The 72089-nt window shown below is 37.8% G+C and overlaps 3 protein-coding genes across 3 annotated transcripts; 2 read left to right on the forward strand and 1 right to left on the reverse strand.

Moving 5' to 3' along the window:
- Positions 1-3597: 3597 nt before the first annotated feature.
- On the reverse strand, positions 3598-34221 carry LOC110866935 (glutamate receptor 1.4). Its single transcript, XM_022116079.2, has 8 exons — positions 34141-34221; positions 32962-33169; positions 12674-13389; positions 4950-5519; positions 4754-4867; positions 4558-4642; positions 4030-4415; positions 3598-3924 (listed from the first exon to the last, which is right to left on the reverse strand). Exons 1-8 carry the CDS (start codon positions 34219-34221, stop codon positions 3598-3600), a joined length of 2487 nt encoding a protein of 828 aa, XP_021971771.2.
- A 14004-nt stretch (positions 34222-48225) lies between these two features.
- On the forward strand, positions 48226-49569 carry LOC110866937. The gene is made up of 2 exons (XM_022116080.1): positions 48226-48268; positions 48977-49569. Exons 1-2 carry the CDS (start codon positions 48226-48228, stop codon positions 49567-49569), a joined length of 636 nt encoding a protein of 211 aa, XP_021971772.1.
- A 5728-nt stretch (positions 49570-55297) lies between these two features.
- Positions 55298-56342, forward strand: LOC110866938 (putative rRNA methyltransferase YqxC). Its single transcript, XM_022116081.2, has 6 exons — positions 55298-55364; positions 55441-55451; positions 55521-55649; positions 55738-55824; positions 55970-56014; positions 56181-56342. Exons 1-6 carry the CDS (start codon positions 55298-55300, stop codon positions 56325-56327), a joined length of 486 nt encoding a protein of 161 aa, XP_021971773.1. The 3' UTR covers positions 56328-56342.
- The last annotated feature ends 15747 nt before the right edge of the window (positions 56343-72089 follow it).

The following is a 72089-nucleotide window of genomic DNA, read 5'->3' on the forward strand; positions in this document are numbered from 1 at the left end:
CAAGCACGCCATTGCGGCATCGATGGCGCGGCACCTACCGTGACGGTGAGCCTAAATCACGGCGTCCCCTTAGTACTAGTGAGGTACATGAGGCCACTAGGAGGTGTATGGACTGGTCCTAAGAAATATGTATATGATTTATGGTGTAAGGTTGTTGTGTATGCCCACACTCCATTACACATTCGGCACATAGGTTCTGCAGTTTTATGTGCATGTCTGTTATAAGTTAAGATATTCAGCTCATGGGTACATCCATATGCTACGGTATACTTTGTTGACTTGTGTTACTTTGCATCGTATCGTTTCAGGTTATGTTATTTCTTCATCATATTATTTTGCTTATGCCTTTTATCCGTACTGGGCATTCGGCTCATTCCATAATTCTTTTTACTCAGCATGTTCTCAGGGTACTCAGGGCAGGGTGTGAAGAGAGAAGAATTGAGCTCTAGGACTTTTAATCAGAGGAAATTAGTCATTTTTTATCATATGCTAGCTTATCTATTTTGACCACCCTCTAATATGTAATAAACATTACCCTAGGGCTCTTGTATGTTCTTTTGGTAATGTACTCCTAACGTTTAACTTATGGAATTATGTCTTATGTTTTGAATACTGTAATAATGACACGTCTCCACATTCCGGGGTGGGATGTTACATAGCCCATGACCCCAAGAGTATGAGAATAACAAGAGCATTAATTTGTTGTCGAATTGTGACTTTCTTCATGTTTTGCGTGTTGATGGTTGTTTTGTCATGTTCATTGTGTTTTGCGTGTTGATGGTTGTTTTGGTATGTTGATAATTGTTGAGATTATCGAATGACACCGATGGTTTTTGTAGTGGTGGTGATGGTTATATAGGGTGGCGAATAGGTTCAAGTTTGAGTGGTGGTCGGTCGTTGATGTGTAAGTCAAACCATCATGACGTTTCATAAATTATACGGAACTGTCGGTTGGATTTTATCCATGTCAAGTTCCAAACATTGTGTTGTTTTGCACAAATGCACATGGACATACATATAACTCAAGTTGCATCTTGTATCTTGGTCTAGGCCCCACTCCACACACACAACACACACTTAAACTCACTTAGGTGTTGAACTCTCAAATATGGAGGAAAAAGTTACTTTACGTACAAAAGTGTATATATATATATACATCTATATATATATATATATATATACATCTATATATATATATATATATATACATCTATATATATATATATATATATATATATATATATATGAAGAAAGTTTGTTGTCAGGGGCGGATCTATAGCCAAGAAAGGGGTTCCTGGGAACCCGTTCAATTCGTAATTTATAGTGTTAACTTAAAAATAAAAGAATAAAGGAACCATTTAGTATTTTTTTTAGAGGAACCCATAACCAAAACTGATTAGTGCTGAACTGGTAAAGTGACTGGTGTTTGTTATTAATGTTCCGAGTTTGAGTCAAGTTAGGCGTTTTACCTTTTTTGTGTTTTTGCGTTTTTTTCTCTTTTTTACTCGAAAAAAATCAGGGTTTTAACTTCCAACTTTTAATGTTTATTGTTTATGCCTTTACCCCCAATTCCAAACGTAAACACACACATCATCCTCGTCCGTCCAGCAGCCGCCAGTCGCCAGAGCCCGGAGCTGCTCCAGCCCCTTCTCTTACAGTTTCCCTCAATTACTCTCTTAGGTTTGTTGATTTTAACTTGCAGTTTGTCGATTTTTAGATTCAATCTAAGATTAGTGATGTTATATCTTAGAATTTATTGATGTTAAATCTTAAACTTTTTTTTTATAGAAACTTCGAATTTAGGAAATAGGGATGCTAATGTTTTAACTTGTGTTTTAATCCTTTTGAAATTATGATTGGTGATGTTAATTTGTAGTCTTTTGAATGTTATTATACATCTTAAAAGACAAAGTCGGGGGAAACCCCACCGGCTTTGTCTTCCTCCCCCTCAACTTTTATGGATATTGCAATTTTAGCCCCTTGACTTTATATTTTTAAAGTTTCATAAAATAGCAAATTTAGTCCCTAAATTACTACTCCATTTTAAAAGTACTTTGCTTTTGCCGCCCCAAATATGTGGTAGTTTCCTTTTAGCTCCAACTTAGGTTTAGAAAATGCAATTTTTAACCACTTAACTTTTTATGAACTTTGTAAATGACAATTTCACCCTCTCGAGAGTTTTTGTCTTACGACACCGGCTTTGCCTTCCTCCCACATACTTTCACGGATGTTTCAATTTTAGCCCCTTGATTTTGTTATCTTCAAAGTTTCATATGATTGCAAATTTAGTCCCTAAACTACTACTCTATTTTACAAATAGTTTGCTTTTGACACCCCAACTTTGTGGTAGTTTCCTTTTCAGCCCGAACTTTGTTATAGTCTCCTTAATACAAAACTTTATCAAATTTTATCTTTACCCTTTCTTAGCCCTTAAGTTTATAAAATGCAATTTTTAACCATTTAACTTTTTATTAACTTTGTAAATGTCACTTTCCCCATCGAGAGTTTTTGTCTTGACGATATAAATTCGAGTTAGTTGGGTCGCGTATAATACGTTATGATTGTACCATATAAATTTGATTTACATTACGTTTTGTTCCAATCGCAATGCAACTATAGGATACATTGAGTTCAATCGGATACGTCAAAACGTGCGTTTCCATATGGTTAACACATCACATAACGCTTGGACTAATCCGTTCGATATTTACGAGGTACCCGCGCCGCAAAACGCGCGGGTCTTATTACTAGTTACATTAAAACAGCAAACAGATTCATTTAAGATCAAGAAAATTAGGGGAAGTCTTGAAGGTGAATAAACTTCATACAATTCAATTATGAAAATCTTATTAAAAAAATTCAAAACCATATAATAGATGATTAATACCAACAAGTCTTATTGCAAGTTTTATCAGCTGGAGAGCATTTGTGAAGATACATTTGTTTCAGAAGAGAAATATAACAATTTCATCCCAACGCTTGGTTCCGGATAGTGGTCTTGGACATCGACCGTATATGGAGGACACTCACATGTGCATTCCAGATCTCGCTAGAACCTTCAACAATAAATTTCTTGGCGAAGAAACCGTCCAATTTTACAGGGTAAGTAAGTTACTTTCTTGTTTTAATAATTTAAAAAGTGGAATGTTTACTCCCATGTTCCTTAATACATTAATTAGATATTAACCCACTTCTAATTTCACTTGACCAATTAACTAATTAAACCGTGACGCGATAACGAGCTAACCGTGTGACCCTTGAACCGTAACCAACCAATTAATCCAACATTGTATGTATGACAACAGGTTTTTCTAGTTGCAACCGGTGTCTTTTTTCAAAGATTCGGTGCATTTTGAACGAAGAGATGCGATGGTGTTGTGAGGCAAGCTAAGTTACTATTTGTTATTATATATAATACATTATTTAGATATTATTATTGATAAGAGGAGGATATTATTATTGAGAAGTTGCAGTAACCTTCAAGACATATTATCATAAGAGGATATGAACAACCAACAATAATATGGATAATAGTGCAACGAATAGATATATAAAACAAGGTGAATGGAATATATCTACTTTTTATTTGGTTCATCTTCATTCAACTCCAATGGTACTTTGAGGCAAAAGAAATCTCAAGATGGATGCTAGCCTTCCTCCAGTCAGCTTTGCATAGGTATAATGCACTTTCTCATGAATGTAATAAAGCGTGAATAGGAAAATAGCAGCTGCCATTGAGACCCCACTGATAAGAAATAGACCACGCAACCCTTTAAAGTTTAAAATCTTCGGTGCAGGTGTTGACTGTGGATTTGGTTTTTGGCCAAACCATTTACTTTGTAAATTTTGTAAAGTCCCATCTTCTCGCAATCTGGCAATCTGTGTCGAGATTTCAAGGGTCAAAGGTGAACCTTTTGGAAATACCTGAAAATCATGGCTTACCTTAAACTAGGAAAATATATGTTAAGAATTCATCTATAAAGTCAAAGATCAGATTTAACTTAAGAATAATGGAGTGACAACACTCACGAAGCCAAAACCGTTAGTGACATCTTCAGACACAACCACGGAGTAGCCAAATGGATATTGTGCAAGGAATTCCTTGATGTAAGGAATTTCCTCAATAACTGCATCAACACCACCTTTCTTACTCCCTTTTGACAAAGCATCAGCAAGTTCCTCTATTGTATGATATGACTTTAACCTTGTGTCTAAAAAATTCACATTCCTAACAATAACTCCGTGCAAAGGATAATCATGTTGGTACCCAACTGAGCCTCCCTTCGAAGCTAATTGAATCTGTTCAACGGTTAGTAGGGAACTTAGTGCTGCAGTGTAGCTAGAAACGAGCACGAGCACTACGAACAACCACACAGTGACAACAAATCTTGACAGATTACTTTTCAGCTTCTGTCCTGCAATTTCAATATTCAAACACCATCTCAAGTTAACTAAGTATATTTATTTATTAAATGGAGTAAACTGGATACGATTATGCCACAAATTGAAACTGAAACTTGGTTGTATGAACTGTGAAAAGAAAATGTGATAGCTTACTATGAGCATAGACAAGGGTTGAAAAGGCAAACCACATGGTTGCTCCTATTTGTTGTACCATTGGACCTTGAAATTCATCATTCATCTGATGTTCAAGAATCCAAATGACAAATCCCAGTAATATAAAGAAGCAAGCAGATACAATCCAAAGATCTGAACTAAGTGGTTTCATAAATATCCACAGGCTTGAAGTTGCATCTGCATTTCGAGATAGTGTTGCAAGGCCAAGATCCGTGTATGGCAATGTAAAGTCGACATATAGAGATCTGTTAGCTGTGATTGTTATATCTCCGATGGCAGCATCAAATTCCTGAGACAAACAATAATGCGACACAACATATTACTGTGATTTCTTGCTTAAGTAGAATATTGGGTTAGAAAATTATGCATACCGCTGCATGGACTAGATCTATAAGATCATTGTATTTTACTGTACCAACTCCAGCTTTAGGTTTGAATGGAATGAACTGAAAGACTACACTGGGGTCTAATCCAGCAAAGGCAGCTAGGAACACTTCTGAACAAAACCCTGAAACAACGGTTGAACTAGTTTGAGCATCATACTCAACTTGAAAAAGGGCCCCTGATCTGTATTGCAGTGGAATCCCAATTCTTAGGCGCCTATTACTAACTTGTGGCATCCTGCGCACTGGATTATCCAAGATACCTCCTGGCCAAATGATAGATTCAAGGCCATCATTGGGAAAAGAGTTCAGCTTACCAATATTTTTGGAGAAAGCAGCATCTATTGTCCAAAACCCAACCTTCACTTCCTCTTTCCCTATCACATTTATTATTTCTAGGACTTGTGTCGCATTTAAGAATTCAAAATGACCACTTAAACCATCAAATGAGATTCTTAACATCTGATTCAGAAGTGTTGTGCCCCATTGAGCTAAGCTAGTCGTTTCAAAATCTTTTCTGTTCAGCTTAAGAACAGACTGTGTCTTCTCTAATAGTATCTTGTATATTTTAGGCAATTGATTTACTCATTATTGTAAAGATTATAGGAGATCTTGTTTGTAACTATTTTGTATTATATATTATCAATGAGATCAATGGGAAGAATCAATTCTGAAAGTAAACAGCCTGTTTACTTTCAGCAGTCCGACATGGGGCGTGGTCGGAACCGCGGTGGACGTAGCCGCGGCCGCGGTCGATCCTTCTCGGGTCGCGGTGGCAACCGGTATTCCAACCAAACTCAAAACCCAACCCACCCGTACATCGTTTTTCCCAGTAACTGGACCGCCTCCCAGTGGGCCAGCCTTCTAAACTCCAACAACTCGGCCCAACCCCCATGTCCGTATCCGTCAAGGCCCAATACTTCATCTTATCAAGGCATCTTGGGCCCCAGGCCGGATCAAGCCCATCAAACTAGCTACTCTCCCACTGACATCGAACAGGCCCTCTACTCCCTGGCACTTAACCAGTCGGACCATGGGGTAATGGATACAGGAGCTACTTCTCACTCGGCCAACGAGCAAGGTATATACTCCCCGTCTAATTTTAATAGGTGCACTAATAAAAATATAATCGTTGGTAATGGCATGACTATCCCTGTTTTGGCTCAAGGCAACCAGGTCCTCCCCTCCCCCCTATCCACCACTTAAACTTAACAATGTCTTATTTGCACCAAACTTAATCAAAAACCTTATTTCTGTTCGTCGTCTTACCACTGAAAATTTAGTTACTGTTGAATTTGACCCGTTTGGTTTTCTTGTGAAGGACCTCAAAACTCGGGCACCTATCCTACGATGCAATAGCACAGGCGATCTTTATCCTTTGACTGCACCGCTACCTCTTCAACCCACCTCACCTTCTATTTTTGCTGCTGTGTCTCAAGATCGCTGGCATCAACGCTTGGGCCATCCTGGCAAACACTTGCTTCAGTCCTTGAAACTATCTTCTTTTGTTGACTTTGGAAAATTTAATAAAACTCTTTGTCAATCTTGCATTTTTGGTAAAAGTGTTAAATTGCCATTTTATGATTCTGTTAATTGTACTCATTCAGCTTTTGACATTGTTCACAGTGACCTTTGGACATCACCCGTACTTAGCACGGGTGGTCACAAATATTACATCCTTTTCTTGGATGACTTTACCAACTTCTTGTGGACTTTTCCTATTGCAACCAAGTCCCAAGTGTTCCACACATTCACCACCCTCCACAACCTAATTAACACCCAATTTGAGCGTAAAATCAAACAATTCCAATGTGACAATGGCAAAGAATATGCAAACCACAACTTTTACAATTTTTGTAATCATAATGGCATGCAGTTCCGTTTTTCTTGTCCTTACACGTCTTCCCAAAATGGTAAAGCGGAGCGCAAAATCCGCACCATTAATAACATGGTTCGTTCTCTTCTAGCCCAAGCGTCTTGTAACACCCCGAAAACGGGTTTGATAATCAAACTCCGTTAATACTGAAAGACGAAAGTACCGTTAGTGGCAAAATTTACCCGGTAAATATTAGGATTTAAATAATTAATCCTAATATTAAATAAAAAGTGAACAAAAGCTTTTAAGGAAATAAAATGGATAAAAGGCCCGGGTTAACGGGACCTAAAATAAACTTAGTCATAATTTCCCCCGAACCCACTAAGTTAACTAGGAATGTCTAACCTAGTTAATAAATGGGAATATTGATATTAGAAATAAGTAGGTTGTGATCTACTTAATAGCGAATCAAACACGAGGGGTTAATGTATAACTTGAAAGGTTATTTATTAATAACTAAACAAAACACACACACAAGTGTGTGCTCTGGATCGATCTCAGGGGAGCTCCCATGGAGCCAAACCCTAACTTTCAACAAATCCATCAAATTGAAGGATCAAATGAAGCCCAAATTCACAACCGAGCATGAATTAATGATCACCCGAACAAGAGGATCGTAAGGTATGTAAAATCTTGATGATTCGTGAAGTTGTAAAAATTGGATAAACATCCTAATCGTGAATTAGGCATGGATTAGAGAAGCTATGGCTAGATTAGTGATGTATACTTGCTTAGGAGCGAAACCCTAAGTGAAAAATCATACATAACATGCTATAAATTGAAGGATTTGATGAATTAACACACTTAGACAAGTGGGTTTTAATGTTATGATGATTTTGATGATATAACCATGCTTAGAATCAACATGCATGAAAACAAATAGAAGGTGTTCGATTTAACCATGAATTTGGGTACTTGTTCATATATGGTTGAAGTGGGTTTTGTTAGATATGATGAAATTATGAGGAACTTGAAGTAATATCACTTGTATGTGATTAACAAGTAAACTAGGAAGTAGGTTTTGATATAATAGTAAGGATGATGATAAGTCTATGTTTAAAATCATCATATTGGATAATAGAAACAATGCACTCAAACAAATTTAGTGATTTGGGAACTTGTTCATACATGATTGAAATGGATTTTGAATGTTGTGATGAAATTTGGTAGCCATGTTCATGTAACTAAGTGTATAAGATCATGTTAGCTACTAATTGATAGATAGAGCTTGAATGTGCATTTATATGCTAAGGGGCGTTTGACTTTTAGTAGTCAAACCAACCATTAGTAAGATCGAATGATAAATTTGATAAAAAAATACGTAAGATGGAATAGTTATGATTAACAATGACTAAATTAACCATCTTATGAAATATGATGATAGTTTGACGCCTAACAAGCTAGGTGGAAGCTTGTGGATGAAGCGGGTCAAACGGAGCACGTACGGAAAGAAAAGCGTGGCATGGATGCAAGGTAAGTATAGCTTACACTAGTCATATAGTTTAGAATGTCCTTTTGTTGTTTTGATTTCGAACAAGACAAATGGGAAATTGAGATATGGTGTTTCCGGCGTGTAGTCGTACGGAACAAGATAACCAATAAGGGTAAAAATTGAAATTTGGACACTTGTTGACAATAATTATCGGTTTTTGAAAGATACATATTTCGTAAGCCTTAATAGGCCAAAAAGCGTTAAGAGGTTAATTATAGTTAAAACGACCGTGCGGTGTAAATTGGAACGAGTCGTGTAGACGAGATGGCAATAAGCTTTATCTCGCCAATATCATCGGTCATTTAGACCAACGGGTCAAAAGGTGAAAATATCACTTTTTGACAATATCGACTAATGGTTTGATGAGTTGTTTGATTTCAGAAATAAATATCGAGTGGATATTTACATCGCTATTACTTAGTAGATATCGAGGCAAGGTACTTAAATGGGTCAATGTAATGATCCGAGCCAGGTACGCATAATAAGATAACTCTCATTTAAATGTAAGACTAATGAGAGTTAAACGAAGTCTAGAATAAGTTTTTGATTACCCTAATAGGTAAGCCAAATGTTACGGACGATGGTCATTATATTCGAAAGGCCTAGTGCCCTTTCAAATAAAATCATAGTTAAAAGATCGGAGTTTGGGTTAAACAAGTAACTAAAAGTCATTCGTCGTAAATGAAGGACTAATGTTGACCAAAACGCCCTTGTAGGCTAAATTGAACAAACAACCCTTAAAGGTTGTTTGGAAACGAGTTTTACAATTAGATAATTACTTAGGATGAGTATAGAAGTTGAAGGATGTAAAACGTTAGTCAAATGGCTCTATTTGAGTCTTTGCCGTAAAATAACGATTTAAAGGGTAAATTTTGATATATATATAAGTCACCACATTGAATCCACCACAAATATAGTTGTGGTGGAAGATCCTTTTATAAGAAATGTGGACATATGTATTTGGAAATGAATGAAAGCAATTGGTGCTTAAAATATGCTTAAATACCTCAAACGGGTCAAAATAAGCATATGGGTGAAAATGGGTTAAAGAAGATATATAATTCTATAATTGGAACCTAATATGTTAGAAATCATTGAATTTAATTGATTTATGAGAATTAAGGGTCAAACAAACTTGCATGTTTGATAAAATCACGAACGGGTCAAATTTTGGTAAAAGAGTAATAAGCCGAAGACTTAAAAGTCTTAAATTTTATCAAGCCGGATGTCGGATTTTAACTCCATATGATGGAGAATTAAATTGCAATCATGTAGGAAGAAACGGTAGGTCAAACGGATAAGCGGTTTGAAAGATACGAAACATTTCGTGCCAATTACGGCAAAAAGGATACTGGGCTGCACAGAGGCCACCGTAACTTACGGTGCCACCGTAAGTTACGGTGGAGATGAAAAAGCTACGGTAGATTCCCCCTGTTTTACGGTGGGGGGAATTAACATTCAGAGGCCACCGTAACTTACGGTGCCACCGTAAGTTACGGTGGAGGCTAGGTTGAAATTTTTGTTTTTGTTATCAATTGTTTCTCGGACTCGTTTAGACACGTTTTAAGCCCTGTATGACTAAAGCATTTCATGTTTATGAAATGTAGGTACACCTTGGATGCAGTTACATGCTTCCGCACTTTGCCACGTTGTAAATTTTAAACAACGAATTTCGATCACGTTATGTAGAATAAATTATAATTTGTAAAAGTTTTAATAAACCCGTATTTATATAATATGTGTTGTCTTAACTACCCATCTAATTGTTGGTAATTACATACAAATTCGTTAATTAATAACTAGTGTGTTACACGTCTCTTCCCCTTAACATGTGGCATCATGCTCTCGAGACTGCCACCTATCTTTTAAACATTCTACCAAGCAAAACTCACCATTTTAAATCGCCTTCAACCTTGCTTTATAATTGCATACCGGAATACGATCATTTTCGTGTTTTCGGCTGCCTGTGTTACCCTCTTACCCCTTCCACATCCATCCACAAGCTTGACTACCGGTCCAACCCTTGTGTTTTCCTTGGTTATCCTTCTAACCATCGTGGTTATAAGTGTCTCGACCTCACCTCTCACCAACTCATTATTTCTCGCCACGTTCACTTCGAGGAATCTATTTTTCCTTACACCATTCAATCCCCCTCTAAACCGCCCTCTGACGACTTTCTAAACCCGACCATTAACCCCTTAATGTGGGAATACTTACAAAATACCCACAAATCCACCAAACCTTCCCCAACCCCTAATGTCACACCTCCCTTACCCACTGCCCCACCATCGCCTACAGAAATCAGCCCATCACACCTAACCGGCCCATCACACACTTCTCAACCTTCCGCTCCGGCCCACTCAATCGGCCCACATCACTCACCTACTCAAGCCCAATCTACGGTTATCCCTACTGAACCCACTGTTGCAACTCCACCCAACAACCCAACCCACCCCGTCTCCACACCTACAACCTCAACCCACCCCGTCTCCACACCTACAACCACAACCCAACCCACCCCGTCTCCACACCTACACCAAACATCAGCCGACCAGCCCACCTCCCCCCCTCCCGTCACTCGAACAATTCACACTCGCTCTATGAGCGGTATCACCAAACCCAAACAGATTTTTACCCTTCACACCTCCACCATTGTCCCCGTCCCTAAGAGTCCTTAGGTTGCCTTGTCCACTCCAGAGTGGTATAATGCCATGTCCAACGAATTTAGTGCACTTCTTAAAAATAAGACCTGGGAGCTGGTACCCAAAACACCTGACATGAATATTATACGCAGCTTGTGGTTATTTAAACATAAATTTCGGTCCGATGGTACTTTGGAACGGTACAAAGCTCGTTTGGTGTGTGATGGTCGTAAGAAGCAGATAGGGGTTGACTGTGGCGATACGTTTAGCCCCGTTGTTAAACCTTCTACTATCCGGTTGGTCCTATCACTGGCGTTGTCGAAGTCATGGAAAATTCATCAGTTGGATCTCACTAATGCCTTTTTGCATGGAAATTTAGAAGAAACGGTTTATATGCATCAACCCATGGGGTTTCGGCATCGTGATTTTCCAGATCATGTGTGCCTGCTACGGAAGTCCTTATATGGACTCAAACAGGCTCCACGGGCGTGGTATCAACGGTTCACCGATTTTGTCACTTTACAGGGGTTTCGACAAAGCAAATCAGACAACTCTCTCTTCATTTATCATCATGGGCATGACATCGCTTATCTTCTCATCTATGTAGATGACGTTATTCTTACCACGTCCTCCGAGGATCTTCGTATCCGCTTGCTTCGCCAGTTGTCCGGTGAATTTGCTATGAAAGACTTGGGGCCACTTTCTTATTTCTTGGGCATACAGGTGACTCGGGATGGTGATACTATGTTTTTATCCCAGCAGGCTTATGTTCGTGACATTCTCCATCGGGCATCTATGGACTCTTGCAAACCGGCCGCTACTCCTGTTGACACTCAGTCAAAGTTATCTGCTGACCACGGCCCTCTTCATGATGATCCTTCCACATTTGGCAGTCTTGCTGGTGCGTTACAGTACTTGACGTTTACTCGTCTGGACATATCTTATGCTGTTCAGCAGATTTGCATGCATATACACGCCCCTAGGGTTGATCACTGGAACGCCTTGAAGCGCATTCTTAGATATCTTCAGGGTACTGTTGATTTTGGTCTTCATCTTGGAGCTACTTCCAGTGTACGGTTGATTGCTTACACTGACGCGGACTGGGCTGGATGCCCTGACACTCGCCGGTCTACATCCGGATATTGTGTTTATTTCGGTGATAATCTTATTTCCTGGTCTTCCAAGCGCCAGTCCACTATTTCTCGCTCGAGTGCGGAAGCAGAATATAGGGGCGTTGCCAATGTGGTTGGGGATATTTGTTGGTTGCGTAATCTTCTTCTCGAGCTTCATCATCCTCTTTCTCAAGCTACATTGGTGTACTGTGATAATGTCAGTGCAGTCTATCTCTCCGGTAACCCAGTACAACATCAGCGCACCAAGCACATTGAGCTCGACATTCATTTTGTTCGTGAACAGGTTCAGCGTGGTCACATTCGTGTCTTACATGTTCCTTCCCGTCTTCAGATTGCCGATATCTTTACCAAGGGGCTCCCGCATGTTTTATTCGATGATTTTCGTTCCAGCCTCAACATCGGTCCTCCCGATGTTTCGACTGCGGGGGTGTAATAGTATCTTGTATATTTTAGGCAATTGATTTACTCATTATTGTAAAGATTATAGGAGATCTTGTTTGTAACTATTTTGTATTATATATTATCAATGAGATAAATGGGAAGAATCAATTCTGAGAAAACATTCTTACATTCTCAACAGCCATTGCCAGTGCTGAAATTCCATCATACGCCGAAATAGCATAAGCGTTTATATCCTTGGGCTCCATCACATGATATTCCTTCCTCCATTTCAATGTGAGTTTCTGAAGGTCCCTTGATGGAGGGATATATGATTTAAAACCCACCACCCCTTGCATAGACTTGATAACTTCACCATCCATGATATTCAAAAGGTTCATAGTCTTGCTGGTGACAATCCACTTGTAACCTGCATCCATCATTCCTAGATACTTTGCATTTTGGAAAAGGTGGGATGCAAGGGAATGAGAAGCATGTACGATGAATAGCTTTGTTTGCATATTCGAAAACTTGTGAAGCTCTTTCTGTAAAATTTCATTGCTAGTAGAGGTGGAAATAGAGCTCATATATGTTATAGTTATGCTCTTTTCTTGGAGGGAATTGGTCATAAATGTAGCCATGTCTCTCCCATTTTCAGTGTTCTCAAAGATTAGAATAGCATTCTTCCATCCAAAGGATAATGCCATTGATACAATGGCTTTAACTTGAGTTGTTTCATCTTCTGTAATTTGAAGGAAGTAAGGATGTCTTCTAGAAGATGGAATTGATGAAAGTGAAAGAATAGGTAATGTTTCTTGGTCCCCCAATACAGCCAGGAACATCGCTTCGGCTGAAGATTGTGAACCTAAAATTGCTTGCACTTTTGTTTTCTCAAGAAGATCAAGAGCTGGTATGCAAACAAAACATATTATAAAATTCACAACACACACACACACACCACCCACACCTACCCACCCACGAACACACACCTACACCCACACGCCCACCTGCTCGCACGCGCACACACTCACACATCAGGATCGGCTGCCCTGGTGAGATGGAGACAGCGATGAGAAGACGAAAGAAAGGAGAAATTTATCATTGTCTCCTAGTTTGTTTGTTTGTTTAGTAATTACGTAATCTTTTTTTATGATGATCAAGTTTCTTAGTGTTTCTACTCGTTTAGTAGTATAAGTTAGGATATTTGAGTTGTTTAAGTTTACTTGTTTTAAAAAATTGTAAAATTATGTTTCCATTTGTTTTTTAACATCTAAAATTCATAGTGTCATAAATATATCTCACGTCCATTAATTTAGAATATTTAACATGTAAGTAAGCATTAAGCATATACATCTCACACATGTAAAATTACGTTAAACTGAATTCTTTTATACCTAAAACAATTATCTAAGTGAAAAAAAAAAAAACTGAAAAAAATATACTAATCAAAGGAGTATACTATGATCCAAGTTTAGACGAAAACTTTTTAAGTCTAAATCATCTCAATAAACAAGGCTTGAATGTAACATTTGATGGTGATAAATGCCATATAAAATGGGATGACAAAGGGAAAATAGAAGACTGAAGTTCAAATGGGTCGGATAAATTTGAAAGAAAAAGGAACGAGTATTTGTAAATTAATTATGATGCACTAGATGTCAAGCTAACCGAGATGTGAAAATAGAAGAACCCGCTATGTATCGATGTGTATCTTCCATGGATGATTGCATGGACTTCCTCAAAACCTTGCAAGTTCGTACCATGATCAACAAGTATACCGAAGAATTTAAGAACATGTTCAATGAACTTGTTGATTGGTATCATAATGAATATCTCGTGTCCCTTTTTGAAAGGCAGATCCCACCATACTTATGTAATGCCAATGCAATAGATCATTATGATCTCTATAAGGTGGCACAGCTACATGTAGGATATGTTGAAGCAACGATAACTTATGCTTGGGATGTGATAGGTGTGGATATTGGATCTGACTTTGATATGAAGTACGACATAATATTTATCTACTCTACTTGGGATTGAGTGCTATTACAACATGAAGGCTAGGAACGTCAAAGTTGAGGTTGAAGAACCGGGAACCTCAAGCGACCCACTAGAATGAATAAAAGGAAGTTATCTAAATGATTGAATGAAGGCATGTTCAAGACCTAACTTTTATAATTAAGGGAGACAATGAAGCCTTAATCATAATACTTAGGATATTATGTTAGTATTAATATTAACTTTTGGATCTGTTAGGTAATATTTGTAAATAGTATTTGTCAATATGTAAAGTTGTAACATTATGGTTACGGTTATTACTAGACGACATGTATATGTAAACGGCATGTCAAGAGACACATCAGTTCGCTAGCACGTTTTTCAATGTTCATAAACAATGTCGATTGATATCAAGTGATATGCATTGCTGTTATCGTGTAAATCAATCTGTGTTGCCCAAGATCATCTAAGAACACATAATTGAACGGAAAACGAATAAACACAAACTTAAACTTTACTTTCTGAATGAGCAATCATATGTTTATAGTCTTTGATATCAAGGGTATTATATAATCCCAATTTGGAATGACGTATTGGCAAGCATCGTGACCTTCCCTTCATATGGTTTCTATTTATCAGGTTATACTGTATACAAAACCTTTGACTTATAACTATTACATATTTAACACTAAACATACTATGACTACATTGCATAAGTGACCTGTTAACTTTGACCCACATGGATTAGGAAGTTATATTTCAATAGTCTGGTGTGTTTTCAATCTCAATCCCACAAAAAGGTTTGTTAAGCCTGTGTTTTGTTACTGCTACATCGATTTACATTCCATCTAAGTCTTCCCACGACAGTGTTTTATTTGGCTTCTTGATATCCAGCAGCTATGTAGCACGGATACGGGTATGAGATTTGGGTACAGGGACGATACGGGTACGTAGAACGGAAAAACTCAAAAATACAAGATACGGGTACGGCAAAAAAATTATATTAAAAAATAAAAATATATTAAACAAAGTCCCATAAATAAAAGATATTAAACAAAGTCCAAAAATATATTAAACTCCAAAAACACTACACCAACCATAGGTAATTAATTATCAATAATCAAAACGTTTTCAAATTCCGGTTCATCTAGCGAAAGACCGGCAACCTCCAAAAACCTAACATCTTCGATGAATGATGAATACTTGAATAGAGATGATGATCAGACTTGTTGTACATGAATGTTTAGAATAGCATATATATTTATAACAGGCCGACGTAGCATATATAACTAAAAAAAAGGCCGACTTACGTATTTGGAAGTTAAAAGGGTTAAAACCCTAAATATTTTAGGAAACGTCCCCGATACTCAGTTTTGGAAGTACCCAATATCCCTGGTACGTTTAGGAAACGTCCCTGAGCAGTCCCCTACGCGTTTCCGTCCCCGGACAGGTACTCGATGCAATATGTCGTCCCTGTGCTTCATAGTCCAACAGTCCAGTCTATCAGGCTTGAACAAGAGCAAAGATTTTATGCCTTGTTATCAGATTCAAGGAATATATATATATATATATAGGAAGGTTAACGTACATTACAGCTTAACGTACATCACGTACGACAGGTAATTACGCATGTTTATTTTAAAATCACGCACGTGATAACTCAAAAATCCAAAATCACGCATGTTGAAACACAATATTCACGCATATTGAAAACATTAATCACGCATGTTATATAACAAATCACGCACGTTGTGGTACGTGAAGTACGTTAAGCCGTAATTATTTACGATATACTTTCTATATATATATATATATATATATATATATATGTGTGTGTGTGTGTGTGTGTGTGTATATGTATATATATATGTGTGTGTGTGTTGGGTATAAAGTCTATTTTTTCTACAAAGTGTAAAAAGTCATAAAACACCATAATATCAACCATAAAACACACTCAAAACCCACAAATAACAAAGTGAAGATTACTAAAACGTCATATTTGTGGATTTTGTATTGTGTTTTGTATGATAAGGCTTTGATTATCGAATGACTAACATTAGTGTGTTTTATGTTTATTATCATGTTGTGTTTTAAATTCATAGTTCTACAATCGTGAGTTTGAAGTATTTATGGACTGTTAGGGTTTGGATATTGTGTTGAGTGATCTTCACTCTGTTATTTGTGGGTTTTGAATATGTTTTATGGCTGAAATCGTGGTGTTTTATGACTTTGTACACTTTGTAAGAAAAATGGACTTCGTATCCGAACCTCACCCATCTATATGTGTGTGTGTGTATTATTCATTATGCCATGACCTAAGTTTAAAGGATACAATCAATGTTTTAAAAACCGGTTTAAACCGACCGGTTGAACTAGTTAAACCAGATGCCGGATGCTTGGCCGACACGAATCATACCGGTAAACTAAGAAAACGGCAAAAACTTTATACCGCCAGTATATTAATTGGGTTTTACCGGTTTAAACCGGTATACCGGTAGTTTCCTAAAAAAGGTTACTATTTACCTTCATAGTTAAAGTGTAAAACTTAGCGCCCACAATTGACAATCCACATCGATCAAACGTCTTCCTCACTTAAAAATAGAAAATCATTGGTTTTTCAAATTAAGTTCTTCAACCAATCATCTAGGTTTACCTTCTTTTAACTTTTGTTCGATCATTAATGTTGTTAATTGGTATAGTGTTTGCTAATTGCTAGCGTATTTAATCATAAACTTTTGGATAATTTTTTGAATGTGGATTAACTTTTGGAATATTTTTTATTATGGAATGATGTAGTTTTAGATTATTTTTTGAGTTGAAATTATATTTTATGGATTTATAGAGTTAATTAGTCAACACGGTTGAACCGCCCAGTACAACCCGATTCAATCGGTTGAACCATTTCTGAGTCTAACCCAATACCATTAAAATACCGGTTTTTAAAACATTGGATATGTTAAACTTAATCATAAGTGAAATCAAAACCTAAAGTTTGCACTCGACACACAAATTTGTTCCGAACAAGAACGACTCTTTTCTTTTTACATTCGACTCACGAATAAACACAAGACACACTTGTGTGAATAATAAAACTGACTCCTACGAATGGGTTTATATAATACCCTTCAAAAGACTTAACTTATTCTAATTAGACTAGGACACTTATTTGAATTCAACTAGAATACATAATCAATAATAATAAAACCTATTGAGATAATTATAACCTTCAACTAACATTATCTGCTAATTATTATTATTCCTATATCTCCTCGAACCACCCCTACGAGATCAAGACCAATCCTCCCTTATCTGAAAGTGTTGCTTATCGTTCAATACTCCCTCTCAACACTTACACTAGCCATTCCAAAGCCTTCACAGAACTTAGTCATCTTCTTTCTTGACAACCCTTTTGTTAGCATATCGGCTAGTTGTTCTTCAGTATTCATGTACTTCATATCAACTTCTCCATTTAGCACTTTCTCTCGAATGTAATGGTAATGCACTTCAGTATGTTTAGAACGAGCATGAAACGTCGGATTTTCAGCCAAACGAATGGACGAAATATTATCTCCATATACTACGACTTTATTCTCTATCTCTTGATTCGGCTCCTTTAACAATCTCACCAACCATGTATATTCCTGGGTTGCTAACGCGGCTGCACGATACTCCGCTTCAGTTGTTGACAAAGAAACAGAAGGCTGTCTTTTACTACACCAGGAGACCACTCCATTACCAATCATAAACATATAACCACTTGTTGAACGTCGGGTATCTAAATCACAAGCATAATCAGCATCACAATACCCGGTTAACTCGATCTTGGGCTCCCTCTCAAATAAAACACCATAGCTTGGATTCCCTTTCACATATCGAAGCACACGTCTTACTGCATCGAGATGTGGCTTCCTAGGATTTTGCATGAACCTGTTGAGAACTCCCACAACGTATGAAATATCGGGTCTCGTCAAAGTAAGATAAATTAAGCTACCCACAATCTTCCGATACATCGTTGCATCTTCAAGTTCCTTCCATCTTTAGCTCATAGCTGTAAATTCTCATCCATCGGTGTTGCTATTGGCTTACAGTCAGCCATACCAAATTTACTTAACATATCCACAACATACTTGTTTTGATGTAACAAAATTCCCTTCAATTCATATTTCAGGTCCAAACCAAGAAAGTGTTTTAAGTGTCCAAGATCTTTCATATGAAATCTTACACATAGATTCTCTTTTAACTATTTAATTTGTTGGTGCACGGAATGTCTGTTGACTACGTTTGCACTGAGTCTTAGGTCAAGATAAGTCAAATTTAGGTGTAATGTTAGAGGTTTCGTTCATTAGGTTATTTAGTGAGGTTTCGCTTATTAGTCAATACGGGTTTCGTTTATTTGGTTACTTGGGGGTTTCGCTTTTGTGTCATGTCTTATGAGCGAAACCACAGGCACTATATATAGTCTGTATAAGCAAAACCAGATGAATCAGTCGTGTACATTGGAGCGAAACCTAGTCATTGCTTTTGTAACGAAACTCTGTCAAAATCATTCCAGAAAGTATATAAAGAGAAGGAATTGAAAGGAACAGTTGTGTTACTTCATCTACATTGATTCCGCCTTTGTATTTGTAGATGAACTAACTTATACTGACTATTTAGGGTCGGAAACCGGTCCAACAAGTGGTATCAGAGTTCAGGACGAGGAGTTCATACTACTACAGCTTGATTCTACCGAATTCTCTTACTTCTACTCATTTTCTCTCATACTTTATCGATTTGAACTGGTTCCTACGGTTGAAATGGCTTGAATTTTGAGTATAACGTGTGAAACATACAATTAACAAACCCTAGAAAGATTCAGGTTAAAACACGGCTTAAAAATGGTAAAAAACAGTTAAAAACCATATTTCGCTTATACGAACATCGAAGGTTTCGCTTGAAATACCTAGTTTCGCTCGAAGGTTTCGCTCGAAATAACCTGCTAGTTTCGCTCTTATGAACATTGAGTAGTTTCGCTCATACGGACACATATAGTTTCGCTCATTCGGACACTGCTAATTTCGCTTATCTGTCAAATAGTAGTTTCGCTTTTAAGGACATTCGTTGGTTTCGCTTATTTGCCATACTAGTGATTTCGCTTTTGTGGACATACAAGCTGATTTCACTCTTTTGTCACAATTGTTCAAAATTTTGAAAATTTTTCTAAGTGTTTGCTGATTTTGCAGGGTACACTCAAGATGGATGACATATTCTTGAACCCATTTAGCGACATGTACGTATTCTCTGGAAATTCTGGAAATGACGATTCATCTACAAGCAAAAACAATGAGAATCCGTCGAATGTGAAGAAAAAGGAAGCTTGGGCATCGGAAAGTGCCTTTGGAACCTTCAACAAACCACCAAAGCTAATATGGCTATTGAGGAATACAGTCGGTGGTCAAGAAATTTTGAAGATTGGTTGATGGAATTTGCATTTCCCAGCTGGAGGAGTCTAAAAACTGGTTATCAAGATGGAAACAAAAATGGTGAAACTTTAACATCAGTTGAGGAGATTGAATCATTTGTGGCTGAGCAAAAATGTGTGGCATTGTTATTTCAGTCCATCAAAGAGGACATAATCTCATTGATCGATTATTCAAATGCAAAAGATCTCTAGAAAAAGTTAGAAACAAAATGTCTAGGAAGTGCTGAAATTGTGAAAAGTAAAAAGAAACTTCTTAGGAAAGAATTTGACTTAATCGGATGTCTAAAGAATGAATCAGTGTCAAAGATGATAGAGAGGTTTGGGCATTTGAAACTGGAGCTAGCTAGACATGAAATTACATATTCTAACGATGAGCTAGTAGACAAGTTGTTCGATTCATTACCAGACGAGATGGATTCGAGATATTATGCGTTGATGCTGAAAAACACTATCGAGCCTGCAAAATTGACTGTGGATTTGTTGATTGAGAGACTTGAATGTCATGAGTTGGAACTAAAGAAGACATACAAAGTCAATCACTCATCTTACCAGCAGAATTTGGATTTGTATTATCCAAAAAGCATGATGCCAAAAGCAACTTATCCCAAGACGGCGTTTTCTGCTGAGAATGTGTCCACAACTAGCAAAGAAAGTCAAAGTGGTCAAAGTAGTGGAAATCACAGTGGTTATCACAGTGGATCTTCATCATCTACAAGTCATTCTAATGCAAAGAATAGTTTTCAATGTAACATTGCAATAGACCTAAAGAATGCTCAGAATTTTGATGAGGAGTCGGCTAAACAGCAGATGATCTTTCTAGCATCTGTGTTGGAATCATATGAAGGGTTAGTAGCAGGGAAGATAGGCAACACCAACCTAACGAAAGAGGACTATGATTAAATAGATCCTGAAGAAAAGGAATTAATCGACATTCGTTGGTGCATGGCCAGTGCTGTTCGTCGAGCACAGCGTTTCATGGAAATAACAGGCAGGAAGACAATTGGTGGTCCATCTACCAAGCTGGGTTTTGATAAGTCCAAGGTGACGTGCTTCAAGTGTAAGCAGAAAGGTCACTTCAAGCGAGAATGCAGAAACGCATATGCTGATGAGTCGGAGAACCCTTTCAGAGAAGATTATTACAAGAAGGCGATATATCATCAGAATAAATCCGAGCCGCCTAGATTGAAGCAGGTTGAAGACAACAAAGAGAAATCTAGAGCTCTTGCGGTGATTTACAACGATGAAGGGTATGATTGGAGTAAAGAGGTTCTACCGGAGGAAGATGTGGTAGGCTATGCATTCATGGCAAGAACCGAACCTATTCCGTGGAAAGACAACAGAACTGAAGAGCAGAAGTATAAACATTTAAAAATGTTGGCTGAAAACACAATAATTCGAATATCTGGTATCTATCTGGAAGCAAAGAAAGCAAGAAGATGGGATCCGGACAGGGAGTGTTATCTTGATCCATTTGGAAATATTGCGGTCGATGACAAAACTCTTGATCTGGAGGCAATAATCAAGGAGTTCAAAGCTGAGGATGATTATTGGAAGAATAAATGGTGGGGAACTGGAGACGAGAAAGAGAAAGAGAAGAAGGAGAAAGAAGAGATAGAGAAGACAAAGAAAATTGATACTGGGGTTATTGACACAATGCAAGAGTTGAATGCTGAAAATCTCGGAAAAATGGCTGACAAAGTGCCGGCTGCTAAGGCACTTGAGGTAGACTCTAACTCCGTGTCTGAGTCAAAAAGCCAGGTCAGTTCAAACTTGTCAACAAATGCGTCAGGTAAGAAAACTGATGGAAATGTTGAATGCAAAAATTGCATCAAAGAGTGCAAATTTTGTAATACAGTCACGTATCTCAACGGAAAGAAAGTTGAAGATCTAACAGCAAAAGTCAGAAGCGTTGAGAATCAAATTCTTGATCGTGACAAAAGAGTTAAAGCTTCAACTGAACGGATAAAAGAATTAACTAACCAAATTGAAAATGATAAAATTGATCATGAAAGAGTTAAAAAAGAAAATGAAAAGTTGATTCTTGAAAACCGTCAGCAGTGCTGAGATAATGAAAGATAATGATGATCGGAATGGTAAAACTTATAAAGAAACTTATAATGAAAGATAATGATGATCGGAATGGTAAAACTTATAAAGAAAACGTTCACCTAAAAGCAGTGCTGAGAGTAAAAGAAGAATCAATCAACCAACAACTGGATGAAATCGCTAAACTGAAGCTTAAATTTCAAGAGGCTGAAATTGAAAACGAGCGAATCCAGTTGAAGCTTAAATGTTACAGCTCCGCAAGCTTTGTTTTGCAACACATTGTTCCTAAACCCATCGGGAAAAACAAAGTTGGCGAAGATGTTTATTCTGATGGAACCGGGGTGGGTTTTCATAGACTTCCACCGCCGATTTTGGATAATTACACGAAAAAGCAATCAGGGTTGGTTGAAATTGAGGAAGAAAGTGAAATGAATCTTCCGGATTCAATTAATGTCACTTCACATCTTCCAATGACGATAGTGTCCAAAATGATATTGTAAAAGGTGTTGTTGAAAATGTGCTAAAAACGGATAGTGACACTACTGAGGAAGATGGGTGTTTCTTGGACAAATACATTCCGAAACAAAAGTCCAAGAACCTCTTAAATGAAGAATCAAATCTTGTCATGTACAAGATGTTAGGTTCAGATAAGTTGTTTTCGGATTCAGAGTTTCCGATTGAGAATGTTAACATGAACAAATTGACAAATGTTTTCAAGTTGATTGAAGTCGAGTTGTTAGAAGTTAACAATCTGAGTCAAACAAAGAGAAAAATGAGTTTTGAGAAAGAAAAAGTTTACAACAAGAAATCTGTTAAACCATCGCGTTTTTTATAATAACAACAAGAATCGAAACAATTGGTCGGGTGGTTATCAGGGGGGTAAGCCGTATCAGAAAAGAAATGTTCCAAACAAAAGGTTTGTTGAGAAGAAGGTGTTTGTGAACAGTTCGAGTTCACTTGCTGATGAAGAAAAAGAAATTTTTTCAAGATCAAATAAAGAGTTCTTTGAGAAAAGAGCTTCACAGGCTCAGTTTGAAGGCACAAGTCGGGTAGTTGATACTCGAACATGCTTCAGATGTAATCAAGTTGGTCACATTGCACGAAAGTGTACCAACGTAAAGCCTAAGACTGAAACTGTGAAGACTCAACAGAAGAAAGTTGATGTGAAGGGTAAAGAACCAATCGTTGTTGAGACAAAGAGTGTGAAAAATGACAACATCAAAGTGAAAAGTGAACCCGTAAAGAAGTTGGTAACTAAAAATGACAAATTTTACAAACGGGTTGCATTATCTCAACAAGTTTGGAAACCGAAAACAGAGAAAAAGATTTCACCTTCTGAGGATTCAATTCAAGTTGATTATGATGCGAATTTTCCACCTCTGAAGGCTGAAAACTTTAAATTCAAGTTGCGAGAGTTAAAACTGTCAAGGTTACACCCAAGGCTGATGAGGCCTGGGTGGACACCATGTTTGACTAAGCAGTTTGAATTGCCGGAGCTTCCTGGATCGCGAAGCATGAATCGACATCTTTATTGAAGTTGGTTAAGTCAAAGTTTATTATGTGCAGGATCTTCCAAAACTTGTATCCAGATGGATTATGGATAGTGGAGCTTCAAAACATATGACAGGGAAGACTGTGTTGCTGTATGATGTAAGAAACATAAATGGAGCATACGTAGGTTTTGCGGGTAATCAAGGAGGAAGGATTATTGGTGAAGGAACATTATCCAACGGGATTGTGACGTTTGAAAGAGTTAACTACATTGCTGAGCTGGAGAATAATCTGCTGAGTATCTCCCAGATCTGTGACAAGATGTATACTACTCATTTCACTGACAAAGAATGTTTGATCTTGAAACCAGGATTTGTAATACCTGAGGAATGGATTATCATGAGGGCACCAAGAGTTAATGATCTGTACGTGTTGGACATGAGAATAGCTACTACAACCACGGGTCAAGCTCATTGTTTTGTGTCCAGAGCAACTGAGAAAGAATCGAGATTATGGCACCGAAAGATGGGGCATATTCACCTAAGGAAGATGAATCACTTGGTGCACAATGATTTGGTTACAGGAGTTCATGTCAAAGGTTTTCATCTGGAAGGGGAGTGCATTAGCTGTGTCAAAGGCAAGCAGAAGAAAAAGTCACATCCTACAAAGCAAGTCAATTCAGTTTTGAGACCTCTGGAAAGACTTCACATGGATTTATTCGGTCCTGTGAATGTCAAAAGTATTACAGGAGATTATTACTGTTTGGTCGTTACTGATGACTATTCCAGATTTTCGTGGGTATCTTTCTTGAAGACGAAAGACGAAACGTTTGACAGTTTGATGGCGTTGTTCAAGAGAATTGAGAATCTGTACCAAAGGCGCATCAAAAGAATTCGAAGTGATAGTGGTACTGAATTCAAGAACAGCAAGATGGAAGAATTTTGTGATGAAAGAGGTATATTGCATGATTTTAGTGCTCCGTACACTCAGCAGCAGAATGGAGTCGCAGAACGCAAAAACCGGACGCTAATCGAGACGGCTAGAACTATGCTCGCATATTTAAATTTACCGATTAATTTTTGGGCTGAAGCTGTTTCCGCCGCATGCTATACGCTCAACAGGGTTCTCACTGTCAAGAAGTTCAACAAAACGTGCTTTGAGCTAATCAATAACCGCAAACCGAATTTGAAGTATCTAGAACTGTTCGGGTCACCCTGTACTGTTATAGAGCCTCATGAAAAGTTTGGTCCAAAGTGCATTGAGGGAATATTTGTTGGTTATGCAAATCCAATGCGACGTGCCTTTGTTCCAAGTGAGAAGCGGATTATTGAAGCTGGAAATGTTGAATGTCAAGGTTATACTATGCCGCCGCAGAATCCTGGTGATTCATGGCGTTATCATTATGAAAAACAATGGGATTCGTTTGACATGAGGGTAGAATCAGAGGAAGATGAAGATTTCTTTGATGAGCTGGATATTTTGCATGAATATGAGTCGCAGCAAAGCAGCTGAGTATTCTAGAAGACCTCGGGAAACGTCAAATGATGATGAAGCAGGTCCTAGCAATGCTGGTGCACATGATGATGAAGTTGCTCCTGGTAATCAGTCGGCAGTGAATGATGATCAAGAAGCTGATAACATGCCAGTATTTGATCATGGTGATTCAGATTCTGAGGGGGAGCAGATCCAGATCTCAAGTCAAACAAACCAAGTTGGTGAACAAGATGCAGATCAGAATGTTACTAATCTGGAGGGCAATGTAGATGTTCCAAGCGAAGTAATGTCGCGAACTCTTTCATATCATCTAGAGGAGTTGATCATAGGAGAATCGCAAGCAGGCGTTCGCACGAGACGTAAAATTGACCAGGGCCTTACATGTTTTTATTCTACAGTAGCACCTTTACAAACTGAATTTTCATTAAGTTGTTTTATCTCACAGATCGAACCGCGAACTTACAAAGAGGCTCTTACTGAAGACTCTTGGGTCATTGCGATGCAAGAAGAGTTAAGTCAGTTTGAGAAGTTGGGAGTGTGGAAGTTAGTAGATATGCCGGATGGTCATAGAAAAATAAATACAAAATGGGTATTTAAATGTAAGAGAGACGACAGAGGAGTTGTTGTAAGAAACAAGGCTCGATTCGTTGTTCAGGGCTTTAGTCAACAGGAGGGGATTGATTTTACTGAAGTCTATGCTCCTGTGGCACGATTAGAGGCAATCAGAATTTTCCTTGCATTTGCGTCTTGGGAGAACTTCAAAGTATATCAGTTAGATGTAAAATCGGCGTTTCTTTATGGGAAGGTCAAAGAGGAGGTTTATGTCAGTCAGCCGCCGGGCTTCACCGATCTGATCCACAAAAACAAGGTCTACTTATTGGACAAAGCGTTGTATGGTTTACACCAGGCCCCGAGAGCTTGGTACGAGACTTTGTCTCAACACCTACTACCCAACAAGTTCATTCGTGGAAAAGTGGATGCCACTCTATTCACTAAAGAAGTCGATGGTCATCTTCTGATAGTTCAGATTTATGTGGATGATATAATCTTTGGGTCGACAAATGAGAAATTGTGCAAAGATTTCGAACAGGTGATGAAGCAAAAATTCGAAATGTCATCAATGGGGGAGATGAAATTCTTTCTGGGTCTACAAGTTGAACAGCTACCTAAGGGAATTTTCATTCACCAGACGAAGTACGTTCGTGATATTCTAGAGAAATTTGGGATGTCAAGTTCTACTCCAGCTGCTACCCCACTTGCAACAAATCATGGGATTCACCCAGATCTCACTGGAGACAGGGCTGATGAAACGTTCTACCGTTCCATGATAGGTTCTTTGATGTATCTAACTGCTTCACGTCCTGATATCATGTACCCAACGTGCCTCGCAGCAAGATATCAATCTAACCCGAGAGCTTCGCACATGATTATTGTGAAGAGGATATTACGCTACCTGAAAGGAACTCCTAGTTTGGGGTTGTGGTATCCTAGGAAAGGCGACTTTACGCTCGAAGGGTATTCCGATTCGGATTTCGGATGCTGGAAAGTCAATGCTAAATCAACGACTGCAGGATGCCAGTTCTTTGGACCTAGATTAGTTACCTGCCAGTGTAAGAAACAAACGTCTGTGGCGTTATCTACATGTGAAGCGGAGTACGTGTCTGCTAGCAGTTGCTGCTCTCAGATCTTGTGGATACAGCAACAGATGCGTGACTACGGTTTGCAGTTTCTTAACACACCTCTTTTTGTTGATAATGAGGCCGCTATAAATATAACAAAGAATCTAGTACATCACGCTAAAACTAAACACATTGAAATTCGTCATCACTTTATTCACGATTGTTTCGAGAAAAAGTTGATACGAATTGAGAAAATCCACACTGACGAACAGAAAGCTGATTTACATACTAAAGCTTTTGATAAAAATCGGTTTAAATATTTGTTAAAACTGAACGGTATGAAGCTTCTTTCGGTGTCGGATGGCATTATTGGCGTTGATGAGAGTACTGTTGCAGATGAAGACGAGAAACAATCTGCAATGGTTTGTCGATTTTTTACTTGTTTTGGTATTTAGGGGGAGTAGATAGATGTATATAGTATATTTTCAGAAAATACAAAAACAGTAAAAAATACAACAATATAAAATCTGAAAAAGAGCTTGTGTATAAAGGGAAAATGATAGTACATCAGCTAGACAATTACAGTATGCTAAAGATTTGTAAAGACTAAATGAGTTAAACAGTCTCACTAATGATGTGTCGATAGGTTTTCGCACATTTAGTAGATTTATTCGGGATATAAACCTAAAATTTCAAACTTGTGAAATTCGCGGGGAACACTACTTAGATATATAGGTAACCCCTGAAATCTCGTTTGAAAGGTCTCGTATTCTGATATACTAGGTTTTTATGCTCAATGATGTCTGGGGTATTATTCCGGGACTTCTGCTGAATGGAAGTTCTGACCTAGTCCTTGGATAATACTTTTTGCAAATGCTTGAAACACAGCATAAACCTTCAGCATGCAGATGAAACAATAAAATTGATAGTCGCTGCTTTTGTAGCTAAAAGAACCTCTAAAGGGGACATATTGAAAAGTCGAAGCTGATATCTCTCTGCGCATACGCAAGTATCGACCTGAGATCCCTCGGCCCTCGCATACCTAATTTATGTACAGATATCATTGTAGTATACTCACCTGTAAGACTGAATATTGGTATTCTGGATAGGGAGTATATTCAAGAGGTGGGATACATGAATAAGCTAAGTTCATAAAACATCTAAATCGTATCCTGAATAAGTTGACATCTGTGTGAGAATTAAAGATGGATCAGTATATCGACAATCGAGGTGAATTGTTTAAGTCTGAGCATGAAATGAAGCTTAACGGTACTTGTAATCTGTCTGAAAAGCTGATATGATTCCCTGACACGCTCGCCAAAAATAAGTTTGTATATAGTTTACTTTGTTTACTTTCTGCAATTTAAATTTTTTTTATATTTCATTTCTTATTTTAGAACACTTTATTAAAATCCAAAAAGATTTTATTTCTGCTTTATTTTTGACAAACCAAAGTGGAGAGTTAATCGTTGGATTCTCGAAGATTGAAGCAGATGCAGGAAATTCTGGACTAAAGAATGAGGAGAGCTTACTTTGTTGGAGTTTGAGATGTTTTCAAAGTTAAAACAAGTTCATTAGTTTGATACTTGTTACATTTTTTTAAAAAAATGTGTGAAAATTATTGTTTTCAAAATCAGTTTGATTCGTCAAATGATCAACCAAGGTCATTAAGTTGAACTTGGTAGATTAATCGAGTAATCAGGGTCATTAACTTGAATCTGAATACTTGAGTGGATTTCTAAAGCTGATTGAGTTTGTGATTTATTGTTGAATAGATAGAATTGTAATGTTTGATGTTTGAGACACAGGTTTTGGACTTCATTATTCCCACGGAAGCTAATTGTCAAAGCTTGAACCAGATCAATACCTCAGATTCTAGCATATTGAGAAGAGGAGTCTGTGAAAGGGGGAGTCTGGATCAACAATCAAAGGGAAGTCTGAAGATGAAGCCAGGACAAGATTGTGAATCTGTGAAGATAGAATGCTTATGATGTGAAGACAGAGTGTTGGAAGAAAAGACCAAGACTGAAGACTCGGATCTGAGAACTTTGTCAACATCCAAGGGGAAGTCTGTTGATGCACGGAATGTCTGTTGACTACGTTTGCACTGAGTCGTAGGCCAAGATAAGTCAAATTTAGGTGTAATGTTAGAGGTTTCGTTCATTAGGTTATTTAGTGAGGTGTCGCTTATTAGTCAATAGGGGTTTCGTTTATTTGGTTACTTGGGGGTTTTCACTTTTGTGTCATGCCTTATGAGCGAAACCACAGGCACTATATATAGTCTGTATAAGCGAAACCAGATGAATCAGTCGTGTACATTGGAGCGAAACCTAGTCATTGCTTTTGTAACGAAACTCTGTCAAAATCATTCCAGAAAGCATATAAAGAGAAGGAATTGAAAGGAACAGCTGTGTTACTTCATCTACATTGATTCCGCCTTTGTATTTGGAGATGAACTACCTTATACTGACTATTTAGGGTCCGTTCCAACATAATTTCATCAATCGAGTCCCCAGTAATAATCAAGTCATCCACATAAACAAGAACAATGGCCACCTTATTCCCGTTAGTTCGTATAAACAATCTAGTATCCGCAATAGTAGATATGAACCCGTGATGCTCTAGAAATTCTCCAATCTTACCAAACCATGCTCTTGGAGATTGTTTTAAACCGTACAACGCTTTATTTAACTTACAAAAATGGTTTGGATATTCTGAGCTCACAAAACCTTTCGGCTGCTCCATGTAGATTACGTGATCTATGTCGCCATATAAGAAAGCATTGCTTAGATCCATTTGCCATAAATCCCATCTTTTGCTGGATGCTATGGCAAGTAATACTCAAACTTTAGTAAGCTTGACTACCGGACTGAAGGTATCTTCATAATCGAGCCCATATTGTTGCGAAAACCCTCGAGCTACCAAACGTGCTTTGTACTTGTCTATCGATCCATCTGCTTTTCTTTTAATCTTGTAGACCCATTTGCAAGAAACTGGCTTGACATCTTTAAACTGAGGGACGAGTTCCCAAGTTTGATTTTTGATCAACGCACCTATCTCGTTCGACATAGCTTCATTCCGATTCTCCTTCTTACAAGCTTGTTCAAACGTTTCTAGTTCAACTTCACACTTTTCTGCTACTACTGCGGCAACATTAGCGTACCTCGGATTCGGTTTCATAGACCGACTTGATTGTCTGACAACTAGCTCATCTCCTCCCGTTTGGACTTGTGATTCTGGACTCACTCCAATTTACCATGGAGCAGCCCTAGACCCGAACCCCGATGATTCACCGCTAGATTCGAGATTTTCAACATATACTTCTTCAGCTTCAGTTTCATCCCATCCGAGATTCACCACGTTGTCTAATTCTTCTTTTAGATTTTGAGTATCTGGTAGAGCTTCATGACTTGAAGACCACCATGATGACACTTCATCAAAAATCACGATCCTTGACACATAACATTTACCATTTATCGGATCACAACATCGCCACCCTTATCTTTGATTATCGTAACCAACGAAAACACATCTAATAGCCTTTTTTTCTCGAGTTTGAGCCTTTGATTCTCTAGAATAAATACATAACACACACACCCAAAAACTCGAAAATGACTTACATTTGGTTTTACTCGAAATAGCTTTTCATATGGTGAGATATAATTCATATTTTGCTGTGGAATCCGATTACTCACATAAGCTGTCGTCTGCATCGCTTCTTCCCATAAACGTCTAGGCATATTCTTACTGTGTACATGCTACCCGTCAATTCGGTTAAGTACCTATTCTTTCTCTCCGAAACTCCGTTTTCTTGAGGAGTGTTCGGACACGTTAATTGTCTTTAGATCTTGCATTGTTTCAGGTATTCATCAAACTCCTTTGACGTATACTCTACGCCGTTGTCTGACCTTAAACACCCTACCAGACACTTTGTTTCTCGTTCAACTTCACTTTTGAATTCTTTGAACTTGCTGAGAGCTTTCGATTTTTCTTTCATAAAGTATACCCAGAGATACCTTGAAAAATCATCAATAAAGGTAATCGTGTATCCTTTACCGGCTATAGATGCTTGTTTTACTGGACCGAACACATTGGTATGCACGAGCTCAAACGGCTTCTTTACTCGATGCTCAGAATGTTCAAAGGGTAGTTGATGTGACTTACCATATTGACACCCAACACATACTATATCTTTGCGAACTTCAAGACTCGGTAATCCTGCTACTTGACTTCGTTTCATCATAACTTCTAGTTTGTCGTACCCTACATGGCTTAGACGTTGATGCCAAGTATCGATGTTCTGGTTTCACTTAGTCTTGCTCACATAAGCAGTTCCCGCTGATAAAACGTACACTGACTCGTTTTTCTTTCCATGTAACACTGCTACAGACTTCGTTTCAAACTGATCAAACACCTTCACATCGTTAGGACCGAACAAAACATATCGCCCGGATGCGGTAATCTGCGGTATAGACAACAGATTCTTTTTCATGCCTGGCACATGATAAACATTGTCTAACACAACTTCTTGTTGCTTCTTCGGATGGAACTGAACTTCCCCAACATGTGCAATATCATGCTTCGAATTATCGGCTATAACAACTACCCTATTTCCTTCATACTTTGTAGGGTTTCTTAGTCGTTCCTTTTCCCCTGTCATGTGATTAGAACACCCTGAATCAAATATCCAATCGTTAACTTTATTACCTTTGGTTTCTGTTGTCGCCGAAAGTGCAAGCAGATATTCATCTTTTTCAAAACATGCTTCTACATCCCAAGGTTCTTCTTCCGTTGTTACTATATTGCCTTCTTTGGATTTCTTTGAGGGAGAGTGTTTAGCCATATGACCTCGCTGGTTACAGTTATAACACTTGTACGGAAACTTCTTGCCTGACTTCTGGTCTGATTCACTGGTTTCACCTTCAGACCTATTCTTTTGCTTTTTGTACCGATCTTGATTCCCTTTCTCATTATGCCCTTTGTTTGATCGAAATTTGCCTTTGCTACGGTTCACATACATTGCCGACTCCTTCTTTACAGGTTCGGTTATCGTCACATCGCTCACCTGCTTGGCGAGTGATTCTTTGGTTGCCAAAAGGTTTTCAAATTCTGTCAAGGTTGGTTGAGTAGGCCAACCTTGGATTGCAGCGACAAACGTTCTAAATTCTGGTTTTAGACCATAAATCAAGATCCGTTTCATTCTTGCATCACCAATTCTTGTATGTGGATCAAGGGTACCTATCTCGCAGCATAGTGTTTTCACATTGTGGAAGTACTGCTGGATAGTCAGTTCTTTCTTTGACATCGATAGTAATTCTTTTTCCAACAGTTGAAGCTTTGCGTCATTTTTCTTAGAGAACAAGTTGCGAGAACATCCCAGGCTTCCTTCGGGGTCGCCAAATCCCGAATATGATCTATTAATTCCTCTTCGATCGTAGTCTTCAGAACGAACATGGCTTTCCCGGTTTTTATCTTCCACTTGTTGACTGCACCATTAACATTGTTCCTCGGTTGAACGGTGTCTATACCTTGTACAACTTCCCATAAATCCTGGCCCTCCAGATACGAACTCATACAGGTAGACCAGGTGTTGTTGTTTGTGTTATTTAGTTTCTTCACGCCACCAACAAAATGAAAATCCTCCATGACTGTTCGTTTACTGTTCTTGATCGCTTCTTGCTTGCAGAATCAAACCACCAGATGCTGTGATACCACTTGTTAAACTTAATCACAAGTGAAATCAAAACCTCAAGTTTGCACTCGACACACGAATTTGTTCCGAACAACAAGAGCGACTCTTTTCTTTATTAAATTCGACTCACGAATAAACACAAGACACACTTGTATGAATAATAAAACTGACTCCTACGAATGGGTTTATATAATACCCTTACAAAAGACTTAACTTATTCTAATTAGACTAGGACACTTATTTGATTTCAACTAGAATACTTAATCAATAATAATAATAATAAAACCTACTGAAATAATTATAACCTTCAACTAACATTATCTGCTAATTATTATTATTCCTAGATCTCCTCCAACCACCCCTACGAGATCAAGACCAATCCTCCCTTATCCGAAAGTGTTGCTTATCGTTCAATAGGATACTATACTAGAAATAAAAAACTAGAGAACTAACTAAACTAGAAAAGTAATGGACACAACTAACAAATACCGTTTAGTATGGACACAACTAACAAATACCGTTATAGTAAACTTGTTGGCCCACTGAGCAAGTATAAAATAAATATAATCTAGACGATTCAATATTGGAAGTAAGTTTTAAAAAATGAGACTACAGAAATACTCATTATATAACAAGTAAATGTTGTTTTAAATTATCCATGAGGTCAGTCAGACTTACCCGCAGATAGAGCCTGCCGTGGTTCTCCATGAGTATCCCTACTGTGAAGAAGTATCCTTGTTTTGTAGTGACTGTTGACCCTGTAAAACTCAGATACCGCCATAGTGATCCAGCTATGAACAGTCTTTCCAACCCATGATCCCATGTCTAAAATCACTCCCACTGAGATCTCAATATAGGGTGGATCTTCTTGTGCTTTCGAATGTATCTGAAAGCAAAGCAAAATCAATATTAAGAAACTAAGGTATGTGCTCTTCCTGTTCCGGCTGATGTCCATTAGTCAATGAGCTCCTGTTGCTACAAAGACAAATTATACGTTATGCTCTTTTTCTATATTATTTATTATATATTTCCCTTTTCTTCAACTAATTAATCTATTAGACTAAGATATAAGCTAGATATGTTTTACATATTATAGGATATAGTTTTTATTAATTATGTTACAATTATAGTGTATTATTTTTGTTTCCTAAGTACTGGCGGTTATCAATATATGTCCGCCAAGTATATATGTATCATTATGTAACAATATCATTTCACCAATTCGAATACAAAGAACGATTATCTTTTCCTCTGCAAAACCCTAATTTACAAACTACAAAGTGGTATCAGAGCCAAACGCACTGATCCGTTCACAAGTACACATCATTCATTCTTATTCGCTGTAAATTATCATCATCATCATGACAACATCAAACAGTGGTATCCAAACTCAGATTCCAAAATTATTTGGGCAAAATTACAACCACTGGCACATTCAAATGAAACTTCTGTTAGAATCTCAAGATCTGTGGACAATCATAGAAGAAGGGTATGAGGGAATCGCTGCCAATGCATCAGAAGCCGATCAAAATACGTATAGGGAAAAGTCAGGAAAGATAGGAAAGCCCTACATATAATTTTCCAGTCTGTAAGTGAAATTGTATTCGAACGAATAGCAAATGTTAAAACGGGAAAAGAAGCATGGAATGTTCTTCACCAGGCATACAGAGGAGAGCGAAGGGTTAAAACGGTAAAACTTCAAACTTTACATTGTGAATTTGATGCTTTACGAATGAAAGATAGCGAATCTATAGAGGAATATGTGAATAGAACCACTATAATTGTAAACCAACTAAGATTAAATGAAGAAGATGTACCAGAACAGCGAATAGTGGAAAAAATTCTTTGAAGCCTTACCAGGAAATACGAGTCGGTAGTTGTAGCCATTGAAGAGTCAAAAGACTTGAATCTGATTACGACAGAAGAGTTACTCGGCATATAGCAATCGCATGAATTGCGATTAAGACAATATGATGATTCTCCGATGGAACAAGCATTTCAGGTTCAGAGTCAAAACCGATCTAGACTATATCGATCCGAATATCCAGGAAGAGGAAGAGGTAGAGGAAGGAATAGGTTTAATGGGCAGATTCGCTGTTATAATTGCCATAAATTAGGACACACTGCAAGATTCTGTCAACAAAGAGAAGAACATGAAAGAAACAACAGCGTTCTCATGCACGAAGATGATAACGAAGGAGATGAAGACACTATGTTTATGATATTCAACATAGAAGAGTTAACTAAGGAAGATTGCTGGTATTTAGATAGCGGATGCAGCCATCATATGACCGGAAATCGGAGTTTATTTATTACATTAGATGAGTCGGAAAGAAGAGAAGTAAGAACAGGGGATAATAAAAAACTCGAAGTATTAGGTTGCGGAGATGTATCTATTAAGGTTAAAGGAATGGAAAAGAAGGTGCCAAACGTGTTTTAGGTAGAGGGTTTAAAACATAATCTTTTGAGTGTAGGTCAATTAGTACAAAAAGGTTATGAAGTGAAGTTCAGTAATCAAGAATGTATTATCAGGGATTCAAAAGGAGGATACATAGGGACAGTTCGGATGACAGGAAACAAAATGTTTCCTTTGAATCTGAAAAACGATATAACACCAAGAGTATGTAGTATGATAATACAAGATAATTCAGTTTTATGGCATCAAAGGTATGGTCATGTAAACTTCGAAACACTGTACAATATGGGAAGAAATAATAGTGTTAAAGGTTTACCAAAGATCTCGAAAACATCTCATAGCATATATGAAGGATGTTTATTTGGAAAGCATACAAGGAAGCCATTCCCTAAGAAATCAAAATGGCGGGCATCACAACCTTTACAACTGATACATTCTGACATATGTGGACCCATGAGAACTAACTCCATAGGTGGTTGCAGATATTTTATAACTTTTATAGATGATTTTTCGAGAAAGACTTGGGTTTATTTTCTAAAACTGAAATCAGAAGCACTTGTGAAGTTCAAAGAATTAAAGAAACTGGTAGAGAATCAAGTAGACTACAAGATGAAATGCATACGTACGGATAGAGGGGGAGAATATTGCAGCCATGACTTTCAAAGTTTTCTTAAAGAAAATGGTGTTCATCATCAATTAACGACAAGTTATACACCCCAACAAAATGGAGTGGCGGAGCGAAAGAACCGAACCTTAATGGAGCTCAGTAGAAGCATGTTAAAGATGAAGAAACTTCCAAACTCTTATTGGGCTGAAGCGGTAGCATGTGCAACTTACTTACTAAATCGAACTACAACAAAGAGTATTCAAGATATAACTCCATATGAGGCATGGTGTGGCAGAAAACCAAATGTAGAACATCTTAGAATTTTCGGTAGTATAGCCTACTCTCACATTCCTAAACAACATCGTAGTAAACTGGATGATAAAGTGGAGAAAACAATCTTCATAGGATATAGTGAACATAGTAAAGGATACAAGCTCTTTAATCCAACTACAAACAAGACGATTATAAGCAGGGATGTAACCTTTGATGAAGGACGAGACTGGGAAGCTGTTAAGACTGATGGGTGTTATACGGAATCGTCGCTGAAATGTGACAATGAAAACGATGAGGAACTGGAATCCACACATCAAAGAACAGAGACCGGAGACCAAGATCAAGGTGTCAACCCTCAAATAAGCGATCAGGGTGAGGATCAAACTGATAACAATAATCCAGATCCACAGCATGAAACAGATGAGGATGAGGTATCTTCAATTACATCAGAGAATGAAGAAATTAGGACACGTAATATATCAGAAATATATCGAAGTTCTCAACCTTTGACAAAGGCACAAGTAGATCAGTTATATGCAAACAGTTCACTTGGTTCCACTGATGTAACAAATTTTGTGTTATATGCCGACGCCGATCCAACTAGTTATAGTGAAGCGGTAAAAGAAGAAAAATGGAGGGAAGCCATGGATAGAGAAATAGAATCAATTAAAAGAAATGAAACCTGGGATCTTGTGGAACCTCCACCAAATCAGAATCCAATAGGTGTTAAGTGGATATTTAAAACGAAATACGATGAATATGGGAATGTGGATAAGCATAAAGCACGGCTGGTGGTAAAGGGATATAATCAAAAATATGGGATCGATTATCATGATGTATTTGCTCCTGTGATTAGATTCGACACAATAAGATTAGTTTTAGCACAAGCGGCACGATATGGATGGTACTTACACCAAATGGACATCAAGACAGTCTTTCTTAATGGAAGATTAAATGAACAAGTCTACATTACACAACCTGAGGGTTATGTCAAGTAGGGAGAATAAAAGAAAGTGTGTCATCTGAAGAAAGCGTTGTACGGATTGAAGCAGGCTCCACGAGCTTGGTACAGTAATATAGATGAATATTTTCAATCACATGGATTTAAAAAATGTGTGCATGAGCATACTTTATTTATCAAAATAACGAAGGAAGCTCGTATGGTGATATGCTTGTATGTAGATGATCTTATCATTGCAAGTGATTCACTTAAAATGATAAACCAGTTCAAATGCTCGATGAAACAGGAATTTGAAATGACTGATCTGGGTAATCTTCACTATTTCCTGGGGATGGAGGTTAAACAAGTAAATGGAGACATTATGTTGTCTCAAAAGAAATATGCAGAAAATTTACTTAAAAAATTCAATATGCAGCATTGCAAATCTATTTCAACCCCAATGGAATATGGAGAGAAGTTATCGAAGGAGGATCTAGAAGAAGATGTGAATGAAAATCTATATAGAAATTTAGTAGGGAGCCTGATGTATCTGACAAATACTCGTCCGAATATTATGTTTGCAATTAGTAAGATCAGCCGTTTCATGGAGAGGCCAAAAAGGAGCCATTGGGATGCTGGTAAACGCATACTACGATATATACAAGGAACCTTAAATGAAGGACTCATATATTCAAAAGGAAGCACAAGAAAGTTGATAGGTTTCAGTGATAGTGATTATGCGGGAAATATAGATGATAGTAAAAGTACCTCAGGTTATACATTCAACTTAGGTTCAGGGGCAATTGCCTGGCAATCGAAGAAGCAGAAGGTTGTTGCACTTTCATCCACTGAAGCCGAATATATAGCTTTGTCGATGGCAGGGTGTCAAGCGTTATGGCTGAAAGGTATACTGAATGATTTGCAGATTAGTATGGACTGTCCGCCTACCATTCTATGTGATAATAAGTCCACAATTAGTCTGGCCAAAGATCCTGTCTACCATGGGAAAAGCAAGCACATTCGCGTAAAATATCATTTCATCCGAGAGCTCATTCGAAATGATGAAGTAGAAATCTGTTACTGTTCAACCAAAGATCAAGTTGCAGACATCTTTACAAAGGCACTGCAGCAAAAGGATTTTCTACATTTCAAGAAACATCTTCATGTTGCACCAATCTAGCTTACGGGGGATTATTAGACTAAGATATAAGCTAGATATGTTTTACATATTATAGGATATAGTTTTTATTAATTATGTTACAATTATAGTGTATTATTTTTGTTTCCTAAGTACTGGCGGTTATCAATATATGTCCGCCAAGTATATATGTATCATTATGTAACAATATCATTTCACCAATTCGAATACAAAGAATGATTGTCTTTTCCTCTGCAAAACCCTAATTTACAAACTACATAATCAATGCCATGCATAGACTTTCAGTCAGTCATTATGAATAGACGACTTAATTTCGGTTAGTCATCATGAAGAACGTCGTATGGTTCTTGATGAATGTTTCAAACAACTGGCCGGCTGGAAATTAAACATCACGATATAAAATGAAAATGGCTGAGAAAGCAACCAGCATCTGCGTGGACTTGGTCAAAGTAATGACTAAGGACTTGGTCAAGACTAAATGGCTTAGAAAATTCACATATAATTATTCGAATATTATGTTGTAATTTGTGATTTGTATTAGTATTATGTTAAGGGGTGGGGTTCGGCTACAAAGTCTTTTTTTCCTACAAAGTGTACAAAGTCATAAAACACCACAATTTCAGGCATAAAACACACTAAAAACCCACAAATAACATAGTGAAGATCACTAAAACACAATATCCAAACCCTAAAAGCCCATAACTTCAAACACACCATTGTAGAACTATGAATATAAAACACAACATGATAATCGACATAAAATACACTAATATTAGTGGTTCGATAATCAAAGACTTATCTTCCAAAACACAACACAAAACCCACTAATATAACGTTTTAGTAATCTTCGTTTTGTTATTTGTGAGTTTTGAGTATGTTTTATGGTTGACATTATTGTGTTTTGTACTTTTTACACTTTGTAGGAAAAATTACTTTGAATCCAACTCCTACCCTTATGTTGGACATATAATTAGGTATTTGTTATGGGTCGGGTAACCATTCACATATAGACATGATTCTGGATAATAGTTAAAAAAAGCAATCAAAGCACTTTCTTATCATCAAACCATATCAATTACCCAATTTATAAGTGTCAAGTTAAACCCCTTAGTCACCCAACTCGTTTCTATGTTTTGTCATCAACCGAACGTAATTGTAAAGAGAGAACTTAAAACACATACAAATTGTTTAACTTAACTAATACATCAATCAGATTTAAATGTTTGTCATCACAAATAAAATAAGATCCAATACATAAACCAAACAATGTGCGAAACCTATATGAACCATTCACCCAGAGAAGATCACAAAGTGTTTAGCCTTGCATATTTATTTGTTTTTCTTCAATCGACATCCACTTTTTCATCTTGGTTCCGTGCGCAGCCAAACCCACAAAACAGCCGTCAAAACCCCTAAGGGTGCGATCCTCCCATTGCTGCGTTCTTTTCCTTTTTACTGTATCTCTACTTTTGGGCTCTAATCCTTACTTTTTGAACTCGGCCCACCAAGAATTAGATCACTAGTGATGGATTTTACTAGGATCACTAGTGATGGATTTTACTAGGGGTGTCCATCACTAGTGATGGTTTTTTTATCTTTTTAAATAATAAATTAACAATTATTATTATCACTAAACAAATGTAGGGAGTCCATTTCATATTATTTTTATTTTTCATTTCTTAAAATTATCCATAAAAATACATTCCCAACACCCCCTTTCTCCCCATTTCACCTTTCTCTCTCTCTCTCTTCTTTTCCCTCAACACCTCCTGCAAATCTTTAATTCAGGAACAATTCAAAAATTGACCGCTTTTCACATGGGTTTTGATCAGATTGGTTGTTAAACGCCCAGCTTCCACGAAAACATTGATCACAATGATAACAATTCGACGTGTGCTCACTACAACGCGTTTTGAATTCAACGCGTGGTGGAATAAGGTGGCGGTAGTATTCCATGTTAATCCATGCGTGATCATGTTTTCATAACGCAACGCCCCGGGTGTCCTTATCACAATATATCAACATGGGTCATAATACCCTTCCAACGTGGTCTTGAGATTATGCCTAAAAGTATACATAGCATGAAAAGCAACAACAACAACAACCATACCCAGTAAATCACACAAATAGCAAAGCTACTTATAGTGTCTAGGGAGAGTGGGATGTAGACAGGCCTTGCCTCCATCCCTAGGGATATAGAGGCTGTTTCCAGAGAGACCCCCGGCTCCAAAACAAACAACATACCAACACACCAAGTCAAATAATATAGAAATAAGAAGTCACGAATACTAAGAAAGTGATGAGAGAGTGACACAATATAATGTAAAATATGTATAATAACATACAACTTCATATAGGTATAAACACAAGAAGGCAATCACCTATAAAGTCACTTAAAGGATAAGAAAAATCTACGTCCCTAAATATACCTAAGACCCTACTAAAATATCCTCTAGAATTCTTTAACCCTAATTCTATGCCTCCACGAAGTCCTATCTTGGACCATGTCCTCAGAAAGGCACAACTCTAGTAAATCATGCCTAATTTGCTCATCACAAGTCAGTTTGGGTCTACTTCTTCCTCTCCTCCCCTCCATAGTGAGAGTTTCCACTACTCTAATCGGTGTCGTTGTTTCCCTCCACTTCACATGCCCAAACGATCTCAATCTCCCCTCCTAATCTTATCCGGTATACTAGCCACTCCTAATCTTTCACTAAATACCACATTTCTTATTCGATCTAACCTCATGTTTCCACATATCCACCTCAACATCCTCATCTCTGCTACCTCCATTGCGCTTATGTCTTCTTGATAGCCCAGCAGTCTGTTCCATATAACATGGTGGACCTAACTGCTAACCTATAAAATTCCCCCTTTAGTTTAGTTGGGAACCTCCTATCGCACAATACCCCTCTGGCTACCCTCCATCTACACCAGCCAGCCCGTATGCGATTGATTACATCACTATCTATGTCAACATCTCTTTGTACAAACGACCCCAAATACTTAACTTTAGTTGCCTGCGGGACCAAATGATCCTCAATGGTATTCTGGGTGTCATCGTCATCGGCTAGACCACTGAAATCATAGTATAGATACTCAGTCTTAGATTGACTAATCCTTAGACCCTTGCCCTCTAAAGCTACTCACCACTCCTCTACGTTCTCGTTCAAACACTTTTCATGACATAGCATGAAAAGCCTAAGCATATAAACGATAAAAGACCATGACATCTTCAACAATATTACACAAGTATACGAGCTGAGCTAATATTTTTATTCCTCCAATAAATAGTTAAAATCAGCCTATATGATATGTTATCAATTAAATGAAAACATCCGAACATCATTGACGTTGCAGGATGGCAGACGAAACTACACTCAACAACCGGGTATGAAACATATAGTTATTGATTTTAGAATTCGATCTCGTATTAGTTTGAGTTTGAATTGAGAGCGATACAATTTGCTAATTCTGTTTGTAACAGATTTAACTAGAAGGTATTAAATTAAACATTTGGGTTGGGCTTGTAGTAAACAGGGCAAATAAAAGGATTTCTGTCAAAAATGATTATTATGTTTTCATGATAATCATCTGCTGGATGGGTTCTAACTACTTCCACATTGCAATTCAGTGAATGCACACAAACATTGTCCGACACGAAGCTTCGCCACTCTAAAATCAGGAAAAGTTATACCAGTAAACAAGTGAGCAACTCTTTCTGTCTCTCTTATTACCCTTTGGGCAATTCATGTACATGTTTTTCGCACGCACGCACGCGGGACTCAAACTCTTTTATCCATCACTTACCCCCAGTTTAGATATAAATATAGTTGCTTGAATATTGTGAAATTTTATGAAATAACAAGTAATCAAAAAATAACAACAGATCAACACAAGAAATAGCGACAAAACAGGTGACAAAACTCTTATTAAACCAACCCAAAATATTTGCCCCCCAAATACCCAATGATCTTACAACTGTAAGATCTAATCAACAACAAGTACAGAAGTACATAGATGATCATCCACTGATGATCATCAGAACAAGAATACAACAAATCCAGAAGAACAATCTCAACTGAGATTGTTCGTACAAACCCTAAACGATCACAAGAACAAGAGAGAGAAGTAAAACTGATCAACTGAATGATTGAAGAGAGAGACAAAGTATATATACTCCAATCTTTCACTCAAGCCCAGAACTATCCACAGCGTACACGAACAGTCCTCCAATTTACAACCAGCCCCTTAGATATTTCTGTAACAACAAAAGGCTCAAAACAACCCATAAGCCCAATAACAAACTAGTAACAACCAAACCAACGAATGATAATAAAAGCCCAAACTGAATATATAACAATATGTAATATACGTAACAACTTAGACACTTATTTTAACATCCCCCCTTCATTCGATTGGTTTAAACATGTCAATCAAACCAAGTTGATTACAAAACAATTCATGCTGATCACTGGTAAGACCTTTGGTAAGAATGTCAGCAAGTTGATTTTCTGTATCAACCTTGACAGTTCTTATAACACCATCAGCCAACTTTTCTCTCAAGAAATGAAGATCCAACTCAAAATGTTTCGTTCGTTCATGAAATACAGGATTCGCTGCTATTGAAATAGCAGCTTGACTATCACAATTTAAAGACATAGGCAGATCACAACTAACATTTAACTCAGATAACAAATTCCTTAACCACATAAGCTCACAAGTTGCAGAACACATAGCTCTATATTCTGCTTCTGCAGTTGAACGAGCAACTGTAGATTGTTTCTTACTTTTCCAAGAAACAAGACAAGAACCTAAGAATATACAAAATCCAGTAACAGACTTACGAGTTTGCAAACACTTTGCCCAATCAGAATCAGCAAAACCATACAATTCAAGTTTAGAACTTTTTTTAAAAGATAAACCTTTTCCTGGACTTTGTTTTAAATATCTTAGCAGTCTAAGTGCCAAACTTAGATGAACTTCTTTGGGACTATGCATGAACTGGCTTAAAAACTGAACTGTATAGCTAATATCTGGCCTTGTCAAGGACAAATATATTAACTTTCCAATCAGTTTTTGAAATCCAGTAACATTATTAAGCAATTGTTGATTTTTCTCAATTTTAGATGTAACAAGAGAACTCAGTTCAATAGGAGTAGAAACAGGTTTACAACCTAAAAAACCATATTCATTTAGAAGTTCAAGACAATACTTTCTTTGATTTAGGCAAATAATATCCTTATCATATAAAACCTCAATACCTAAAAAATATTTTAAAATGCCTAAATCTTTTATCTTGAAAGTTTCATGCAAAATGGTTTTAATCTTTTTAATTTCATATTCTGAGTTTCCTGTAACAACTACATCATCAACATAAACCAACAAGAAGACAGTAACACTTTCTTTCAACATGACAAATAAGGAGTGATCACACTTACTTTGAACATAACCAGAACTTAACAAAACATCAGTAAGTCTTTCATTCCATTTTCTAGGAGCCTGCTTAAGGCCATATAAAGACTTAACAAGTTTACAAACTTTTAATTCATTTTTAGAATAATAACCTTGAGGCAATTTCATGTACACATCCTCACTAATAGTTCCATGCAAGAAGGCATTATCAACATCAAGCTGATACAAAGGCCAATTATAAGAAACAGCTAAGGCTATAACAGTCCTAACTGTTACCATTTTAACCACAGGCGAGAAGGTCTCTCCAAAATCAAGACCTTCTCTTTGGTTGAAGCCCTTAGCAACCAGCCGAGCTTTAAACCTTTCAATCTCCCCATTTGACTTATACTTAACCCTATATACCCATTTACAACCAATGGCCTTTCGACCTTGAGGAAGATCAGCTAAGATCCAAGTGTTATTCCTGAACAAAGCCTCCATTTCTTTGTTCATAGCTTCAACCCATCTAGGATCTTTAGCTGCTTCCTCATAAGAAGAAGGTTCAACAGTTTTATTAAGAGCAGTAACAAAGCACAAATTCTCAGTAGACAAACAAGCATAGTTAACAACTTTATCCAAGCCATACTTAACTTTACTATTTAACACAAAATTCTCAAGTTTCTTTGGTAAAACACTTTTCCTACTAGATCTTCTAAGAGATACATTTGTTCCCTCAGATGGGTTGATCTCATCATGTGAAGTTCTAATGTCCTCTGCCCTACCAGTCCCTTCACTACTACTACTTTCAACTCCAGTAGACTGTTGGTGTTCAACACTACTTGGAGTGGTAGATGTAGAGGGAACAGGTTGCTGATCATCATTAGAAACCCCATGAGATCCACTGTTCCCCTCTTCATCATTGGGATATATAGGATTAGTTGTTATAATTTCAGCACTATCAAAAAAATTTAACTGATTTAAGCTATCAGTTAAAGTATCATGATTGGTTATACTCTTAGATTTAAAAGGGAATACATCTTCAAAAAATTTAACATCTCTAGAAAAAAACTCTTTTTTGTTATCAAGACTCCACAGTTTATAGCCTTTTTTAACATTTGAGTAACCAATCATAACACATTTTTCAGCATTAAAAGACATTTTATCAGTATCATTAAGAATAGTGCTGAAACACAGACAACCAAATATCCTAAAATGTGCAAACGAGGGTTTAAAACCAAACATTAACTCAAAAGGACTTTTTCCTAACAACACAGATGAAGGTAACCTGTTGATAATATAAACAGCTGTCAAAACACAATCAGACCAGAAAGAAAGAGGAACACCACTTTGAAACAGTAAAGATCTAGCCAAGTTTAACAGATGTCGATGTTTCCTCTCAACAACACCATTTTGCTGAGGTGTATAAGCACAAGTTGTTTGATGTAAAATACCTTTTGATTTACAAAACATATCCATTTTATGATTTACAAACTCTGTTCCATTATCAGATCTAAAAACCTTAACTCTTTTTTTAAAATGAGTTAATATTAATTCATAAAAGCTTTCAATATTTTCAAACACTTCTATTTTGCTTTTTAACAAATAACACCAAACAACTCGTGAATAGTCATCAACAACAGTTAGAAAATATTTAAACCCATCTCTACTAGTAACCCTATAAGGTCCCCAAACATCCAAATGAATTAAATCACCTACATGTTTTGACTTGTGTTCACTTAAAGGAAAAGGAGTTCTAACCTGTTTAGCTCTATGACAGATTTCACATGATTGTTTTTCAAAACCAACAACACCTAAATCAGTTTTTAAAATAGACAAAACTTGATCAGCAGGATGCCCTAATCTATTATGCCACAAATTGCTAACACTCAAACTATTGAAACAAAGATTAACAGCACTATCACCTTTGCTAACAAAGTATAAACCATTATCCTGTTTACCAGTCACCAGGGCTTTCCCTGATTTCAAATCCTGAAGCACACAAGTATGTTCATTAAATACAACAGTAATGTTATTATCTTTGGCTAATTTGTACACAGATAACAGATTAACACTGTAAGTAGGTACAAAAAACACATCATTTAAAACAACATTTTCAGCAAGTTTTAAATTGCCAATTTTTGAAACTTTAGCTTTTGTACCGTTAGGATGTGACACAAACAGATCATATTCAGAAACATCAACACAATTAAACATTTCTCTATCAGTTTTGACCATGTGCTGATTAGCACCTGAATCACAAATCCAGTTAAAATCAAATCCAAAATTAACCAAACTAGAACAACTTATGACTTCTCCTAAGGAATTAAAACCACAACTAGTCTTACCTCCTATATTAGAGGATTGAGACTCAGTACTTGATTTTTCACCCAACAAACTTAGAATTTTTGCAACCTGCTCAGGAGAAAAAGGAGAACTAGAAGGAACAGAAGATACATTTGACTTAGGATTAGACACATTTTTACCACTTTGATTAACAGGTTTCTTTTTAAACCCCTGAGGATATCCTACAACTTCAAAACATCTGTCCACAGTATGTCCTATTTTATTACAATGAGTACATTTAAAATTTGGGTTAGGACCTTTAAATTCTCTTTTTCTTTGATCAAAAGACTGATTTGTTTTAGCAACAAATGATACACTTTGATTTTTAGTAACATTACTAGAATTTCTATGTGATTCCTCTCTAGACACAATTGAAAAAGCAACTTTGACTGAAGGCAATGGCTCTCTAGTTAACAAATTTGTTCTTACAGGATGATAAATATCATCTAAACCCATAAGAAATTGCATCAGTTTTATTAATGTAGAAAAATCATTGAAGTCTTTTGCAGCTTGACAAGAACATGTAGGCAGTTGAAGCACAGCATCAAACTGCTTCCACATAGTATTTAGTTTATGATAGTATTCAGATACTGAGCTACCATTTTGAGTTATACAATTAATTTTTTTATACAAATCATACACTATTGAGCCATCTACCTTATCATAAGTTTCTTTTAGGTCAGTCCAAACCTCAGATGCAAGTTTAGAAAAAACCTGACCAAGATATAACTCTTCTGACACAGAATTTAACAACCAACTTAAAACCACAGAGTTACATCTATCCCACTGACTACTCAAAACATCATCCTCAGTATTCTTTTTACACTTTCCATCTATAAAACCAAATTTATTTTTGGCTTCTAATGCTAATTTCATAGCACTAGACCAAACCCTATAATTTTCAGTACCCTTTAACTTTATATTAACTATAGTTAAAGAGCTTGAGTCACTGGGATGTAAAAACAGAGGATCACCTATATCCAATTTACTAATCAAAGTCTGGGAAGGCCCAGCACTATCATCTTTATCAGTCATGATTAACAATCAAGAACCACACAAACACAAAAGCAGATATACCAAAACAAAGAACAGACAAACAAGAACTCTAACAAGTGGGTGCAACTAGATCTGAAGTATTGTAACAACAGATCTAGAATCAACAACAACCAACAAAACACTACTGGTCAGATTGCCCTAAATCTTCAAGGATTTAGAGACCAACACAGAGTGTTTTCACCAAGAACGAGGAGAACCTTCACACTTCCAATAAAACCCTAGCTAGGGTTTCAGGCACAAAGATCGAAGCACAACACAAAGATCAAGACGATCTATCCAGAACAATAGCCAGATCTGTAACTTCAAACAGACCTAGACACAAATCAACAAAAAAATCAGCAAATCACAGCGGAATAATGACAGATCCAGAGCTTTTAGCTCTGATACCATGTGAAATTTTATGAAATAACAAGTAATCAAAAAATAACAACAGATCAACACAAGAAATAGCGACAAAACAGGTGACAAAACTCTTATTAAACCAACCCAAAATATTTGCCCCCCAAATACCCAATGATCTTACAACTGTAAGATCTAATCAACAACAAGTACAGAAGTACATAGATGATCATCCACTGATGATCATCAGAACAAGAATACAACAAATCCAGAAGAACAATCTCAACTGAGATTGTTCGTACAAACCCTAAACGATCACAAGAACAAGAGAGAGAAGTAAAACTGATCAACTGAATGATTGAAGAGAGAGACAAAGTATATATACTCCAATCTTTCACTCAAGCCCAGAACTATCCACAGCGTACACGAACAGTCCTCCAATTTACAACCAGCCCCTTAGATATTTCTGTAACAACAAAAGGCTCAAAACAACCCATAAGCCCAATAACAAACTAGTAACAACCAAACCAACGAATGATAATAAAAGCCCAAACTGAATATATAACAATATGTAATATACGTAACAACTTAGACACTTATTTTAACAAATATATAAATAGCCTATATGTAGTACAACGACCTAAAGAACTGACGCACAAAACCTTTCCACGTACAAGAGGTGCGCCTTAAAGCCCACCTCACCTGCGTCTTTTGTACAGCAAGCAAGCAAAGCAAACCAGTTTGTGCCTGAGGTCGCCTCACGCCTTAGGGATGCTTTTTGAAGCCCAGACTTTGGGTGCTTTGTGGTTGGACATATCAATTTTACTCTGTATCCAAAATCTTACCATCCCTTCATGTTCTATGTTGATTGTTGTTAGCCCTTTGCTTACTGTATACACACATAATCTTCTAGTCGTTTTTCAATGTTGTATATTTCGTTTCATTTGGTGGCTCTAGAATCTCGATTTGTTGTTTGTATCTTTCTTGATGATTTTTTTCTTGATTTATATTAATAGGAAGAAGAGATTGGATGAAGTATGTCTCCAGAAGTTTCAGCAATACAGCCGAAATTACATTCAATCGTGGATCATACAAGGTTACTCGTCTCATCATTCTTTGTTTACTTTGCAGTCGCAATTCCAACCCATTTACACATATATTCAGGTTTTATTTTATCTCCACCAGGTCTAATAGGTAGAAAACATCACTCCTAGTACATTTTAATGAAGAAAACCCCATAACTTATTTATTCTAAAATTTGTGTTTTATCATAATTATGTGCTTTTTGTAATCATGTATTACACTAATGATGTTGGATAATCTTGACATAGGTTGTGGGCTTAATTGGGTCAGAAGTGTTTTCCCTATGTTGGTCAAGTAATGGGTTAGTAGTGTTTTGTTTAATGGGTCAAATAATGGGTCATAGCCCAACTAGAGTATCTGAGTCCATGAATGCACGTGAGTTTGAATCAGTAGTATTCAGTTAGGTTGTTTGTTTTATAATGGGTCTTTGTTTTGTCCGGGTATTAGGGAGAGTCTAAAGGTATCTTTGATTGAGTCATTTGTGTATGTTGGAAGTTAGCCTATTTAAGGCATGGTATGACATTGAATAAAAGCACCAGCATTTTACTTTTCTTCTCTTTCTATTCGATAATCATTTCTGTTTTCTTTCACTTCAGATCACTTGTGTTATTTCTTGAGTGTTATAGTTTAGTTTAATCCAACATTTGGTATCAGAGCTTCGGCTCATACCAGGGATCGTGAAGGGTTCTTCGTGAACCGTAGTGAGAGTCGAACAAGGCACTATGGGAGCCGAGTTCATGTGAAGAAGACAACTTTGTGGTGTTGTCTAGAGAGAGAATCGGAAGACAAGCTGTGTGCGAATCAAAGTTCTGTGTGAACTGGAAAAGTTGTGTGTAGTTGATCGAACCTTAGTGGTGCTGTGTGAATCGATCAAGAAAAAAAAAGGATCTGTGTGATTCAAGTATCTGTGTGATCCGAAAAAATAACTCTGAGTGAATTGGTGAAGATCTCTGTGATCAAAGAAAAAAAAGAATTTTGTGTGATTGAAAATTAAGGGGTGTTTGACTGGTGGTGAGGTACTGTACGAAAAAAAAAAAAAAAGAAAAACATTTGTTCTATATTGCTTTTCTATTTGTTTGCTAGGTTTGAAGAAAGAAGCAATGGGAGATAAGAGTCCAACTAATGCAATTGTACCATCAAATCACCAAACTAATGTTGCTTTACAGTGCCCAAAATTAACAGATACAAATTACACTTTGTGGGCAATTTTGGTCGAAACAATCCTACGGGCGAACGGTCTTTGGGAGGCAATAGATCCAGTCATTGGAGCTACTGTGGAAGACAAGAAAAATTACACAACTAAAGCCATAATTTTTCAGTCTTTGCCGGAGGATGTTTTGCTTCTGGTCGTAAAACACAAGTATGCAAAGGACGTGTGGGATTCAATCAAGGTTCGTTATCTAGGGGCGGATAGAGTTCAGAAAGCTCGGCTATCAATTTTAAGAAGCGATTTGGAAAAGCTGAAAATGAAGGAGAGTGAGACACTAGACGAGTATGCGGGAAAGATAAGCGGGATTGAAGCGAAGTTCAAGAACTTAGGATCAACTCTTGAAGACGCAACTATGGTAAGAAAGTTGTTAAATTTCGTTCCTAAGAAATATATGCAGATCGTGGCGTCTATTGAGCAGTACTCGGATGTCGATACAATGCCGTTTGAAGAGGCGGGGGGCGATTGAAGACGTACGAAGAAAGGCTTAAATCCCATGATGACGAAGAAAATGATCAAGGCCAATTATTGCTTACAAAGGAAGATAGGGAGGAAAGAACTAGACGGGGTGATTTTGATCAACCCGGACAAGGACGTGGTCGTGGTCAAGGTAGAGGTTAGGGTAATGGTAGAGGTCGAGGTGGTCGGTTCCAAAGCAATGAAGACCGAAAGGATCAAGGTTGGTATAGAGACAAGCGAAACATCAAATGCTATAATTGTCAAGAATACGGACATTATGAGAGCGAGTGTCCTAAGAAGGAAACAAAAGAAGAAGAAGCGAATTTGATTCGAGACGAAGATGAACCGACATTGCTTTGAAGAAACGGGTTGATGTCAAGATTATGGGGGTGATTGTTGGATAATCTTGACATAGGTTGTGGGCTTAATTGGGTCAGAAGTGTTTTCCCTATGTTGGTCAAATAATGGGTTAGTAGTGTTTTGTTTAATGGGTCAAATAATGGGTCATAGCCCAACTAGAGTATCTGAGTCCATGAATGCACGTGAGTTTGAATCAGTAGTATTCAGTTAGGTTGTTTGTTTTATAATGGGTCTTTGTTTTGCTCGGGTATTAGGGGGAGTCTAAAGGTATCTTTGATTGAGTCATTTCTGTACGTTGGAAGTTAGCCTATTTAAGGCATGGTATGACATTGAATAAAAGCACCAGCATTTTACTTTTCTTCTCTTTCTATTCGATAATCATTTCTGTTTTCTTTCACTGCAGATCACCACTTGTGTTATTTCTTAAATGTTATAGTTTAGTTTAATCCAACAAATGATTTATTAAAAAAAACTTAAACATATTGGATAGAAGCGGTCTAAGTATGTGCAATCAGGTCTAATGACCCTTTTTGAGCTGTACAAAATTAGCTTCTTTTACGACCTCTACTCAAAACTAGCTTTGTGTTTTAGGTAAGGTGATTGTTGATGGGAAAGTTCTAACTAAAGCTGGACACCCGGTCTCTGACAAAGCCATTGTAGAGATCGAGGTTGAAATACCAAAATATGTATAATATGTATGTAGGTGATTATTCTCCCAAGCAACTTACTTTATTTATATGTGAAAATCTAGCTTCTATATCTGATTTCACTTAAGTTACTTTAGAGCAGGACATAAATTAGAAGCTGCCATTGAACAATTAGGTGTTGATGTTACTGGAAAAGTGGCACTTCACGCAGGGCTGTCAACCGGAGGGTTTACTGATTGTTTGCTTCAGTATGGTGCTTCTTTTGTTTATGGTGTTGATTGTTAGGATTTCTAGGGTTTTGATAGAATGAATAATGCGTTCATAAAGAATATGAATTGATAATGATATTCGTACATGATAATGAATACATATACATGCGACCGATTAGAGTAACCGCTGCAAACTTAGGTTATAATATTAAATAATAATACATGTCACACTATCTAGGTTATAATATAAGTATATTTATCTAATACCCTCCCGTAAGCTAGATAGTTTCCATATTGAGACGAGCCTTCAGTCTAGAGAAGTCCTTGTTTTGCAGTGCTTTGGTCATAATGTCTGCAGTTTGATCCTTTGTTACACAGAACAATACTTCTACTTCCCCCTTCTTGATTAAATCTCGAATAAAGTGATACTTGACTCTAATATGTTTACTCTTGCCATGGTAAACTGGATCTTTTGCTAGACATATTGTGGAGTTGTTGTCACAATAAATTGGTATTGGATATTCTATCTTACCCTGTATCTCATCAAGTATCCCTTTGATCCAAATCGCTTGACATCCGGCTAATGATAAAGCCATATATTCTGCTTCCGTAGATGATAATGCCACAACCTTTTGTTTCTTGGATTGCCAGGAGATGGGACTTGACCCTAGAAGAAATACATGTCCTGAGGTGCTTTTACTGTCGTCTACATTTCCTGCATAATCGCTGTCACTGAACCCCATCAGTTTTCCTTGTCCACCCTTTGAGTATATGACACCTTGATTCAATGTTCCTTTAATATATCTAAGTATTCGCTTGCCTGCTTCCCAGTGGATTTTCTTTGGATGTTCCATATACCTGCTGATCTTAGTTACAGCATATGTGATATCCGGCCTGGTGTTAGTAAGATACATGAGACTTCTAACTAGGCTTCAATATATTCCTTCATCAGCAAATACGTCCGAATCCTCTTTTGACAGTTTTATTCCATATTCCATGGGAGTAGAGACTGAATTACACTGAGTCATTCTATATTTTTCTAATAGGCTTCGCATATATTTTCTTTGAGAAAGAATTATATTCCCATTTTCGTATGAAACTTCCATTCCAAGAAAATAGTGCAGTTTCCCCATGTCAGTCATCTCAAACTCTTCCTTCATCATGCTTTTAAAAGCATTAATTAAATTCATAGAGTTGCTTGCTATGATCAAATCATCGACATATAAACATATCACCAACTTCCCTTCATTGGTGTCCTTGATGAATAAAGTGTGTTCGTATGTGCACTTCTTGAATCCGTGTAACTTAAAATAGTTGTCTATTCGACTGTACCAGGTCTGGGAGCCTGTTTTAATCCATACAGAGCACGTTTAAGAAGACATACCTTTTCTTCTTGTCCTTTCTTGACATATCCCTTGGGTTGCTCCACATATACTTATTCATTTAAGTTTCCATTGAGAAAAGCCGTCTTTACATCCATTTGATGTAGATACCAGTCGTTCCTTGCAGCTAGTGCTAGAACCAGTCTAACCGTTTCAAACCGAATCACAGGAGCAAAAACTTCCTGATAGTCTATTCCATGTTTTTGATTATATCCTTTCACTACTAATCTCGCTTTATATTTGTCTACGTTGCCATACTCATCAAACTTGGTCTTGTAAATCCATTTTACACCAATCGGCTTCTGTTCATCGGAGGATTTACTAATTCCTATGTTTGATTTTTATGTATGGGCTCTATTTCTTTGTCCATAGCTTCTTGCCATTTAACGTCTTTACTTGCTTCTTCATAAGACCATGGATCTGCGTTTGCATAGAGAACGAAGTTAACTGATTGACTTCCACCATATTTTTGAGAAATCTCTTCTTCAGTGAGTTCCCAGTGAGTTCCCGTGAGTTCCTGTAAATACTTCCTATACTTCGAGTATTAATGACCTCATTTTCTGAATCTGTAGATGAATCATCGCTACATTGGACTGCGGTGTTTGAATTTGATGTCTGTCCACTCGTTGAGTTTTCTGCAGCAATGTTATTGTTGGCTAAATTTGAGTTTTCGGCTACTACTTCGACTCCTCCATGACTGTTGCTGATTCCTGAACTTTCAACAGCGTCACCATATTCACCAGAAACATCATGTGTTGATTCTGGATTTAACTGAGATGCTGTGACTGAACTATCCCCACTGTTCATCAGAAAAGACACCGATGTGGGATTGGATTCAGGTACCCAAGTCTTACTTTCATCAAATATAACATCTCGGCTAATTATGATCTTATTGGTGAGAGGATTATATAACTTATACCCTTTTGTATTTGTACTATATCCTACAAACACAGTTTTTTCGGTTTTGATATCAAGTTTACTTCAAAGTTGTTTCGGAACAGGAACATACACCAAACATCCGAACACTTTGAAGTGTTCAACACTTGGTTTTCGTCCATTCCAAGCTTCATACGGTGTCACATTTGGTCTTGCTTTTGTTACTGTTCGGTTCAATATGTAAGTAGTGCAGGCCACGGCTTCGGCCCAATAGCTATTTGGTAAATTGTTCACATTCATCATACTTCGATTGAGTTCCATCAAGGTTCTATTTTTCCGTTCTACCACCCCATTTTGTTGAGGGGCGTAGCTATTCGTTAGTTGATGATGTATTCCATTTAGCACTAAGTATTCTTGAAATGCTTTGCTACAGCATTCACCTCCACGATCAGATCTTAGTGTCTTTATATTATGATCTGACTGTTTTTCCACAAGTACTCTAAATTGTTTAAAATAACTGAGAGCTTCGGATTTAAACTTGAGGAAATATACCCATGTCCGTGTGAAGTCATCAATAAATGTAATAAAGTACCTACACCCACCAATAGACTCCTTCATGGGACCACATATATCCGAATGAACAATTTGTAAAGGTGTATCTGTCTGCCACATTGACTTCTTTGGAAATGGCTTTCTAGCATGTTTACCCGAAATGCATCCTTCACAAATGTTTGAATTTTTTGTGATTCTTGGTATTCCTCGGACTAGTTCTTTATTTCCCATTTCAACCAAAGTATCATAATTCACATGCCCAAATCGTTCATGCCAAAGAGTGGAGGTATCAGTTGTCGTCATTTCTAGTGCAAGTGATATGTCGTTTTCAGGATTCAAAGGAAACATTTTATTATTCGTCATGTCATTTTAATGACCCCTATGATTTTATCGTTTCTATCTTTGATGATACACCGTTCATTCAAAAACTCTACTTTGTAAACCTTCTGTAGCAACTGACCCACACTTAATAAGTTGTGTTTTAAACCCTTCACATAAAAAACATTTTGAACCTTCTTATTCTGACCTTTTATTGATATCATCACTTCTCCGATCCCTTGAACTTCTAGTTGTTTGTCATCACCCGTTCTCACTTCCTTTTGAAGTGATTCATCTAACTTGACAAACAGACCCTTGTTACCTGTTATATGATTCCTGCACCCGTTATCCAAGTACCAGCAATCTTCCTTAATGGTTTCTTCCATGTTAAAAATCATAAACATGGTATCATCTTGTTGCTCATCTAATTCATCTTCCCTATGAATTAGAGCGTTGTCAGACTTTTCATTCACATCCTTCTTCGGACAAAACTTGGACGTATGTCCGGTTTCTGACAATTAAAACATCTTATAGAGCCCCAAGATCTGCCTTTGTTCCTGCCCCGTCCCTTCCCTTGCCCGGATTTATCCGTGTTCGAGTTTTGCATTTGAAATGCATGTTCCATGGGAACATCATCATACAGTTTCATTCGCAGTTCATGAGACCAGAGTATGCCCATGAGTTCTTCGGAGGACAGGGTCTCCAAATCTTTCGTTTCTTCTACAGTGATAACTACAGACTCGAAATTTTGAGTCAAACTTCGTAGAATTTTTTCTACCACTCGTTGCTCACTGATTTTCTCTTCGTTCATTCTTAATTGATTCACAATTAAAGTTGTTCTGTTGAAATAATCTTCAACAGTTTCACCCTCTTTCATCTTTAAAGCATCGAAACTACATCTATGAGTTTGTAATTTTACCGTTTTTACGCGATTCTCTCCTCTGTATGATTTGTGCAGTGTGATCCATGCATCCTTTGACGTTTTCACCATTGCAATACGTTCGAAGACAGTGTCGTTAACTGACTGGAAAATAATATGCAGTGCTCTTCTGTCCTTTTTTGTTGATTCTCGGTATGCAGCAATGGCGTCTTCCGAAGGATTTGTTCCTAATTCTTGATATCTGTCTTCTACAATGTTCCATAATTCCTGAGATTCCAGTAAAACCCTCATCTGAATGTTCCAGTGATAGTAATTTTGTCCAGTGAGTTTTGGGATTTGTCTTTGAATTTCGGTCGCTAGAATCATCTTTGAACAGATAATTGTCTAAAACAGAGATCTGATGTTCGTTTCTTGATAGTCTTTGATCGATGTGTGTGGCTCTCATACCACTTTGTTAGGATTTCTAGGGTTTTGATAGAATGAATAATGCGTTCACAAAGAATATGAATTGATAATGATATTCGTACATGATAATGAATACATATACATGCGGCTGATTAGAGTAACCGCTGCAAACTTAGGTTATAATATTAAATAATAATACATGTCACACTATCTAGGTTATAATATAAGTATATTTATCTAATATTGATGTAGGTTATGGACAGGTAAATCCTACATAAATTAACACCAAGTATAATATTATGAAAAATAAAACGTGCATGGGTTTTATACAGGTGGCAGATAAAATTCGTCGAGATGAACGTGTATCCGTTATCGAGAGGACCAATTTGAGATATCTTACTGAGCTTCCTCATAAAGTTGACTTGGTGACTTTGGATCTTTCATTCATCTCTATACTTCTAGTAAGTGTTGTTTACTTTGTCATTAAAGAAATAAGTTCATTCATGACAAATTCTTAAACGTTTGTTTCATTCCTTTTCGTTTTGTTAGGTCATGCCTGTTGTTGTTAACCTGATGAAAGAAGAAGCTACACTGATTACATTAATTAAGCCTCAATTCAAGGCTCATAGATCACAAGTATGAAAAAGGGTCTGGGTGCCCACTTCAAATTATTTTTTTTAGCTTTGTGGTACACATATACAAGAACACTCACATTCGAGTAAAATTCGGTCAGTTTTTTAAGTCATTTATCACTGAAGGGAATTTTTAATTTTTTTAACAGGTAGGAGGAGGTGGGATTGTTAGAGATCCCTTGGTTCATCAAGAGGTATGTTGCCGGTCTCTTTACAATTGTAATTTAACTTTTAGAAAAAAGCGATTTAGTAGGTTCAATTCAATTTGGGTTGACTTTGACCCATTTTTACGTTCCTAGCAGGCTAGCGCCAGCGGTAATGTAAAAGTGAGTAAACATTGACCTTGTGTTGACGATATAGGTGCGGGAGAAGATTGTGAAGGGTGTAGAAGATCTTGGTTTCCAATGCAATGGTTGGATAGAGTCTCCTTTAAAGGGTGCTGAAGGAAACATTGAATTCTTGGCTTGTTTTACCAGAACAACCACCAGTCAGAATAGAGTAGATTAGTTATCCCGTGTGCCATCACAGGGGGTGCAAACTATAGTGTTTCAAATTTCCCTTTTGCTCTACGTGTCTCCTGGAAATAGTAACAGTCACTGTTGAATTATTATTGGCTTTTGTTGAATTTTTGGTGACGCCAATAAGTAGAGATGGGAAAATGTGCAGTTTAGACAGACAGGATGAGTATTTGTAATCCTTTTGTACGGCCCCGTTTCACTCAAACATTTGACGTTCAATTGAAGATGTTAAGAAAGTTGTTTTAAGTGTACTATCCAAACCGCTTTTTATAAGACCTATAACTTGTGGACTAATCCATTATCAAAACCCGCGGGTTAAAAGATCCAAAATAAATAAACCTAACGTGCAAAACAAACTATCACACTTCAATCACTAGAATACAACATTTATCCGTCCTCGATTCATTACATTATATTAGATAATATTGTTCATTTGTTGTATTTATCTTATTGTGTAGGTACTTAGTTGTAAATGTTGTGCCTATATATTGTAATCCTTTCTTCATTTGTATTCAGTGAAAATAAAAGTTATAACATGGTATCAGCCAGCAATTACTAGAAGTATTAAGTTTCCCCAACCCCTTCCTTTCTTCTTCTTCTGCTCCTTCCTCCCCCCCCCCCCCCCACCCGATCACTTTCCTTGACCTTTTCTTCTTCCTTTTTTTTCTTTTTGTTGTAGCCTTCTGTCCTCTCTCAGCCTTCTCTTTTCCATGGCTGCTTCATCATCAAACCCTCCCTCAATTATCCCACCCATGAATGGTCTTGCACCTATGATCGCAATCAAACTCAACCCCTCTAACTACATCTATTGGCACAAACAGATGTTGCCTTTACTTACACATCAGCAACTCCTCTCCCATGTTGATGGCAGCCAATCAGCGCCCCCTGTGTTGATCACTGCTAATGAAAAAGAGGTTCCTAATCCCGAATACTCGTCATGGATCATGGCTGAACAGCAAGCTATTATATTACTCAATGCATCCCTAACAAAAGAAGCTCTTTCTGTTACTATCGGTAAGAATTCTGCCCATGAAATCTGGTTGGCGTTAGAGAATGCGTTTTGCAACATGTCCGTTGAAAGGGTGCAAAACCTTCGTGATAATCTTCGCCTCATTCAAAGGGGTGACAAAAGTGTGGCCGATTATGGAAGTGCCTTCAAGGCGATTTGTGATCAATTGAATGCCATTGGTCATCCGGTTGATCCGATGGATCAATTCCATTGGTTTTTATGTAGGTTAGGTACGACGTTTGAAGGTTTTTCTATTCATATTCGCACGATTCGCCCTATTCCTAATCTGACCGATTTAATTGCTAGCGCTGAAAGCCACGACCTTTTTGTCAAAGCGTTTCATGGACCGTCATCTCCTTCTGTTGCTTACTCGGCTCAAACTTATCAGCCCCGATCACAAGCAAATCGGTTCAATAATAACCGGCCTAACAGGCCCGCTGGCAACATGTATCGAAACTCATCAAGAAACAATTCTCCCAACCGTGGTCCACCAAAGCAATATGCTTCTACCAGTTCACGACCTAAACGCCCACCAACCAGTCAATTATGTAGAAGACAAGGCCACTATGCCACTCAGTGTCATCAGTTAACTTCATTTGCTTCCTCAGCCACACCATCCGAAGCACAATTGGCACAAGCCTTCCATGCTCATGGTCAACTGAATGTGTCACACCCCAACCGATGACGGAAACATGGGGCATGGCACTGAGCGAAACAGATTGTCCAGGAGAATCCATAACAACTATTAGTTATAATATATTAAAGGTTCATGTCCCATACCATAAACAAATAAAATAAAAACAGTTATTACAGACATTGTTCTCAAAGACAAATTATCCATTCTGACAACTCAGATTTCATTTAATTGTTTGTTTCTAAGACTCCACCCTAACTTGATTCCCACATAGCAGCAAAACATCCTAAGCACCTGTCACATACGTTAAAATAAGGTCAATACACATAGTGTAAAGGTGTGTATACAAGTTTAATAGTATAATAGAGTTCGAAATCGTTTACGAATAACCAGCAGGTACAAGTATAATGTGAAGCATGTAAGTTATCGACAAAGATCCTATCAATACCAATGACTGGGATTTGACTGCAAGTAGCGAGTGCGTATCACATGTTCACCACTGCGAACACGTGAAGTATTGTCCTTAACAACCCCTAAGTGAACAGGTGCTGAGTCCAAACTATAGTACTATCGTTGCTAAGGCTGGTAGACAGCAATCAATGTGTAAACATAACAAACAGGCATTCATCGAGTCACGTATTGCATGCATTAACGGTCAGCGTATAAATAGTGTTTGCGTTGTGTGATCATTGTGATTTAGAGTAAGTAACGTATGTAACACCCAAAAGTGCGTAAAGCAAAAAGGGATAGAGTATACTCACAGCGATGGTAATGGATTGAAGGGAGCGCTAGAGAGATTAGCCTGGACAGTTAACGATAGCATAAGTGTTGAGCGGCGTATAAAACGGTGAAAGGTGACCAAGTATCGGATGGTAATCCGATCGGACGGCCAGTCAATCGGATGTCAATCCGTTCGGATGGTCATCCGATCGGATGGCCATTCGATTGGATTGACATTCGTTTGGTAAGGATGTGTTTGTGTATGATGGCTTTGAAGTTTTTGTTGTAGCATTTTGAAAATAGAGAATTATCTCTACCCTTCAGGTCGATCGATTGATCGAACAGTCGTTCGATCGGATGGCGATCCGATTGGCAGGACACTTAGTGAGAACAAGTTCACAGCAGGATTGTCGCTCGATCGGATAGCAATCCGATCGGGTGGCAATCCGTTAGTTACTAATGATCTTTGAAAATTTGAAAATGATTAAGTGTCGAAGTCCCAAACGTCACATGGTCGGATGGTCGTTCGATCGGATGGCTATCCGATCGGACGGTAATCCGTTCGGCGTTCAGAACCTTGAAAGTTGAAAATGAAAGTTTAAGTGTGGAACCAAGTGCAAGCCGATCGGATGGCTGTTCGATCGGATGGCAATCCGATCGGACGGCAATCCGTCCCAACGGCCTGATCGTCTTGGCACTTGATTACTTTGAAGGTTTTGCAGTTTTGACCGAGACGTTATGATAACGTTCTTAAACAACAAAAACCCCATCTTGACCCAAGTGATCTGATCGAACAGGAATCACCCTAGTCCGACCAGTTCACTGTTCGAGACGGTTGTTTATGTTTAACCCGAAATCAGTTGTCTCTTGGATAGAATTCAGACCTTGAACTAACACATCACTAAAGAAGAGTAGAGGATCTGAACAAGTTTCGAGTCTATCGGTTTTTAAGTGCATTGAGTTTAAAAGAGTTGAAAAAAAGTTAGAAAACCTTCTTTCAATCGTTTTAATCATGAATATGTGTAGATCTATGCGAAAACATTGATTATTCATGTGGAAATCCTTCAGATCTAAGTTGTTCTTGGTGGAATGAAGCTAAACCTTGAAGTTCATAAGAACTCCATGATGACATCACCCTAGAACACCTCAAATCCGGTGATTTCACGGTTAAAAGTTAAGATTCAAAGGTGAAAATGATGAAGAGGTGTGTGTAGATCATAGAAGTACAAGATTTAGGTTGAAAACTTACAAGAATCGCGAGAAATCGAGAGAAATGAGTGCTTGAGTGCGGCTGGTTCCAGTGAGGAGCTGTCACATCACAAATGATGTGACAGGAGGGTATTTATAGGGTTTCCCAAAATGGAAGGTGCTGAAGTGTTGGATTGGTCACCGATCGGATAACAGTCCGATCGGATGGCAGTCTGATCGGATGGCAACTCGATCGGATGGTAATCCGATCAGATGGTAATCCGATCGGATGGCCACTCGATCGGTTGGCCACTCGGTCCAGGTGTCCGGCGCGATGAGTTTTCTAAACAAGTTAAAAACTGAAAAGAATTCTAAACAAGTTTAAAACTGAATTTTCTAGGCAAAGAGTCCGGATCATCAAGCGGACAAGCCGGAGAGAATTCACTGGGAAAAGGCGTGCTCTAAAGGTATGAAATTTTATCGTTTCATTAACTTATACTTATTGTTAGTCTTATGTCATTATTCAAAACATGATGATCGAGAGTTACCATTGTGTCATGAACTCGACTAAAGTTTTAAACAAGTAATAAACATGGAAATAGAATGTCCGTAAGGTGCTTAATTCAGTACCCAAACGGGTAAAAACAAGTTTTGTAAATAACATGAAGTTAGACACCATTACATAAAGCATGGTTATAATTATTGTGTAAGTTGTATGTTGGACACGCTAAATTAGTTGCGAAGTTAAACTCCTCATACAGGAGTTAAGGATCTGAATTGGTAAACATGTCTAGTAGTATAGTTGACAAACACGAAGTCTTGGATATAAGCATGTAGATTATTGCGCAAGCGATCCCTCATGGGGAAGCGAAACATGATAGTGGGAAATAATCTGAATATGGGTAATTAACCTTGGGTAGGTGATAAACATGTTCAAGGTTAATTCGCTGCAAAATGGAATTATAATGACAAAAACAACAAAGCAAGAAAACATGTGCAGAGCCTACCGTAAGTTACGGTGATACCGTAAGTTACGGTGATACCGTAACTTACGGTAGCAAATAAAATGCTACGGTGGGAACTTCCTGCCTTACGGCAGATCACAAACTTCCAGGGGCCACCGTAACTTACGGTGGCTACCGTAAGTTATTTACGGTGGCTACCGTAAGTTACGGTAGCACCCAGATCCAAAAGCTGAATTTCATTATTCTTGGTTGCAATGATTGATTTTCAAACACCTTTTGGATTATATTATTATCCCAAGACCTTAATACTAACATTGGTCTAAAAATGTCTAGTTTTCAGGCTTTCTAGTAGAAGGGTGATGATCAAGCATTTGTATTTGAACCGAACACTCAAGCGAACGCTTCCGCACTTGATCTTTTGTTTTAAAACTATGTAACAGTTGTAAATTCTATCTTGAATATGGTTTCGTGGGATACAATCGTGAATGTTATGTGTAATTATGGGTTTCAAATCTTGTAAGTTTTTGTAAACTCCAAATTTGCTATGAAAGGCAAGGTTTTGTGTTATTAAATCTAGTGTTTTTTTTTTAAACTGGGTCTTACAAGTTGGTAATCAGAGCTCAAGGTTTCAATAAGTGTTCGGTTCAAGCTTGATCAAGCATCTGGTAAGAATTAATTGTGTAAGTAAATTTTGATAAAATAGAAATAAATCACGAACAAATATGCATGGAAAAGAGTGTGTAAACACACTCAAACACAAGAAAAGCATGAACCAAGAACGATAGAATCAAGAGTGTGTAAACACACTCAAACACAAGAAAGGCATGAAACAAGAATGATTGAGTCAAGTCATGTACTTGATTAAATCAAAACAAGTAAAACATGTGTTATAAATGGAATGTTTAACAATATATGTAAACATTTCAGTATTAAAGATGGCGGACGGAGGTGATGATGATGCGGTGCCAAGAGTCACCGAACAAATGAGGGTAGTGATTGCCGAAGAGGTTGGAAAGGCGATCGAAAACAGTTTGTCGAACTTCATTGATAAAATTCAAAACACGGTTTTATCAATAGTAGACGAGAGAATCAAGAAGCTAGAGGATAATTCAAATCTAGCAAAGGAAAAATCTGGAGGACGAAAGCCTTGTTCATACAAGGAATTCATGGCATGTAAACCACCCATATATAATGGGGAGGTTGATCCAATTGTGTGCCCACGATGGATAAGCGATATCGAAGGAGTATTCGAGAGAACTCATTGTGATGAAAATGACTACGTAGCTTATGGTACGGGTCAATTAAGAGGTCAAGCGAAAGACTGGTGGGATAACAAAAAGAAGGAGATTGGAAGTGAAGCGGCTAAGGCCATGACATAGGAGGAGTTTAAGACGTCGTTTCCTAAACACCATAGTCCCAAAGCGGTCATAAATAAAATCAAGGAAGAGTTCATGCAACTCAGACACAAGGGTGAATCCATAGACAAGATCACGGGGATGTTTATGGACAAGATGAAGTTCTGTGATGATTTGATAACAAATGAAGAACAAAGGGTCTACTACTACCATAACATGCTGAGTGCGGGGTATAGAGAATTTATAACCCCTTCAAAGTACGAGACCCTTACCGAGATCGTCAATGCTGCTCGGGAAAGGGAGATCGAACTGAAAAAGAGCATAGAACGGGGTGAACGGAGGGCACGAGATGTAAATCCAAGCCCCACCAAGAAAGCACGAATGAATGAAACAGCGAAGAAATCGGATACAAAGGGTAGTACACCAAGTTGCAAAATTTGTGGGAAAAGCCATAAAGGCGAATGTCGTTTCAAAGATAAGCCTTGTACCATATGTCGAAAAACGGGACACATGGCTATATCATGTCCGGAGAAAGTGACTGTTTGTTACAACTGTTACCGAATGGGTCACAAAAGATCGGAGTGCCCGGAATTGGTTGGAAAGAAGGATGGGCAAGACTCCAAAGGCGAAGCCCCGAAAGCAAAAGCTAGATCTTTCCAATTGACTGCCGCTGAAGCAAAAGTTGAACCTGATGTGGTCTCAGGTATATTTACTATAAATTCGATTCCTGCACGTGTGTTATTTGATACGGGTGCGAATAAATCCTTTATTTCATATGGATTTATTCGACATCCTTCATTTGTTCTAACCAAATTACCTATGCCTTTAGAAGTAGAGATAGGTAATAACAAGAGCTTTATTGTTTGTGATGTATGTAAAAACTGTAAAATGAGCATTGATGACGAAGAATGCACAATAGATTTGATTCCGATGTCGATGGGAGAATTCCAAGTGATCGTGGGGATGGATTGGTTATCCCGATACCACGCGAAGGTGGTGTGTTTCCGAAAGGAAATAAAGCTGACGTCTCCTAGCGGAAAGCAAGTTACGATATACGGTGAAAAGGGAGGTAGCCCGGTGCTATGCTCGATGCTAGAAGCCCATAAACTTATGAAACATGGATGCAAGGCTTATATGGTATACGCAAGCGAATCGGAAAAAGAACCCCTCAAAATTAGAGATGTACCGGTAGTACGTGATTAAGAAGATGTGTTCCCGGAAGAACTACCGGGAATACCACCAGAACAGGAGGTAGAGTTCGGAATCGAGTTGGTTCCGGGCGCCAAACCCGTGGCCAGGCCGCCTTATCGACTTGCGCCGTTGGAATTACAAGAATTAATGTCTCAAATCCAAGAATTGCTCGACAAGGGGTTTATCCGACCGAGTGTGTCCCCGTGGGGCGCACCGGTTTTATTCGTGAAAAAGAAGGACGGCAGTATGTGCATGTGAGGAGCTGTCACATCACAAATGATGTGACAGGAGGGTATTTATAGGGTTTCCCAAAATGGAAGGTGCTGAAGTGTTGGATTGGTCACCGATCGGATAACAGTCCGATCGGATGGCAGTCTGATCGGATGGCAACTCGATCGGATGGTAATCCGATCAGATGGTAATCCGATCGGATGGCCACTCGATCGGTTGGCCACTCGGTCCAGGTGTCCGGCGCGATGAGTTTTCTAAACAAGTTAAAAACTGAAAAGAATTCTAAACAAGTTAAAAACTGAATTTTCTAGGCAAAGAGTCCGGATCATCAAGCGGACAAGCCGGAGAGAATTCACGGGGAAAAGGCGTGCTCTAAAGGTATGAAATTTTATCGTTTCATTACATTATAGTTATTGTTAGTCTTATGTCATTATTCAAAACATGATGATCGAGAGTTACCATTGTGTCATGAACTCGACTAAAGTCTTAAACAAGTAATAAACATGGAAATTGAATGTCCGTAAGGTGCTTAATTCAGTACCCAAACGGGTCAAAACAAGTTTTATAAATAACATGAAGTTAGACACCATTACATAAAGCATGGTTATAATTATTGTGTAAGTTGTATGTTGGACACGCTAAATTAGTTGCGAAGTTAAACTCCTCATACAGGAGTTAAGGATCTGAATTGGTAAACATGTCTAGTAGTATAGTTGACAAACACGAAGTCTTGGATATAAGCATGTAGATTATTGCGCAAGCGATCCCTCATGGGAAGTGAAACATGATAGTGGGAAATAATCCGAATATGGGTAATTAACCTTGGGTAGGTGATAAACATGTTCAAGGTTAATTCGCTGCAAAATGGAATTATAATGACAAAAACAACAAAGCAAGAAAACATGTGCAGAGCCTACCGTAAGTTACGGTGATACCGTAACTTACGGTAGCAAAGAAAATGCTACGGTGGGAACTTCCTGCCTTACGGCAGATCACAAACTTCCAGGGGCCACCGTAACTTACGGTGGCTACCGTAAGTTACGGTAGCACCCAGATCCAAAAGCTAAATTTCATTATTCTTGGTTGCAATGATTTATTTTCAAACACCGTTTGGATTATATTATTATCCCAAGACCTTAATACTAACATTGGTCTAAAAATGTCGAGTTTTCAGGCTTTCTAGTAGAAGGGTGATGATCAAGCATTTGTATTTGAACCGAATACTCAAGCGAACGCTTCCGCACTTGATCTTTTGTTTTAAAACTATGTAACAGTTGTAAATTCTATCTTGAATATGGTTTCGTGGGATACAATCGTGAATGTTATGTGTAATTATGGGTTTCAAATCTTGTAAGTTTTTGTAAACTCCAAATTTGCTATGAAAGGCAAGGTTTTGTGTTATTAAATCTAGTATTTTTTTAACTGGGTCTTACAAGTACGTGATTGCCAACGTCAAATTCAAGGTGCTTGCGGCGTCTATCAACGTAACTTTTCTGCCTGATCCGAGCTTTCAATAGATTGTCTGGAATTTGGAGGATTTTGTCAGTCGTTTCTTGCAACAGCTCGGGACCGGTAATTTGCGCGTCCCCGATCTCGTGCCACACAATAGGCAATCGACATTTCCTTTGTATAAAGCCTCAAATGGTGCCATTTGTATGCTAGAATGATAACTGTTATTGTACGAGAATTCGACCAAAGGTAAGTGTGTCACACCCCGACCACGTAAAACATCAAATCGTGGCAGAAACGTCGGGGAGTGTTGTAACAGAATTATTGTTCCACAACCATGGTAATTAATATAATATTTTATTCATCACCCAAGGGTGGAATACATTGTTCAAAACAAGAACCTATACACTACATTGTCTTAAAAAGAAAACAAAAGTACATCACATAATTAAACTAAGTCTAGTTCCATTTTATGTCACTAAGACCCGAGTCCACCCTAGCGTGTCACGATCAGCATCCTAAGCAACAGCTCCTGAAAACACATGTGAAAATAGGTACGTCAGCATAAAAATGCCTGTGAGTAACATAGGTTTTGTGAAAATAGGATTCATGACTTAGGTTTAAGAAAATTGTTTAATAAAAGTTAGTCATGAACCTTGTAAAATGTTTTGGTTTGTAAATCGTTTGAAAAGCGATAAAATCAAATGATATGTATAAATAGAAGAATAAAGTATGGTTAAAAGAATAACCAAGTAAAAATAAGTTGTATAAAGCAAGTTGTTTTTGTAAAACGAAGTCTTGTGAAAATGTGTTATTTGTGTAAAAATGTATAAGTCCAAACTAAATGATTTAAATAACGCTATGACATGTAATACAATACAAGCACTTATATATAGGAAGTACCAGCGGCGTATCCACCATGCTTGTATCATACTACACACATATCGTTACTTAAGTCATTAAACAAACCACCAATGTATAAAGTCCATGTTTAAACCAACCATCAAATGTTCTTGTCTAAACCATTGTCATATGTTTAAAAAGAGTCCCAAAATGTAGTCATGTATATGTAACAAATGTCATGTATGTTAAGTAAATATGTATTCACTTAAACCAAATGTAAAAATGTACAAAACAAAGTATTTTGAGTATATCAAAAAGTTATGTTTTGCAAAGTAAAAGCATGTTTTAAATGATACAAACATTTATGTGGTAAGTTAACGCATACATTCAAGCCTTGAGACAGACGGATAACCTTAAGCAAAGGTTATCAAAAGAAATGTTTTCGGATTCGGTCATTCCTTTCATCCAAACCAACCGAGGATGTCAGAAACGGGATTTGTCAAGTCCTATGGTACCATTACTTGCTACCGAGCGGCATAGCTAATGTTAATGAATGTATATAAGTCCCGTATGTGCAAACCAAATGTTATACCAAGTGTAAACATGTTATATGAAAACAATGTGCTAAGTATGCTAAGTTAACATACAAAGCAGAAAAGTCATGTAAATCAATGTGCTAATATGCCAAGTAAACATATGTAGCAAAGCAATGTAATGTAAATCAATGTGCTAGCATGCTCAGTCAACATACATAGCAAAACAATGTAATGAAAACATGTACTATAAACGTACTAAGAACATAGCAAGCATATGATGTGAAAACAAGAAAGCACGAAAGTAACAAGTAGGCACATGTGTTTCACCCCAAAATGTTTGTAAAACAGTAAAAGAGGGGTCTATGTACTCACTTGTGATTGCTTAGAAGTCGTAGGATAACCACCAAGCAATGCTAGTAGATCACGGAATCAAACGACACCTATATAGGTATCTACATTAATAAACGGACCTATCGGAGGATCGGGTAGTACGAGGGTTCGTAAACCAAATAAGTAGGGGAACTTATGTAACATGGTTTAACAAAGCCTACGTACTAAAACGAAACCTATCCTAAGTGCTTTTGACCCGTTACGACCCGTTTAGGTAGCTTATGCTACTTTAACGCGCCGTTTGCGTAAAACGCGTTCGGAAAGCCTAACTAGTCCTATGACAATAAAGATATGCCTTAACATGTTTAATATTTTTGCCAAAACAGGTTATATGTCAAAAGTTATGTTACATAGGCTTAAAATGAATTTTAGTGCAAAAAGGGTATTTTGGTAATTTACCTAAGGCATAAGAACTACTTATCATACAACTACTTAAACGTCGTGACCATAAGGTATAACCTCGGAAGGTTATTCCCTATACAACTATGGTCACCTAAAGTTTTTGGTCGGATCCTAATGATCGACCAAATGGGTCGGGTTCGTAAGCATAAGCGATTGATTAGATCGCTTACCTTTACGACCCTAAACAAGCACAAATCTAAAAGCGACGAGCTAAACATGCTAGAACATGTTTACTAATGTTAGAAAACAAGTTTGGTATTAAAACGAACGATTTTAATACCCTAGAGTAGTTTGGTTACAAAATACACGAGAAAACGCATTTTGGCCGAAACTACGACTCGTCACTGAGCCTAGATAACGTGGTAATCAGTAGGTATAGTTACTAGGGACTATAACCATCGTGATTACGCTCACGTTATGAAGTTCAAATGAACTTCGCATTGACCATAAACTGTTCAATGCAGAAAGTCAAACAAAGTTTGACTTTCGGACTCGAAAAGCAATAAAAGAACGAAGGAACACTTACAAAGGGTCCCCGCAAGATTGAACTTCCGAGTATTCTCAGGTGTGAAGTGTTAAAGCACCCCAACTTAGAGAACAAACTCAAAATTCAAGTGGGTTTTGCAATGGAGATGGATGGGTATTTATAGGAAACATGGAACCGTTAAGATCGTTTCTTGTTCCCCAAGCGTTTAATCTCGACCGTACAACACTTACCCATTGATTTACAAACCCATGGGAGCCCATAGGATTGTTAAAAACCATTTGCAAGTGGTTTTTGGGTGCTAAACAGCTGCAAATAGCTGTTTGCAACAAAATTGCATATCTGGGGAGGCCTTGCGGCCCGCATCAGGATACACACAAACTCAGGCGGGCCGCCTGAGCTTGTCTGATCAGCACAACTTTCAGAAATGACAGTTTTAGCGCCTGCATGCTTTTAAGTCCATTTTCGACACGTTTAAGGCCCGTTAACCTCATTTCAAGCCTCTAAAATGAAGTTAAAGTATAGGGAACTTAAAACATGCTCAAAAATATCTCGGATGTCGGTTCGTTTGGTCGTACGATCGCGATGTTCGCTTAACTACGACGGAATGCGCATAAGCGTGAAAAACGATCCAAATTGCGCGACGAAAGGATTTTTCTCATGCCAAACATTAAAACATAATATTTTAATGCTTACATAAATTTTTGGATGTCCGGATGTATTCAGAACGTAAGTTATGCGTGAAAATGCAAACTTATGCACTTTTTGACGCTTTTAGTCCCTGAATGACCCAAAAGTTTATTTTAGCACACCGAACCCCTCAAAGCCTATTTCTAAGCTATGTAAAGGATATTTAGGGTGTGTTTAACTTATGGGCATGTTCCGAAGTGTTCGTTACAGTTCAAATCGGCATACTTTCGCAGTTTGTCAATTTTAGTCCCTGTAAGCGAATTAACTTGATTTTGCCATACCAAAGCCTTCAAAACTTATTTCTAAGTTATGTAAATGTTATTCAAGGTATGTTAAGCATAAATTGATGTTCCAGAGTATTTGTTGCATATAACTGATTACGTTTTCGCACCAGTTTGCGCATAATTCTCCAGAAAGCGATATAGAGTTTGAAATCGAATAAAAGTCAAAACATGAAAAACATCAAACACAAATAAACAAACACTGGGATCAAATAACTTTATTTCATTGATAACTGAATTGTTTACAATGGTTACAAGCACAGATGTCACAGTCTCCCCTACTTGTGGAAATTTCGTCCCGAAATTTGTTTAGAGGAAACTCGTGGGATAAGATGTGGATACTTCGCCTTCATTTGATCTTCACGTTCCCAAGTAAACTCAGGTCCACGTTTAGATTCCCAGCGAACTTTAACCAACGGAATGCGCTTGCGTTTTAGCCATTTGACTTCATGATCCATAATTTCCACAGGTTTCTCAACAAAATGAAGTGTTTTATCAACACGGATTTCGTCAAGCGGTATGTGGAGGTTCTCATCAGCTAGACACTTTTTGAGATTGGATACGTGGAAAGTTGGATGAACATTTCCAAGTTTAGGAGGTAATTGAAGTTTGTAGGCTACCTTACCGATTCTTTCGACGATCTTAAATGGTCCAACGTATCTAGGTGCAAGTTTTCCCTTCTTTCCAAATCTGATCACACCTTTCCAAGGTGAGACCTTGAGTAATACACGATCACCGACTTGAAATTCCAAGGGCTTGCGTCGTCGGTCCGCGTAACTCTTTTGATGGCTTCGAGCTGTCTGTAGGTTATCACGAACTTTCTTAACCTTGTCAGTTGTCTTTAGAATGAGGTCAGGTCCAGTAAGCTGAGCCTCACCTATTTCATTCCAGCAGACTGGTGAACGACATTTTCGACCATAGAGAGCCTCGAAAGGAGCCATGTTGATGCTGGAGTGATAACTATTGTTGTAGGAGAATTCAATCAATGGAAGATGTGAATCCCAACTACCACCAAAATCGATCACACAAGCACTAAGCATATCCTCCAAAGTCTGGATTGTTCTTTCGGTTTGGCCATCTGTTTGTGGATGATAAGTTGCGCTCATATTAAGTTGGGTCCCCATAGCAGATTGCATGGTTCTCCAAAAGCGAGAAGAGAAGCGAGCATCTCTATCAGAAATAATGTTCAAAGGAACACCATGTCGAGATACAATTTCATCCACGTAGATTTTGGCCAGTCTTTCAGCAGAAAAATCCTCACGGATAGGCAAGAAATGCGCTGACTTTGTAAGACGATCAACAACTACCCAGATGGCATCGTGACCTTTCTTAGTGCGCGGAAGTTTGGTAATGAGATCCATAGCAATGCTTTCCCATTTCCAAACTGGAATCTCTGGTTGCTCCAGAAGACCATAAGGATGCTGGTGTTCAGCCTTAACCTTGAGACAAGTAAGGCATTTTGAAACGTACAAGGCAATGTCTTTCTTCATACCAGGCCACCAATACTGAGTACGAAGATCCTTATACATTTTATCTGAGCCAGGATGAATAGAATAACGAGACTTATGGGCCTCATCCATAAGCAGAGTGCGAAGATCATCTTGGCTTGGGACCCACAAACGGTCCATGAAATAATATGATCCATCTTCCTTCAGAACAAGGTCAGGTTTAATGTGATAGGGTAATTCCTTACCCATTAAGTCTTGTGAAATACAAGCTTGTTGAGCCTGAGTAATGCGTGCTTGGATATCAGATCGAGCTTGAATAGCAGATTGAACACGAACACAATGAAGCACAGTATGCTCCTTACGACTTAATGCATCAGCCACGACATTCGCCTTACCAGGATGGTAGCGAATTTCGCAATCGTAGTCGTTTAGGAGTTCGACCCAACGTCTTTGCCTCATGTTGAGTTCCTTCTGGTTGAAGATATGCTAGAGACTTTTGTGGTCAGTGAAAACCACACATTTTGTGCCGTACAAATAATGTCTCCAGATTTTGAGAGCGAAGACAACTGCACCCAACTCAAGATCATGAGTGGTGTAGTTTCTCTCATGTACCTTCAATTGCCTGGATGCATAGGCTATGACTTTATTCCTTTGCATCAGAACGCAGCCAAGACCCAATTTCGATGCATCACAGTAAACGACGAAATCATCATTGCCCTCAGGCAAAGTCAGAATAGGTGCATTACAAAGCTTCTGCTTCAAGGTCTAAAATGCTTCTTCTTGCTTAGAACCCCATTCAAATGGTTTATTCTTCTGAGTTAGAGCAGTTAGAGGAACTGCAATCTTTGAGAAGTTCTCGATGAAGCGACGGTAATAACCCGCAAGACCAAGAAAAGAACGAACCTCAGTAGGAGTAGTAGGCGTATCCCAATCCTTAATCGCACTGATCTTGGAGGGATCTACATGTATACCTTGTTCGTTGACAATATGTCCTAAAAATTGAACTTCCTTAAGCCAAAATTCACACTTGGAGAACTTGGCAAAAAGTTGCTCTTTCTTTAGGAGTTCTAGAGTAAGACGAAGATGGCGCTCGTGATCAGCTCGTGTCTTAGAGTAAATCAAGATATCATCAATAAAAATGATGATGAACTTATCCAAATAAGGCTTGCAGACCCTATTCATCAAGTCCATGAAAACAGCAGGAGCATTGGTCAAACCGAATGGCATGACTGTGAACTCATAATGCCCATAACGAGTGCGGAATGCTGTTTTGGGAATATCCTCTTCATGCACACGAAGTTGATGATACCCAGAACGAAGGTCGATCTTCGAAAAGCAAGTAGCACCCTGTAACTGGTCAAAGAGATCACTAATGCGAGGTAGGGGATATCGATTCTTGATGGTAAGCTTATTCAGCTCACGATAATCGATACACATTCTGAAGGATCCATCCTTCTTTTTGACAAAAAGAACGGGAGCACCCCAAGGAGAAAAGCTAGGACGGATAAAACCTTTGTCAGAAAGCTCCTGAAGCTGCTTAGATAGCTCTTGCATCTCAGACGGTGCAAGACGATATGGAGCTCTGGCGATAGGATTTGCACCAGGTACAAGATCAATACGGAACTCGACTTGGCGTGCTGGGGGTAGACCAGGTAACTCTTCAGGAAACAGCTTCGGATAATCCCGGACAACGGGAATATCTTGCATAGACTTACCTTGGCCTTTATCTGCTGTAACATGTGCCAAGAAGGCCACATAGTTCTTTCGCAGATACTTCCGAGCTTGAAAACAAGACATAAGCTTGAGGCTACTAACAGGTTTCTCACCATGAACCTGTAGTATCTCACCTGATGAAAGCGGCACACGAACGATCTTCTCAAAGCAAACTACCTCTACGCGATGCTTGGCTAACCAATCCATACCCACAATAATGTC

The sequence above is a fragment of the Helianthus annuus genome, chromosome 4 (assembly GCF_002127325.2).
Source record: "Helianthus annuus cultivar XRQ/B chromosome 4, HanXRQr2.0-SUNRISE, whole genome shotgun sequence".
NCBI lineage: Eukaryota > Viridiplantae > Streptophyta > Magnoliopsida > Asterales > Asteraceae > Helianthus > Helianthus annuus.

Coding starts and splice junctions, on each gene's coding strand:
- LOC110866935 (XM_022116079.2), bottom strand. CDS start 34,221: ATGCCGAGTAACTCTTCTGTCGTAATCAGATTCAAGTCTTTTGACTCT. Junction 13,390..32,961: donor ACGGCAGGCTCTATCTGCGG/GTAAGTCTGACT, acceptor TTTGCATACCAG/CTCTTGATCTTCTTGAGAAA. Junction 5,520..12,673: donor TGGCAATGGCTGTTGAGAAT/GTAAGAATGTTT, acceptor AAAATATACAAG/ATACTATTAGAGAAGACACA.
- LOC110866937 (XM_022116080.1), top strand. CDS start 48,226: ATGGGTCATAGCCCAACTAGAGTATCTGAGTCCATGAATGCAC. Junction 48,269..48,976: donor ATCTGAGTCCATGAATGCAC/GTGAGTTTGAAT, acceptor TTTGTTTGCTAG/GTTTGAAGAAAGAAGCAATG.
- LOC110866938 (XM_022116081.2), top strand. CDS start 55,298: ATGATATTCGTACATGATAATGAATACATATACATGCGGCTGATTAGA. Junction 55,650..55,737: donor CATTCATCTCTATACTTCTA/GTAAGTGTTGTT, acceptor TCGTTTTGTTAG/GTCATGCCTGTTGTTGTTAA. Junction 56,015..56,180: donor ATCCCTTGGTTCATCAAGAG/GTATGTTGCCGG, acceptor TTGACGATATAG/GTGCGGGAGAAGATTGTGAA.